This window comes from Dermacentor albipictus, unplaced genomic scaffold, assembly GCF_038994185.2.
Source record: "Dermacentor albipictus isolate Rhodes 1998 colony unplaced genomic scaffold, USDA_Dalb.pri_finalv2 scaffold_24, whole genome shotgun sequence".
NCBI classification, from domain to species: Eukaryota; Metazoa; Arthropoda; class Arachnida; order Ixodida; family Ixodidae; genus Dermacentor; species Dermacentor albipictus.
The window spans coordinates 2,173,514-2,245,602 of record NW_027225578.1 but is presented as its reverse complement, the minus strand read 5'-3'; the positions used below and the strand labels follow the sequence as shown (position 1 = coordinate 2,245,602).

The window sequence follows — 72,089 nt, the reverse complement described above, 5'->3', positions numbered from 1 at the left end:
GTCAAGTGTCTTCAAAGCGGTGTTTACCATTTGTGTTGATCTGTTTGTGTATTCATAGAGCAAGTTCTTAATTTATTTTTTTCCGCATTCTTGTGCTTGCACTAAGTTTATATAAGGCAGTTACAAAATGGGCGCCACTATAACGAACTGTTCTGTTGAGCTTACACTTGCAAATAATAGTGTTTAGATGGCCAGACTTCTATGTAGGTGCACCAATAGCTTTGCGTATGTTCTCATGTTTGTATAAAGCTTATATAAGTTAGTTACAAAATGTATGTCACTAAGCATTGTGATATTCTTTAAAGAACTGCTTGGTTGGTTTTACACTTGTGAATTAGTATTGAGGCGGTGGTATTTCCATGTAGGCCCACTGCTAGCTTTCTGTGTGCTCACGTGTTTGTATTAAGCTTTTGCAAGGGAGTTATAGCATCTACGTCACTAAGCGCTGTGATATTTTTAAAGAACTGCTTTGTTGGTTTTACACCTGTGAGTAATAGTACTCGGGTGGCACTAGTCATGTGTAGGTACATAGGGACCATTTGTATACATTATGCTCATAAAAAGCAGTTGCATAAAAGCATAAAAAGTGTATGTCACTAATCACTGTGATATTTGTTGAAGAATTGCTGTTATGGTTTCACACATGTGAGTAATAAGGGTCAGGACACAGTACTTGCGATGTATAGTTGAATTTTTACAGTGCCAAGACATGACCTGTATACGTACCAAAAGAAATGTATGTCATTACATTGTTGTGATTATTACTGTTTGGATTTTATTAAACTCTAATAACATTTTTTCTTGTATCTATTGAGGTATGACAATTTTTCATGCAACCAAACTGAGAACCTGAGCGTGTGCATACAAATAAACAGCTAATTTAAGAGTATACTGCTCATATTCTGCGAAACTAGTTTAACAAATCTTGTACTACAATACTGGAAAAATGACAGAGCTAACAGGGATGTACAGAAAACGTTTGCACTGGCTGAAGGACTGCCCCACACTGGAGTTGGTAATGTTGCGTTTATTGGAGTAGAACAGTAAGTGCACTTCTATTAAAAATGTGACAGTCAATGCAGAAACATAAGGCAGACGAGCAGATGTGGCACATTTTTTTCAGGGCCGTCCATGCCTACTACTGCATTTCTAATCTTCCTGTGCTCTTCGTATAAGCCCCTGTTCAGCCAAGATTTTTACTCCATGACAGTTGTTCTACTGGGTTCGTAGCAATATTGAAGACAAAAATGCAATGGTTTTCAAGAACTTTCGAGGCCCCGACACAGTAACTTCAAGGACCTCGTGCGATTTTTTTAGTAGTTTGGACAGGCAATAACTTGTTCAACAACATCGTTAACTTTAATGCAAACAAAAGAATACAAAACCGCATTTCACTGATTTCAAACATTTGAAAGACTGCTAATTTGCCTTTCACCGCCCATCACTAAACGCGCACAAGGAAGCATTTCAAGAAATTGCTCAAAGTTTTTCTGCAATACCACAATTAACTACTTGGACCTGCAACATTTGCAGTTTTTGAATACTGTTTGGTTTGACAGTGTATGTGATATCATCTCTTGCCTCAGCTTTTCACCACCAAATAAGCAATAGTCATTTGTAATTTCCTTTTATTGTGTCTGTAGCTCTCGATTTACTCATCACGGCTTTTCTTTGAATGCCTCAACTGTTGAGCTTCCTGCTTCTGCTCCTCCAAGTACATTTGTCGCCGGTTCCATGTGCCTAAAACTGGTATCTGCAGCTCCTTTGTAATTTCAACTTTAAGGATGTCGCTTTCCTTCTATTACCTCCACAGGCAATTCTCTGTGACATGCGAAGAGTGTCACAGAAGGGAAAAAAAAACACTTGGCAATGTCTGCCAAGTGTACAAATTTAAGGACTTTCCAGTACTTCTAAAAATTCCAGGGTTTTCAATGCCTTAAAAATTGCATTTTAGAAATAAGGGGTTTTCAAGGATCGCTACAAACCCTGGATTCTAGCACCTAAATAATTTTACAAGCTTATTTTGGCATGGAGTTCGGCAATTCATGCTTTTTAGCTAACGCTGCACTATGTCTGTGCATTGAAGCCACGAGAGCGCAACCATTTTGGAGTAAAGAAAAATACTGAAAGCTTTTATTACCTCTCTTTTTCTATGGAGCTTCGTATTGCCTAGTTAAGTTTACGAATGTACCTGGTTTTGGTGGGCGTTTCTTCGATATTTTCTGTGAGAAGTGGATGACTAACCCCCGTATTCAGAAATGTATCTTAATGCAAAGCTCATGCTTGACTTTATATAAACGACGCCTGGTGCAAACGTCCCCTAGACGCTCACTGCCTTTCTTTTGGTGCGTTCACGACTTGCGTCATTTAGATCAAGTCAAGCATGGGCTTCAAGTTATGATGCATTTCTGAATATGGGGGTAAGCGTGCGCAATTCCGGGCAACGCATTGTGCCATTGACACTGAGAGGAAACGGGGACAACAAAGTTAACGCCCTATGCTCCTAAACTTTCGCGTACCTGTGGCATGCGTGTATCGTGGTAGAAGAAACACCGCAAACACCAGTACGAAAAAAATCATCAACCACACCAGTGCTTCGTGGTGTGGTCCATGTTTTTGCGTCGTCCTTGTGTTGCGCTGTTTCTTCTAAAATGCTCAACCAACTAGCCGGCAAGTCCATACTGTGCATATATATTGAACACACGTATGAATGTAGATGGTCTTCGAAGCTTTTAGAACGAGCACTGCCACAGGATACCAGCAGTGCATGCGTAACAAGTGGACACATTAGTCATTTAAACATGCGTGCCAATGCATGTGACGCGGCTATCGGCATAAGCAGTCTCCAAATGCTGGAATGCATGCTCTTCAAAACGCTAACGATCCACTGCTAATGCAGGACAACAGCTCACAACGGACTGAACCAAACTCTAAACTAATGCACTTGAAAAGAACGCCTACACGGCAGCGTGAGGCACTTCGAAATTCCTGGTACTGGCGTCGCAGTTGACCACATACGAATGGAACTGGCGGAAAAAATAAACAGAAATGCTCACCAGTATACGCGCGACTTAAATTCACATACGTGGATGGTTGGCACGATACTTTCTATCCGCGTATTTTCGGAGAACATATAATGCATGGACTGGAAGAGCACTCGACCGTGCGCTGAACGGCACATTTGTTATTTTCCTGGGGTGACGACAAGCTGTGAATAGTTCTTACGTCGTCGTCTACGTTGTATTCCTTCGTTAGTCGTAGCAAGGAATGGAAATGATGCAAACGCAAACGTATTTCAGTACACAACAGCACAGCACACTGCAGAGAAACTCAACCCACCACAGCCGATTCCCCAAATACAGTTGTTATATATATAACCTCTAAAAGAACACGACTGAGTGTGGTGGCTCTGTGGTGTAATGGTTAGGATGTGTGATTTGAATTGTATAAGTTCGAGTGTACGCGGGTTCGAATCCACGTGATGTATAGAGCAATGTGGTTCTTCATAAGTATGTGATGCCCTTGACAATCATGTTCTAATTACATTATGTGACTCCTGATTGTGAAATTTGCGGATCAAATCTCCGTTAGCTTTTTTTTTCTCTGCAGTGGCGTTCGGGACGCATACGCATAGGCCGATTCCGAGCAGTCACGCCCTCATGGTAGGCAGCAAATAGCCAGGAAAAATGACTTTAAAATCCTGCATAACTTTGCTCACGCCTATTGTGAAGGCCGCTTGGAATTGGGCCACTGACTCTGAGGAGCCGCCTTGGGAAGCTAATATCAGCGGCCCTAATTTGATCTGATTTCCTGCCTGCATGCGTGGCCAGGACTTCGCTACGAGGGTATTGGGAAGAGTACTAGCACTCTGTCTGGGGGAGTAGAAGTACTCGGTCTGGTGGAGTGCCATTACCCCTGCGGGGAGAGTATTAGCACTCTGCGGAAGGCTACTAGCACTCCCTGTGGGAAGAGTATTATCACTCTGCGGAAGAGTACTAGCAATCCCTTGCGGTGAAGTAACAAAACTCTGTCAACAGGAGTTGACCTACTCTCTCTCATAGAGGGTCGATCTACACTCGAAAAGAGAGTGAAATATGGGACAAGCCGCTACTCCCTCAAAGAGAGTGCCCGGCACTCTCTGTTTTTAGAGTGTACTACAGCGTGACGTATTTCCTGTTACCAATTTTCGCCGATTGCCTATATCATAGAGAAAGGGATTGAACAAGAGCGGAAACTCGGCGAAAATTGGAAACAGGAAACACGTCATGCTATAGTATTAGCATCGACGAATTGGGGCCGCGAGCATCGAAAAAAAGAAGGATGTGAAATGAGATTAACAGAAATTGTTTTATTTTTTTTATTCTTTCCCGGAAAAATTAAAAATATGTGCGTATAAATTAAATTAAACTTTGCGACTTACTTCCGTTGCCTAGCGCCAGGCGAACCGGCGAATGACGAGCCAGATGTTTGCGTCATTCGTTAGACACACCGCCGTAGCGAGAGAGACCGGCCGCGCATCTGAGCATTGGACTGTTCGGGCACCCGTCTGCCTGTTTTTCTATTTTGGTATTTAGCCTAGTTTAGTGGCCTCCCGGCGAATTATTGCGTTCATTCGGAACTTCGACATGGCAGCACTGCACTATTGGACTACGGCAAGGTGAGAAATTTGTTCGACAGTCTGCGACGCACTTCAAGCAATTAGGCTTACTGCCCGGCACCTTTCTTTCTTTCTTTCTTTCTTTATTAGGACATAAAACATACAGTCAAATATTTTTTCTCAGCCCGCCAAAGCAATGACGCTTTTGAGCGGGACTGGGCAGTGCTCTGGCCCAAATCGCACAGTCTTGTGCTCTAAGAACAGAGGAACAATAGAAAGGGAGAAAATAAATGTACAATAGCAAATTAAATTTCTTGTATGCACCACAAATAGTAACCTGTCGTCCGCGAAAGCACTGATGCTTTTATGCGGACCCCTGTGTATTTGCCTTCAACAAGGCACAACACATGGACACATTTTCGAACCCTTCTCACTTCCATGCCCTCACCCTGTTCCTTCATCGCTCGTCTAATTTCTTGTATTTGTTACTGCACGAGCCATAGTTTAAGCAAATACATATTGTTACGGGATTACAGCAGCAAACTAAATGTACAGCACATCTCTATAATTCATCATATATAGAAGTCAATGTGTTGGAAAAGAAGCAATCATCAAACACTATTGGAAAGTAAAAAAAGAACAAGATACACATAGAAAGAACACAATACTCTAGTCTGTCTTATACAATTGCTAGCGAAAGTTCATCAGAAAATTCCTGCCACATATTTAACTTCTGCTATTCCCAGTCACTTGTCAGAACCGTGTGACGCACAAAATCTTTTATTTTCCTGAATGATGATACTTTGGGGACTTGTGTTTTATTGAAGTAGAACGGTATATAAAACGATCGGGTTCTTTTACCGTAGTTCGTGAATGCTTTAGCCCGAACGAATGTTTCAGTCTTGCGCAGATCGCGGGTTTTGACGTTTTTTGTTTTAAATGATTCATCAAAATAATGTTGCGTAAGTATCACGGAGAGAAAAAGCTGCTTAACATCAAATATACTATGCTCTGCCATCAGCTCACTGTGGCCGGTGGAATTGCTGTTTGTTCCGTATGCTATATTATTTGTTATTTTTTGTATTACTCTATTTAACACGTTTAGCCTATATGGCGAAGCAAGTCCGTAGATCGTAATGCCATATCGTAATATGGTTTCCCCCAGAGCTTTATATGTGAGTTTTCTTAACCGAACGTCACATACTGATCTGATTTTGTACATGACTGCACATACTGCTCGGAGTCTACCTAGGCTAGACTTGTGACGCAGTCAACGAAAAACAGCGTGGCCTTCGTGGAGCAGTTAATTTGAATTACAGAATCGTACTGGGAGATGTTTTCGACGCTTCCTATAAGCCCTAATATTATTTTAACTAATTTCGGTAGTTTTTGGGGCACGCTAGTCGCGCAGGTTGCTGTGACGCAGTTTCGCGTGTACTGAATTTTATTGCGACAAATTTTGGCGCTTTCTTTGACTGCCAACATTATTGAAACTAATTTCATTACTTTTTGGGCTACCTTTCGAGCGCAGTGGGCGTGCCTGGCGCTGTGACTCGGTTAGCGAAAATCAGCTAGGCCGTGGTGTGCGGTTTCGCGCTTTAATGCACTGACAAGTTCATGGCGCTTTTCTTTCTCTGACGCCCAACATTGTTGAAAATTATTTTCGCTACCTTTATGTTATGAGGCCCGCTCGCCGCGCCTGTTGTGACGCAGCGAAAAGCAGCTCGGCCGTGGTGGCAGTTAGTTTGGCGCGTACTGAATTTGCGTACGAAAGACGTGGAATCGGCGATGGGTAGAGTGAAAACCAAATACACTATACTAATGGGCGACTTTAATGCCAAGGTAGGCAAGAAGCAGTCTGGAGACAAAGCAGTGGGGGAATATGGCATAGGCACTAGGAATAACAGGGGAGAGTTATTAGTAGAGTTTGCGGAACAGAATAATATGAGGATAATGAATACCTTCTTCCGCCAGCGGGATAGCCGAAAGTGGACGTGGAGGAGCCCGAACGGCGAGACTAGAAATGAAATAGACTTCATACTCTGCGCTAACCCTGGCATCATACAAGATGTGGACGTGCTCGGCAAGGTGCGCTGCAGTGACCACAGGATGGTAAGAACTCGAATTAGCGTAGACCTGAGAAGGGAACGGAAGAAACTGGTACATAAGAAGCCGATAAATGAGTTAGCGGTAAGAGGGAAAATAGAGGAATTCCAGATCAAGCTACAGAACAGGTACTCGGCTTTAACTCAAGAAGAGGACCTTAGTGTTGAAGCAATGAACGACAATCTTGTGGGCATAATTAAGGAGTGTGCAATGGAAGTCGGTGGCAACTCCGTTAGGCAGGATACCAGTAAACTATCACGGGAGACGAAAGATCTGATCAAGAAACGCCAATATATGAAAGCCTCTAACCCTACAGCTAGAATAGAACTGGCAGAACTTTCGAAGTTAATCAACAAGCGTAAGACAGCTGACATCAGGAAGTATAATATGGAAAGAATTGAACATGCTCTCTGGAACGGAGGAAGCCTAAAAACAGTGAAGAAGAAACTAGGAATTGGTAAGAATCAGATGTATGCGTTAAGAGACAAAGCCGGCAATATCATAACTAATATAGATGAGATAGTTGAAGTGGCTGAGGAGTTCTATAGAGATTTATACAGTACCAGTGGCACCCACGACGATAATGGAAGAGAAAATAGTCTAGAGGAATTCGAAATCCCAAAGGTAACGCCGGAAGAAGTAAAGAAAGCCTTAGGAGATATGCAAAGGGGAAAGGCAGCTGGGGAGGATCAGGTAACAGCAGATTTGTTGAAGGATGGTGGGCAGATTGTTCTAGGGAAACTGGCCACCCTGTATACGCAATGCCTCATGACCTCGAGCGTACCGGAATCTTGAAAGAACGCTAACATAATCCTAATCCATAAGAAAGGGGACGCCAAAGACTTGAAAAATTATAGACCGATCAGCTTACTGTCCGTTGCCTACAAACTATTCACTAAGGTAATCGCAAATAGAATCAGGAACACCTTAGACCTCTGTCAAGCAAAGGACCAGGCAGGATTCCGTAAAGGCTACTCAACAATAGATCATATTCACACTATCAATCAGGTGATAGAGAAATGTGCGGAATATAACCAACCCTTATATATGGCTTTCATTGATTAAGAGAAAGCGTTTGATGCTGTCGAAACCTCAGCAGTCATGGAGGCATTACGGAATCAGGGTGTAGACGAGCCGTATGTAAAAATACTGAAAGATATCTATAGCGGCTCCACAGCCACCGTAGTCCTCCATAAAGAAAGCAACAAAATCCCAATAAAGAAAGGTGTCAGACAGGGAGATACGATCTCTCCAATGCTATTCACCGCGTGTTTACAGGAGGTATTCAGAGACCTGGATTGGGAAGAATTGGGGAGAAAAGTTAATGGAGAATACCTTAGTAACTTGCGATTCGCTGATGATATTGCCTTGCTTAGTAACTCAGGGAACCAATTGCAATGCATGCTCACTGACCTGGAGAGGCAAAGCAGAAGAGTGGGTTTAAAAATTAATCTGCAGAAAACTAAAGTAATGTTTAACAGTCTCGGAAGTGAACAACAATTGACAATAGGCAGCGAGGCATTGGAAGTAGTGAGGGAATACATCTACTTAGGGCAGGTAGTGACGGCAGATCCGAATCATGAGACAGAAATAATCAGAAGAATAAGAATGGGCTGGGGTGCGTTTGGCAGGCATTCTCAGATCATGAACAGCAGGTTGCCATTATCCCTCAAGAGGAAAGTGTATAATAGCTGCGTCTTACCAGTACTCACCTACGGGGCAGAAACCTGGAGGCTTACGAAAAGGGTTCTACTCAAATTGAGGACGACGCAACGAGCTATGGAAAGAAGAATGATAGGTGTAACGTTAAGGGATAAGAAAAGAGCAGATTGGGGGAGGGAACAAACGCGAGTTAATGACATCTTAGTTGAAATCAAGAAAAAGAAATGGGCATGGGCAGGACATGTAATGAGGAGGGAAGATAAGTGATGGTCATTGAGGGTTACGGACTGGGTTCCAAGTGAAGGGAAGCGTAGCAGGGGGCAGCAGAAAGTTAGGTGGGCGGATGAGATTAAGAAGTTTGCAGGGACGGCATGGCCACAATTAGTACATGACCGGGGTAGTTGGAGAAATATGGGAGAGGCCTTTGCCCTGCGGTGGGCGTAACCAGGCTGATGATGATGATGATGATGAATCTTACTGCGACAAGTTTGTGGCAATTTTTATGTCCCCGCAACAATCTAAGCCTTCTTTCGGTGCCCACGCTTGTCGAAAACGCGACGAGCAATCGTCAAGAGTGATAACACGGGAGTGCGTTGCTTGCGCCTGCAGAACGCACAAGAGATAAGCTAAGGAGCTCAAACGCCAGGAACTAGTAACTCGAAAATTATGTCTTCTGAACGGCACCCACACATTTTGTCTTGAGTGCGAGTAGAAGGAATTCCGCGAGCGTCCAGCTTGCTCTGGTTGAGAGCCTGTGTTGTGGCCACCTGTGTATTAGTAGCGTACTATCGCGTCGGTTGTAGCCAAGTTCGCGAAACGCGCCATTGCCCACGCATTCGTGCTAATAAAGTGCAGGAAATAAGTATTGGGAATAGGGGAATGCTTGGAATTAGAATGTGTTTGTGGTATGTACGGTATTGCTTGGGATGAGTCGGGTATTTTATACCCCGTGTGTGTAAATACGAACTGCTTTTGTTTGTAATGCCGCCCACTCACCACTTTCGCACGCTTCGCCTCTACAGTCATTATTCTTACATGTTAATACCAAAATAACGCTTGTAATTTTTTCAGCTCACGTCGTCTGGTGGAGCTTCCTGCGGAAACTACTGCTGCTTACCTGGTGCCACAACGCTGGATGAATGCACAAAAAGCCCGCGACGAGCAATTACAAAGAATAAAATAAACGTGAATTTTGCTTCCTTTCCCACGGTGTCTTGCGTCTTTATGAAATTGCACGTGGCACTTATTCGATGGAGCCTAGTGAAGATCGTTCGCAAATAATTTTACTTAATATGATTTGCAAATATGTAATAAATAAAAAATAAATATACAAATATTTGCTGCAAAAGCAAAAAAAAAACGGAGCCGGCGTGACGCGCACCAGCTGGTACGTATTCAAAACGCGCGCGCAGAAAACCGAAACCGGAAGTGTGCTTCAGATTTTAACATCCACGGCTTGGTGCGCTGCAGTCAATTCGGCCGCTGGGCTCTATGGGAGTGTCCGCTCTTGTTCTATTCCTTTCTCTATGCCTATATATGTTATATTCCTTTCTGTATGGTGAACCAGTCAGCAGCGAGATGAGCCAGCGTGTTTCTGTCTTCTCATTTTGTCTTTTTTAAAACCCATTGTCCCGCGCCTGCCGAAAACCACGTCCGCACTCGTGTGTACGTTGCGTTAATTATTCCGCGTGTGTTAAACTTATCCTCCGAAGGCTGTTTGGCCCCGCTGCATGCACTAATGCCCTAGGCACACAGCGCATCAATGCATTGCACTATGTGAGAGCAGACACATCTTGAATTGACCTGTGTGTTGAACTTTTCTTTTATTCGATGTGCCGCCGAAGTTTTGAGATTGTTATTCCATTTCCGCACCCTGCGTCATTCCATACGCTTTTGCCTGGCTCGTGCAGTGCCATGTGTGTTTCGTAGCCCCGATGTTATCTTACAGGCCGCGCCTATTTCACCGGCAGATTAGGCAAGGAGAAAGTTACCAGCAATTCCATCCCTTTGGCTGTCAGCCACCACGGCACTTGCATGCCGGCACATTTTTTCGCCGAAGCCGAGTTGCCGGCAGTCCCTGTGCTTCCCGTGTCCGCCCATTTCCGCGGGGAGTATTCTTCGGCACAACTGCCGGCAGAATAGTCGCCGCTGTGCGTCCTCTTGTGTCCAGTGCATCTGCCTGCTCGGTTATCAACCCACGGCCACAGGTATCTGTGAGCCTATCGATTGAAACTTCAAGGAGCGAGGGACGCTTCAATGGTTCATAACACCGGGGCACTATACCCGCCTGGAGCCCTCGCGGTCGTCGGTGGAGCCCTCCGTCCTGGACCCCATGAGCCGTAGCGCAGTGCATCCGTTTGGCTGCTTTTTACTCCTGCCTTTCCGTTACGGAATGGTGCCGGTGCTTTCACCGGTTGATTTGCGTAGCTTTGTGTACCTGCGCCCATGTTGAGTGCGCGTCGGTTGTGCGTTTGGCGGTGTGCGAGCCATTATTAATGGCTCCTCCGGTGCAGCGTGTCGTTCCTAGAGTCCATGCAACACTCGCTGACTGATATCAGCGCATCGCTGATATGAGAAGTCAAAACCTAGCGAAGCATGCATATCTGCGCCTGTGAGCCCCGTTGTCCCGCATTTAGATGAAGCAATGTGAGTGGCCGCGCCACTTACACAGCGGCACCTGTGATCCAGATACGCAATTACTGCCTGTTGATTTATTACTGAATCTCGCTTTTCTTTAACTTCATCATGCGTTTTGCAGCTGCCATAAAGCATTGCGAAACCTGTGCTCCCACAAGCGCTCATTTGTAGGCCCTGTTCTCTCGCGTCCACGCGTATGCCATTGCTGACACCGTAATTGGGATAGCTGAGGCGGCTGTTTATGCTGCTGTATCGAATGCACCGTCTCTCGTTTCCCGTGTGACGCAGAGGCAAACAGTGGACCTCTGGAATTCAGAAATGCGTCGGCATAACACGTGCAGACCCGCCCATTTACGTAGCGGATGCGACCAGCAGCCTAAGGGAACGGTGACGTAGAGATTTTAGCACGGCGCTGCTGTGCCCCCGCTTGTCGCTTGTTGTGTATGCGCCGTACGATATGTAGTTCATTTCAAATCGCTAAGGCCAGAACTGAGGTATACCAGTAGTTTCCGCTGTCCTAACTGTTTTTCCGTTCATGCCGGCCGGTAGCGGCAGCATGAACCCGACGGCACCAGGTCTACATAGGCTTTGCTGCGCAGGATCAACAATGATTCAGACCTCAATATGTGCACGGCTTGTGCACGTGAACTTCATAGACATGATCTGTCTTTAGCGCGATTAGTTATATATGCAAGTGAAGCGGCAACGCCATCCTCGTCGCCTCGACGGCCGATCTCGAGTGGTTCGGTTGAACGATCGACGGCACGATGATTTCATTGCTTTCGTCGACAAGAAAGACCGTCATAACACGTCTCACGCTCGTTAATTGCGTCGTTGTCGGCCTGGTATGATAAAATGGTCTCGGCGACATACTGTGCTAGACAGTCGGCCAATCGTTGGCATTCGTTGGTGTCGGCTTCTTGTCGGTCTTGTATCTACCCAGTTTTAACGCGTCTTACACGAGTGCAGAGGTGAGCAGCCTTGTCTAGAGCGTGCCGCCGGCGCTGTGCGGAGCAAGACAGCGCCAATCTTCTAGAACACTGTACCTGTTGCGTACGCTAATGCATGCGGCGTCTTTCGCGCAAAGTCTGATGCCGCTATAGGGTCGCTGCCGAAGTTTCTCTTGAATGGTGCTTTGTTACGAAGAATGCAAGAATGGGGTTCCCTTGCATCTATAGTGGCTTTCGCACATGAGCGATATCGAGGTTCTCGTGGAAGAAAATCCGCTTTTAAAGGAAAGCGTGGTAGTCCTGCTTCCGTGGGACTGATACATAAGGTGGCTATTTTGCTTCCTTGGTTGTTGCTCACAAGCGCCAAAAGAAATCTTTAGGACAAGGTTACATGCGTAAACGGTACAACATTTACGGACCGCATAAAACTCCACAGCGGTATTTGCGCCATCGTGCACAGGCGTCTTGTTGATGTTCTTGTAATTAGACGTCGTCCAGTGGGTCGCCAAGCAGAGTACTGACTCCCATCTTTTACAGAAGCGACAAGTAGGAACCGCTAGCAACGCAGCGTATACAGAGCTTTCATGTTAAGCAGATAAAGCAACGCCAATAAATTGTTGCGGAATGAACATATCTTTGAGCAAACGAATAATATGGCAGTGTCAAATTTTCTAACTGAATCAAGGTTGGCGGGACTTACGATATTTCCAAGCAAACATTTTTGTGCATACGCATTTGCTGTTACATTATATAGATATTTATTAGGCGCAAGTAATATTCCCTATGTTCTCCTTGATGTCAGTGTTTGATTCTTATGATGTGACTAATAAAAATCGGGCCCCTCGATTTACCCCCTTCTAGTTTATGTCAATTCGTGTTGTAGTTTACTTGTTGCCCGATTACCTTGTGTCGTATCATGATAGTGTTGACGGAAGACGGCTGGAAAAATACTCGGTACCCTAAACTCTGCATATAAGGATTCATCGACGATTAGATGTTCTCTAATGCGTATTTTGAGCGCAGCTGCTCAAGTGTTTTGCATTAGCTATATAACGTGGCATAGGACGTTTCTGAAGGATATGGTTCTTTCGGCCGCGGCGCTGGGCCTCTACGGCAGACGATGCACTTCCACCACTTGGGTCGCTCGTGGTTCTAACTGTAGTGTTGCAGACCACCTGTCGGTACACAAGCTTGGGTCATACTTGCTTAGGGCGCAATTGCGTGCGTCTGCAAATAACTCCCAGAGTTCTACTAGGAAATGTAAGTACTGGAGAAAGTGGATGGGGAGAAGGCGCCGCGGTAGCGCATCGTACGCGTAATACGAAGGTTGTGGGATCGTTCCGCACCTGCGTCAAGTTTTTTCATCCACTTTCATTTCCAATACTTTTTCGTTTTATTTCATTTATAACGCACAAGTAATTCCTCTATGTTGTCCTTGGTGTCGGTGTTTGTTGGGCTCTTATGGTATATGACTAATACAAATCGAGCCCCTCGGTTAATCCCTTCTCGATTTTGCCATTTCGCGTTGTAGTTCATAACAGCTGGTCGTGATCAGGACTCCTGTACGACGGGTCGCACTCCTCCTCACTTTGTGCATATACAAATGACTTAAGCAGATGAAGAACAAGTCTTGATTTGCCACGTTCATAGAGGATGACTTCTCTTCGAAATGCTCGAAGCATTTGAGGAAGGTCATCCACAACCTAGAGTTCAGCAACGTCTTTGTCGGCCATAGTTGCACTAATTGAGGGCGAGCTCTTGTTGAGCTCTTTGAATGCCATAAGAAAACAAGCAGCGAAGAGTTCCCCATTTTCAGTTGCTAAGAGGCCAGCAGCCATAATGTCCTCCTGCCCTTTGGTATCTTTCATGATGGTAACTAAACAAGACCCTCTTAAGTCAAAGTTTGACGTCTGTAAAAATGACTTCTTGGCAGTCTTCAAATGACTACCTCATGGCTTCATCCTGGAATATGGCTGTCCGCTCATCCTTTAATAAACGAGGACGTGGACTGAAGCGCCATACTTAGTTCGAAGCATTGAAACCGTTCTTTCTAGGTCATTTCGCAATGAATGGCTCTCAGCCTTTCCTACAAGGTTGTCAAGATATTTCGGCGTAACTATCTTGCTGCTCTCTGACAAGCTTTTCGTTAACCTTCAGTTCAAACATTGACTGTGCCTTTTCTTCCAAATTACGCGGAAGCATTCGTTGTTTGGGTAAGTGTCCAAAAAGTGTTTTTGACACTTCGTGATTGAGCCTAACAGAGGCTCCTGATATCCAGGTGTGCCATCCTTGGTAGCTGCCAAGTAAATCGGGAATGTAAAGTCCTTCAATGTTCTGCATGAATGGCAGTTTTAAAATAAAACAATGGCGAAGAATTCTCCAACAACTTGGCTACCGAAGGAGACGACTCGGTCGTGTATTTTGTATGCACATTGAGCGGGATCATCAGTGTTGCGACCTTTGTCCCATTAGTCTCACTTAGCTAAAATGCAACTTCGCTACCTAGTACCAATAACAAGTTACCATCTGTCTGAAGTCGGCGATGCATCGTGTATTAAATATACACCATCGCTGTTCCATTTGTCCCCTAGCCTCATAATGAATGACAAGCTATGTGAAATCGGCGAAGCGTCAGCCCCTTTCAGATCGATTTCAACACCCTAAGCAAATCCTCGCAGTTTACTTCCGAAGATGGCCGTTCAGGTGCCTTCGTCATCCATTTCTTTCATGAATGCAGCATTTCAATGTCTGTTAAGGACTTGCCCCCTGCAATTTTGCCATCTCGTCTTTTGCAGCCTGAATCGTCCTGGCGTACTTTTTCCATAAGTGGACGTAATTGTCAGCATTGTCCCGAGCAATCATCTTTACCTCGGCGAATGTCGAAAGCCTGCCACCAACGTTGCAGTTCACGTCTCCAGTTTCGGGAAGCTGGTGAACTTGACAAGCAAAAAAAAAATATACGGTCTGTCGCTGCTGATATCTCCCGGATTCGGAGGGCGGCCGTCTAGGTTACCCATCGGGGGCCATCTCGTGATCCAACGTGGGTTTCTGGTATGGGCAGGCGCCCTCGAACATGGAAACAGCGCTTGCACCTAGGGCGCCCTGCATGCACGTTGCACGTACCCACAACACGAGTGCATGACGACAACCAAGAAAAAAAAAGGAAGCGGGGAACCGATGTTTCGTGACTGCTGGCAACCATTCACCTGGGCTACTCTGCCGGCTGCCGACAATATAGCCACTGCCTGTTTAGCCGCTGAAAATAAAGTTTGCGGGCATTTCGCCCCCTTGGCTGGCTTCGGTCAGGCCGCGAGAGTAGTGGGAATTTGTGCAAATTCATCATCGAAACTGCCCGTAATTACTTCACATAAATTGATGGCGCCAGGACACCAAAGTTGGAACACGGACTTATCCGCGTGTGGGTGACTTGCCATGGACTGCACGTGCCGGATGTATATAAGATCTTCTAGAACGTGTATGTAATCCGGTATCGAAGCTTCCACAGGAGCCCACCTGCGTGGAGTGATGCCAATATCTTATGCTGCTGGAGGTTTGAAAATGTCCTTCCTTTTATTCACTTTCACTTATGCACCCAATATACATCACTAAACAATAGCATCTTACTCTGGATGAAAATCAGTATGGCCAACACACCCGCAGTATAGCAATATACGCGGAACCTTCCTGCAGAATCCTTCTATCACGCGCAATTCTGTGCGACACCGCGAAATCGTATCAAATGATTATCGGACAACACAGCTTTGCACCATATTATCATATAGAAAGCCTTCCATGCTACCTGTTTCGCAGCCAAAAGTGTGCTCGGAGAATGTTATTCACAACCAACAACATGACGTGCAGTTTCTTCGCGTAGCGGTCTGCACTTCAGTCAATAATGGCAGGGCCCAACACGTGGGATGCAGCAGCGTGAACATGCACAACTTGTTTTATTTTAGCGTACGCTGTACCATTGTGTACTCTATAATGAAGCGGGTCGTTACTGCGCATGCGCAGAACGCTCAACGAGCATAGAGTAAAGCTTGCGCATGCTATTTCTAAGGTTTACCGTCTTTGCGTATTTTGCTTAGGTTGCGGAAAACATGGTGGCGGTCCCGGCTGCCCGCATCGAATTGCATTTGACGTTGCTTTTCTAAAATTCACTGCGTTCATTGCAAATGATTGTTTAAACTGCTTTCTCTTAGTCTCAGGCCGCTTCAACTACAGTATTGTGGATAACTTTGCATAGTTTTCGGAATCGCTTCTCGTTTCTAACGTGTCGAAGCCTAACGATATATGGTGGATGCTATGAGCATCCCCTTAGAACGGGGCGGTGATTTGCGCCACCAAGTTCTTGCTATTCTAGTGCTTAATGTCATGCCCAGGTGAAAAAAAAAACACTGAACTCCCACAACCAAATATTCTGATCCCCTACTGCAAACTTTGCTTTTCGACGCCTCCGTTTTTTTTTGTCGTTTCTCTACTTTTCTTCCAACAATCTTCCAATCACTTCATTCTAATCACTATTGCGGATGTTTTTACTTTTCCACTGCTCACGCTGAACTCAAAGGCTTCAGAGGCCAGTGGTACCTAAATCGACCGCTGGGCAGACGTCTTCATTCTAATAAAACATGCTCCATAGTTTCCCTAGCTTCAGAGCAACAAGCACCTACTTCTATTTCCTTCTTAGATTTCGCTTTATAGCTGCGTGTTCTAAGGCATCCAGATCTCGCTTTGAAACGTAGTGAGCTTCCCTTTGTGTCATCACAAATGGTTTCTTTCACGATTTCGTTTTTTTTTCATCTTCAGTAGTTACTCATGGCAGGTTTCTTTTCTCATTGCCGCCACCCATGAGATTATTTCGGCCTCTGACTTTCCACTTGTCGTTCTTTGTTGCTGTGTTACCCAGCCTACAGGCCGCATACTTGCTGGCAAGCTTCCTAGTTCTTTTCCACCAATGTGAGTCATTGTTTTTTCCTGTACAGATGCGTCGGCCCTATGTCAGCTCATTTAGGGTCGTCCATATTCCTCAGTCCTCCTTCATACTCAATTTTACTGCGAATTTCCCGCACTTCAAAACTAGTCCAGCCCGTATCGCCCTGTACAGCTTCATTTGTAGTTTTCCCGTGGGCACCCAATGCGACGTGTCCTACTAAACTTGGGTTCCCATCGAGTCATGATTAAAACCCTGATGTAAAGCAAACAGCCGCATTTCGAAAATAAGACCTTGAACCATTAGACCTTTCCACATATCTCGGAGTACCTCGTACCTATTGTATCCCCATTGCTCTCTGTGCTTCATTATGGCTGCATTTCACTTTCCCTTCACTGTGACTGTTTTTTCCTGTGTTTCCATATATCTATTGCCTTCGTTTATCCATATACCAAGGTATTTATTCTGTTCCCCGAGGCATTTCCTGGCCCTGTGTTGTCGCTGTTTGTTCACTGCTGCCATTTAATACCACGACACCTGATTTTCTATCCCTAAGTTTCAATCTTAAATTCTCGCCTTCCTGTACAGATATTAGCCAGACGTTGCAAATCACTGTGCTTGTTAGCTAGCAACACAATGTCGTCGGCATGAAATAAACCTGGAAGCTGCCGCTCTACTACTGTACACGCGTGTTTGTACGAGATTAAACCCATATTCCTTCTAGCGCCCTCTCCATCCTCAACATGTACACATTGCTACATTCGAGATGTCAACGCCACTTACCCTTCAGTGGTCGACAGCCGCAACGACGGCATATGGCCTTTGAGATGCGCACATCTCGCAGGGTAACTCAAACTAACAAACGTGCACTGCTTAGTGCATGCTACAGTTCCGTACTCTAAAAGAAATAAATGCTGTGTTTTAGCTCGGACGAAATTTGAAGTTGCGTGCACGTCACGCTTTCAGCGAAGAAATGGGCAAACTTACTGTGGCCCAACCGCCGTGCTCAAGCGAGCAACACTACTCTGCACGACATAATAGCCGTACAAGAGGCTTGCACTGGCTGGATTTCTCTTACGCCAATATCACTGGTAGGGAGGGGCCGCGAAGAAGCAACGGATACATTCTACAATAAAAATGACGACCATTTGCTGTTGCAGTGCACCAAAATAAACGGAAATCGAAGTCTGCTTCATTTGGCAGCATTCTGATCATTCTGCAGCATTTGTGCACAGGTTTGTCGCCTCTTCCCGTACCTCTCGTATTGCAGCACGACTGAAGTATGTCTCTCACAATAAGCTTCGGCACTCTTTTCTTTCCAAGCTTTGCATGCAAGACAAGGTCGATCAACAAAGCTATAGCGAACACCCACTGACACGCCCCAACCTACAGACTGCCCTGGTTCCACAATTCATTCTCTCTTCTGACGGTATAGTCGGATATACCATAAAACGAACGCCTCCCGATCGCCTCAGCAAGCCGTGCAGCCTGGCACCTAAATTCAAAATAAAACAATGATAGTGTAAAAAAAAACGGCAACACACTGTGGTTTTTTTGCTACATCCGATAGGTTCTGTGGAAATTCATGGACTGCGTCAATTTCGACGCGTACATACATAGCCTGGTCGAAATACTTCGCGCTTGCAAATCTGAAAACTTCGTACGTGAAGTGGTTTGGTGCCTCCGTGACAACCACTGTTTCTCTTCAGATTATTGCCAACTGCTGTGAACACAAGCTTTTATCCCTTTCAGCAACTTCCCTGCCTGGCGGTTCAAGCCGCACGGAAAGTTGCATCTTGGAGTCTTTCTCTTGCTGTGGTGCACATGAAATGTGCAGGCAATCCGACGTGCAAAATGCCTTTCGGTTTACACCGTCAACGACAAACTCTTCCCAAGTGCAACAACAGGATCACTAGCTATCGGCGGAAATCCTACAGATGCTCTCAAGAAGTTTCTCTTGTGACTTTCAAATGAGCTTACTCTTGATACCCCTGATTTAGTTTTTTGTATGATCAGCAAGACTGTTCCCAAAACCACCAATGTTTCAAAAGTCTGGTGGTCACCATCTACGTGCCAAGGAAAAGAGTATGTGAAAAAGAAGTCTGTCGCTAACAGTCACTTCCTTTGACTTCCCTCAAGGAGGTTGCGCTTGTCTGCTCTGGTGTGACAGTGGTCTCATCGTAAATGGGGTGACAAGTTAAAGGACTATAGGGTAGTCATACTTAGTATCTGTGAGGGAACGTTGCTTCTGTAGGATTTCACGAGAATATAGAAAGCACACTGCAGGGGAAGATGGGCTTCTCGGCTTTTGACTGAGGTCAGCGTATTCCTCATCAAAGCGAATAAAGATCTGGACGATAAACAATATCATATATTAAATACTTCAAAACACGGCGATGAACACGAGCACTCAAGTGGTGTCCAATTTGTCCCAATTGTTTAAAACGACTTGTGCGTGTCACCATATGCCAACAAAGCCAACAAGGACGAACCAATACCAATAATCCCAATAAGACTGAAAAAGGCCGAACACCAACCTTTGTCGGCCCTACAAACTTGGGACCCAAGCACTATGTCCATATATCGGTTTTTGCAGGGTGTTTTCAACGTTAGCGTTTTTAAAGAGCTCCTCACCAGCTTTGGGTCTTTTAGACTGGCGCAGCGTATACATGACGCTCTAACGATCGTGTCTGCACAGTTCTACAGCACCACGCTCCCGCGAAAGCGGCAACTTCAAACCAAGCGTCGTGCGCCCTTCCTCTCGCGGCGTCTCCTCGTACAGTCGGGTCCTATAGCCCCACATTCCCCTGTTCTTGTGTGGCGGATAGGGTGCTCTTCAGTTGCCGACGCGCCGGTTATTTCACGTAGGCCCCGGCACGTCGACGAATACGTGACCACCTTCCCACGGCTAGACCTGGTTCTTAGCGCTGCGGAAGCGAGGGTATCATATTGTTTGTGTCGGCATCGGCGGCGTTGTCCCTGAAACCAACTCCGCAGCTGGGGTTGACTCACTATCGGCGTCAGCGGCATCAGTCAGTCGCTGCTATCTCTTCCCTCCTCCCTTTATCGTGTTGTCCGCTTGCTGCGCGCGCTTCTGCCCCCATCGTTTGCCGCTGGGTGTACACGCCGCCCCCCTCCCCCCTTTTCCTGCGAGTCTCCGGTTGTCAAAGCGCCGGCTCGAACTTAATTCCTTTCTTCGCTCCTCCTCCAATGCAACCCTTGTGCGGTGGCAATCAGAGAGCCAGATCGGTGGCGGCGGATCTGTATATGTGCACCGCCCGAGCCGAAATTGCCGCTGCCGTTCGCCCTGTGCGGTGGCAATCAGAGAGCCAGATCGGTGGCGGCGGATCTGTATATGTGCACCGCCCGAGCCGAAATTGCCGCTGCCGTTCGCCACTGCGAAATTATCTGCCAGTTCTTTCTGAGCCATGAGCGAGACGACCGATGGAAGTCCTCCGTCTGCTGCTGCTGCTGCTGCTGCTAAACGAGCTGCCAGAGCAGCGGCCCAGCGCCGTCGCCGTCAGAATCCAGAGGTGCGTGCCGCCGAAGCAGAAGCTTACCGTCGCCGCCGTCGAGATGATCCAGGAGTACGCGTCGCCGAAGCAGAGGCTAAGCGCCGCCGCCGAGAAGACCCTGCCGTTCGCGCCGCCGAAGCGGAGGCTCATCGCCGCCGTCGAGAGCAACCAGCAGTAAGCGAGGCTGAAGCAGAAGCTCATCGCCGCCTCCGAGAAGACCCTGCAGTTCGCGCCGCCGAAGCGGAGGCTCATCGCCGCCGTCGAGAGCAACCAGCAGTAAGCGACGGTGAAGCAGAAGCTCATCGCCGCCGCCGAGAAGACCCTGCCGTTCGCACCGCCGAAGCGGAGGCTCATCGCCGCCGTCGAGAGCAACCAGCAGTAAGCGAGGCTGAAGCAGAAGCTCATCGCCGTCGCAGAGAAGACTCTACCGTTCGCGCGGCCGAGGCCGAGGCCAAACGCAAACAAAGGCTCGCAAACAGTCAGGGTGCAACAAATGCTTTCCGGCGACAGTTTACAGACAATCCGTTTGGAAGTGTGTGTTCAGTGTGTGATCAGCTCTGGTTCCAAAATGACGTGAAACCGCTTCCGGATACGTGCCGTGAGAATCTCCGGTGTGCGTTTCCCAACTCGGACTTGTGTCAATTCAGACTGTGTTCTTGCATGCATGCAAAATCTATCGAAAAGGTGAAACAGCTTATTTGCTGCGTTCAAATTTCGCATTAGGAAGTAACGTAATCGTCGGTAATTTTTTTTTCATACCCTGCTGCGCGCAACGTTTGCTGTGCTCGTTCGCTCGGTTACGAGGTAGGTTGTCGACGCTCGCCGCAGGAACGGGGCTCGAGGCGTGAACGTACCCTCCGCTCCAGAATAGAAGGCAGGTAACGAGCACCGCTTGCAGAAGCTACTCGAAGCAAACGAAATTTCTCCATTGGCAGAGACGCTGGCTTCTTGGTGGTATAACAGGACAGGTAATTTCTTTTACCTCCTACAATAACGCACTGACTTAAAAATTATTTCATAAAACCCTTCTCACGATAGCGTTTTACATCTTCCAGTGTATGTAATAAAAATACATCACTTATTTGAAATGGAAACTCATGAGCTCCGCGAACTAATTACTTTAGCCCACATCTTAATAGGCACCATTTGAAGCCAGCGATTTCACGATAAATTCGCTTGGAACTAACTAGCACCAATTTTGAAGTAAGTGCCTTCAAATTTAAGGCAACAATGCACTGTTTCACGTTTTTTTACCAATATGCATTTTTATGCATTCAATTATTGCAACACCGATGCACTTCATCCCTGTCTTTAATATGCATCTTTAGTGTCCCGACCATTTGTTCCCAATGAATGTGCCCGAAATCGATATCTACGACCCATAAATTGGAATGTCTGCCCAAGTTAGACTCCGTTCCATACATAACAGTCAGCGCTGTGGAAGCTAGACTTCTCGCATTTACTTCGTTTTCACTCGGATATAGTTCGATGCTGTTTTTCTTTTACCGCAATTGTGCTCAACTTTGTTCTATATAGACTCGCTATTGAAGTTTGCATCCTTAGACACAAACATACTGTGGCATACTGTTGATAATGTGTTGTTTTCGATACTTTTGTTCGTTTCGGATTCTTCTTATTTGGCTCCCGTCCCGAGGAGTCTCGCGTGCGCGTTCGCGCAAGCGAAAGCTGCTGGCGCGCAGCGAAGCGTAGACGGAGCGCGCGTCGTTTTAGCTTCGCTTGCCCGAACTTCTTGCGTAGCTTCCACAGCGTTGACTGCTATGTATGGAACGGAGTACAGGCAGCGCGAAGGGGTAGCCGTATACACAGGGAAATCTTCGATCATGGACAACTCTGCCGACACGAAATTTTCTGCGACATGGGGGGACTTAACGCTATCGCGTTCATACAGTCCGCATCGATTGTAAGAGCGGGATGTTTCACTCAATCATTAAGGCGTACTAACAGCATTGCAAGCCTTATAAAACAGCGCATAATGGGAACTGACATTGTGTATAGCGTTACGTATGTTTTATGGAAAATGAATATTTTTGTTTATCGGTGGTGCATATCATGCCTTTAACCCTTTAGCATCTTACTGGCTTTGAATGCAATAAGATTCAATTTAACGTCATCATCATCATCATCAGCATCATTATCAGCCTAGTTACGCCCACTGCAGGGCAAAGGCCTCTCCCATACTTCTCCAACTACCTCGGTCTTGTACTAATTGTGGCCATATTGTCCCTTCAAACGTCTTAATCTCATCCGCCCACCTAACTTTCTGCCGCCCCCTGCTGCGCTTCCCTTCCCTTGGAATACAGTTCGTAACCCTTAGTGACCATCGGTTATCTTCCCTCCTCATTACATGTCCGGCCCATGCCCATTTCTTTTTCTTGATTTCAACTAAGATGTCCTTTACCCGCGTTTGTTGCCTCACCCAATCTGCTCTTTTCTTATCCCTTAACGTTACACCCATCATTCTTCTTTCCATAGCTCGTTGCGTCGTCCTCAATTTCAGCAGAACCCTTTTCGTAAGCCTCCAGGTTTCTGCCGCATATGTGAGTACTGGTAACACACAGCTGTTATACACTTTTCTTTTGAGGGATAGTGGCAACCTGCTGTTCATGATTTGAGAATGCCTGGAAAACGCACCCCAACCCATTCTTATTCTTCTGGCTATTTCAGTCTCATGATCCGGATCCGTAGTCACTATACCTGCCCTAAGTACACTGTAAACGGAAATAACTCCGAGGTGGCAGTATAACGCTTGTCCTCTAGCGACCCCCCGGTTCGGAGTTTATTATGCTCCGTATGATCGGAGTAGAATTTTTCCTCCGTGCGACGTTATCAAACGTCGCACGGAGGAAAAATTCTACTCCGATCATACGGAGCATAATAAACTCCGAACCGGGGGGTCGCTAGAGGACAAGCGTTATACTTCAGGACTTCAGGACTTGGGAGTAGGCGTACGAACCTACAATTACATTAGGGACTTCTTGTCAGACCGAGAAGCAAAAATCCAGATTGGAGAATGCCAATCGGATGACATTAAATTAGGCAGCAAAGGGACCCCACAGGGCTCTGTGCTCTCGCCGTTTCTTTTCAATGTGGCCATGATCAAACTCCCTGAAAGACTGGAGGCTATTGAAGGACTAAATCACAGTATATACGCTGATGACATTACGTTGTGGATAGCTAGGGGCAGCGATGCCCAAATAGAGGAAACCCTCCAAAGAGCTATCCAGGCAGTTGAAGGTTATGTCGGACCTAGGGGACTTAAATGTTCACCGCAAAAATCGGAACTGCTTCTATACCAGCCGAAAGGCAGGGCCAGTAAGGAGGAACCGCAAATCTCTCTCACAGCTGGGGGGATCCCCATTCCAAAAGTGGACAAAATCAGAGTTCTGGGAGTTTTTATTCAGGCCAATGGTTTTAATGGCGAAACAATAAGGAGACTAGACGGCTGCGCACTGCAGACCATGAGGCTGATCCGCAGGATCGCCAACAGGCGGTCCGGGATGAGAGAAGCGAATCTAGTTAGGCTAGTCCAGGCCTTTGTGCTAGGTAGAATAGCTTATGTTGCTCCCTTCCTCAGTTTTAGGTCATTCGAGAAGAAGAAGATTGATGGCATCATACGTAAAAGTATAAAACAGGCGCTGGGGCTTCCCATCCGCACTGCAAATGAAAAGCTTTTAGCTCTAGGGCTCCACAACACGTTTGAGGAGATTATTGAAGCAGTGAGGATCTCGCAGTATGAGAGACTTGCGGGAAGCCCTACGGGCAGGAAAATCCTAGCTAGGCTAGGCATAAACTATGAGGGGCAGGAAGGCATCAAAATAGACCTGCCGCGAAGCGTGCGGAACCGACTAATAATCCCACCACTACCTCAAAACATGCACCCAATCCATCACAAGGAACGCAGACAGAAACGGGCCGAGGCTCTTGAGAAGCGTTTCAAAAACTCGAAGGACGTGCTCTACGTTGATGCTGCAGACTATGGCAACGGCCGCATGGCCCTAGCTGTAGCGAGCGCTGAAAGTAGATTGATAGCCAGTGGCACAGTTCCAATGGATTGCTCTCAAATTGGAGAAGAATCTGCCATAGCAATTGCAATTGCAAGTACTTCGGCCAAAATTATAGTCAGCGACTCTAAGGTTGCGGTGATGAACTTTGCCAGAGGCAGAATTTCTCCCGAGGCGAACAGAATCCTGCAGACCTGCCGAGATAGCAGGAAAATTGAAATAATCTGGGCTCCTGCGCACGCCTCCCTCGCTGGGAATGAGGCGGCCCACGAATTAGCTCGAGGACTCACATTCCGAGCTGGTGGGCTAGCCGAAGGCTTCACGGGGCGAGACCGCTTAGTGTGCTACAGAGAGATCACACAACACTACAGACTAGGGCGGGTTAAATATCCTCCGGCTGATGCATCCTTAAACAAGAGCCAGGCCTCCACTTGGCGTCGCCTGCAAACCAACTCGTTTCCAAGCCCGGTGTCGTGCAGCCTCTACTACCCGGGTCAGTACTCTAGCCAGTGTAAGCTATGTAAAGCCAGGGCTAATCTTAATCACATTCTGTGGGAATGCCCACAGGCTCCCTCTGAGGGAAGAATAACCTCATTAGAACAATGGGAGACCTTATTACTCAGCTCCGATCCGGAGATTCAACTGAAGACCGTCCAACTGGCCGAAAACGCCGCTAGGGTCCAAGGACTCCTGGCCGTCGTCTAGGTGGGAAGACTTAAAGCCTTCCCTACATCTGTTGGACAAATAAAGTTTTACAATCCAATCCAATCCGTGCGAGCGGAATTCTTGCGTGGAATTAGGGGAGTTTTTTTTCTGTCTTTTCTTTCTTTTTTGCTTTGCAATGGATGGCGTTCTTTCGAGGTGCAACGGGAATTTAAAAAGAGGCATCGCGTGAGTTTGCGCGAACATCTTTACATACGGAAGCTGCTGGTCAAATTTCGAAATATGCACCCGAGACCACGTCCAATTCGACGAAACCAGTCAATGAAAGCACATATATCATGACATACATAGACATTTCAGAAACGCCAAATGCAGAAATTTGAAAGACACTCCACGTACACGCGATACTCAAGAAGCAACGATGCCAGTATATAAAGCCATGATACTGTGTGCCTCGAAACCGCCTAGGGAGCAGCTGTGCTGTTTTCAGAATTACGACTCACATGCTCGTTCATACCAGATGTGCCTCTCTGATATTAACAGAATACCTTAATCAACACAAAACTGTTAATTCAGAATAGTGAGAGAAAAAAGTTAATGGCGTAAATTTTCACAATTAGCATGTTATTCTATGAGTGCTGGAGCGACTTCGCACACTGCCGGCGTTCGCGATCAAAAAGTAGTCCGTTAGTTAGAGTAAGTAAGAAAAATGTAAGTGCGTCTGCTTCACAGCAAAATTAAATTTTCGCGATATAGTGGTAGCGTAGCAACAAATTATTACGTTTGAGCATGACCCGCAGCAGCCGACGTAACACCGAAAAATGCGCAGTCGTACATATTATACACCGCACTACTTGCTCCGCGTCCAAGCAATATCTCTCGGTTGTGAAAAGGAGCTACGTCGCTGATCTGTCGAGTGAATCCTTAAACTCGGAGCCAGCAGGCATGCGTCAAAATCAATGTCTCGGATAGAGCGTAATGTTTATGCAATATCGGAAGCAATGTCGTGACCAAAACCTATATGCGCGATAACAATTCGGTGCACATCGCTCAATAAGAAGCTTTATTTACAGTACGCATACTTATGTCCTACCATTTTTCTTCGGGTGGGAATATCCGTTCGCAGATACACAAAAACAGTTGCTTGCACTCCGATCTTTCTCACTGGCAACACAGCACCGCAACGAACTTGGGGTACGCCATTCATGTGCGACTGCATACGGACGTCTTCGCTCGAACAGTGGCTGCTGTTGCCATTGCTACGCGATCCTTTCAAACATTACACCGGACGTTGTCAGCATGTACCCAAAAGGACATAAAAGTCGTATTTCCCGTAGTGAAGAACACAAGCCAGGGTCACGCAGCACGAAAACACAGTCAGAACCTGAGCCGACATCAGGAGCCAGTGAGCAGCTTCGAGGTATGCCTAAGCCTTTTTCCGCACTTGAAAACGTTGCTCTTGCATTCATCGTTGTCAGCAAAGTGACCAGAGCTAACGTACTTGAAGGTGAGAAACACCGAGCTTCAGGCATGCCTAAAACACATTCTGGAAGCAAATACGGGAAACAAATTGACGAAACGCTGTCACGGAACGATACTTCACAAATGTTAACAAACCGTCAGCCATGGGCACTGCCGACTCCGTCGAATGCGCCCGGTCGCTGGCGAGGCGCACAGCCTCATGGGAAGCGCCACGTGACCAACCTCTTTCGGAGGAGGGGAGTTTTTTAAAACTCCCTGTCGGAGTTTCACGGGAGAACAAGATTTTTAAGCGGTGTAAAATCGCGTCATGTCGCCCTAATACTTCCGCAGCTAGCCAGCGGAGTGAAACGAGGGAATGGCGCTGTTTTGCTCCCATACATCGGAGTAAATATTTGAGGAGGGGAGGTTTCAGAGCACATCACCTGTTAAAAACTCCCAGGTGGGTTTATTTTCGTTTACAGTGTAGATGTATTCCCTTACCACTTCCAGCGCTTCGCTACCTATCGTAAACTGCTGTTCTCTTCCAAGACTGTTAAACAATACTTTAGTTTTCTGCAGATTAATTTTCAGACCCACCCTTCTGCTTTGCCTCTCCAGGTCAGTGAGCATGCATTGCAATTGGTCTCCTGAGTTACTAAGCAAGGCAATATCATCAGCGAATCGCAAGTTGCTAAGGTATTCTCCATCAACTTTTATGCCCAATTCTTCCCACTCCAGGCCTCTGAATACCTCCTGTAAACATGCTGTGAATAGCATTGGAGATATCGTATCTCCCTGTCTGACGCCTTTCTCTATAGGGATTTTGTTGCTTTCTTTGTGGAGGACTACGGTGGCTGTGGAGCCGCTATAGATATCTTCCAGTATTTTTACATATGGCTCATCTACAGCCTGATTCCATAATGCCTCCATGACTGCTGAGGTTTCGACTGAATCAAACGCTTTCTCGTAATCAATGAAAGCTATATATAAGGGTTGGTTATATTCTGCACATTTCTCTATCACTTCATTGATAGTGTGAATATGGTCTATTGTTGAGTAGCCTTTACGGAATCCTGCCTGGTCCTTTGGTTGACAGAAGTCTAAGGTGTTCCTGATTCTATTTGCGATTACCTTAGTAAATACTTTGTAGGCAACGGACAGTAGGCTGATCGGTCTATAATTTTCAAGTCTTTGGCGTCCCCTTTCTTATGGATTAGGATTATGTTAGCGTTCTTCCAAGATTCCGGTACGCTCGAGGTTATGAGGCATTGCGTATACAGGGTGGCCAGTTTCTCTAGAACAATCTGCCCACCATTCTTTTAACAAATCTGCTGTTACCTGATCCTCCCGAGCTGCCTTCACCCTTTGCATAGCTCCCAAGACTTTCTTTACTTCTTCTGGCGTTACCTGTGGGATTTCAAATTCCTCTAGGCTATTCTCTCTTCCACTATCGTCGTGGGTGCCACTGGTACTGTATAAATCTCTATAGAACTCCTAAGCCACTTGAACTATCTCATCCATATTAGTAACGATATTGCCGGCTTTGTCTCTTAACGCACAGATCTGATTCTTGCCTATTCCTAGTTTCTTCTTCACTGTTTTTAGGCTTCCTCCGTTCCTGAGAGCCTGTTCAATTCTTTCCATATTATAGTTCCTGATGTCCGCTGTCTTACGCTTGTTGATTAACTTAGAAAGTTCTGCCAGTTATATTCTAGCTGTAGGGTTAGAGGCTTTCACACATTGGCATTTCTTGATCAGATCTTTCGTCTCCTGCGATAGCTTACTGGTTTCCTGCCTAACGGCGTTACCACCGACTTCTATTGCGCACTCCTTAATGATGCCCATGAGATTGTCGTTTATTGCTTCACACTAAGGTCCTCTTCCTGAGTTAAAGCCGAATACCTGTTCTGTAGCTTGATCCGAAATTCCTCTAGTTTCCCTCTTACCGCTAACTCATTGATTGGCTTCTTGTGCACCAGTTTCTTCCATTTCCTCCTCAAGTCTAGGCTAATTCGAGTTCTTACCATCCTATTGTCACTGCAGCGTACCTTGCCGAGCACGTCTACATCTTGTATGATGCCAGGGTTCGCGCAGAGTATAAAGTCGATTTCATTTCTTTTCTCGCCATTCGGGCTCCTCCACGTCCACTTTCGACTAACCCGCTTGCGGAAAAAGGTATTCATTATCCGCATATTATTCTGTTCTGAAAACTCTACTAATAATTCTCCTCTGCTATTCCTAGAGCCTATGCTATATTCCCCCAGTGACTTATCTCCAGCCTGCTTCTTGCCTACCCTGGCATTGAAGTCGCCCATCAGTATAGTGTATTTTGTTTTGACTTTACCCTTCGCCGATTCTACGTCTTCATAAAAGCTTTCGACTTCCTGGTCATCATGACTGCATGTCGGGGCATAGACTTGTACCACCTTCAATTTTTACCTCTTATTAAGTTTCACAACAAGACCTGCCACCCTCTCGTTAATGCTATAGAATTCCTGTATGTTACCAGCTATTTCCTTATTAATCAGGAATCCGACTCCTAGTTCTCGTCTCTCCGCTAAGCCCTGGTAACACAGTACATGCCCGCTTTTTAGCACTGTATATGCTTCTTTTGTCCTCCTAACCTCACTGAGCCCTATTATATCCCATTTACTACCCTCTAATTCCTCCAATAACACTGCTAGACTCGCCTCACTAGATAGCGTTCTAACGTTAAACGTTGCCAGCTTCAGATTCCAATGGCGGCCTGTCCGGAGCCAGGTATTCTTAGCACCCTCTACAGCGTCACAGATCTGACCGCCGCCGTGGTCAGTTGCTTCGCGGCTGCTGTGGACTGAGGGCCGGGGTTTGATTGTTGTATTCATATGGGAGGTTGTGGCCAAGTACTGCACCAGGGTGGCCAATGCTGCTCTGGTGAGAGAGTGCGTTACCGGTTCTGGTCGCCGGGATCAGGCCACACTCCAGGCCTGTTTGTGCAATTTTCTCAACACACGGGTTGTTTTTTTTGTATTTTCCGGTGGAGAATTGCGCAGCACCGGGATTTGAATCACGGTCCTTTTGCACTGGAGACGGATACTCTACCGTCCCCGCAGGATTTAAATTAATTAAATTATGGGGTTTTACGTGACAAAACCAATTTCTGATTATGCGCGCCGTAGTGGAGGACTCCGAAAATTTCGACCACCTGGGGTTCTTTAACGTGCACCTAATTCTAAGTAAAGGGGTGTTTCCGCATTTCGCCCCCATCGAAATGTGGCCGCCGTGACCAGGGTCCGATCCCGCGACCTCGTGCTCAGCAGTCTAACACCATAACCACTGAGCAAGCACGGCGAGTCCCGCAGGAGTTGTAAGCCTCATTTAACCTACAGTGGTGCCCTATTTGATCAGTCAAGGTGGACGAATCTGAGCTCGGTTATACCACATGGATGGCACTCGGCTAGAGAACCTGGTATTTATGACCTGCACATGTGTGGCCACACATAATCAACGATATAATTTTTTTAGGAAGGTTTCCGTAAAGTGATAAAATGAAAGAAAAGACATTTAAAAAAAGAAAGAAAAAAAAGGAACCTAATATGTGATTCGAACTTGTGACCCTTTAATGTTGCCCGGAAAAGTAGCTCAGTCGGTTGGTTCGTCAAGCCACCGGTTACTTTCAAGCGCCATAGCTCCTGCTCCGAGCCTCATACTTATGTGGAAAGGGACTGATGATGTCCGCGACAGTCGACCCTAATAGGACTTCTTTCAAAGAAAAAAAAGAAAGGAAACGGCTCAGAAGGCTATACTACGAGAGCTATGACTGATACATATCTATATATATGTATTCATCTCATCTATGGGATCGCATACGCGCGCTGTTGCTTTGTCTCTGCGTGTAGTAGTTAAGAGAGCCAGTTTAAGGGCGGAGAGGAGGGAAGGAGAGGAAAACAATATTGCAGTGCCGTGGTTTTAAAGCGCAACCGTGGTAGGGAAACGGAAGGTGATGTAAGCATGCGTGTCCATGATACGCACACGACAAACTGCCTTAAAATGTTTAGGCCTGAGGGGAAGCTTCATTAACAAATTATAGCACGGCAATCAGCACTCGAATATAATTATAACTTCAATGTTGCCCGGAAAGGTAGCTCAGTCGGTTGGTTCGTCAAGCCACCGGTTACTTTCAAGCGCCATAGCTCCTGCTCCGAGCCTCATACTTATGTGGAAAGGGACTGATGTTGTCCGCGACAGTCGATTTTTGCTGATTCTGAGTGGTTGGAAGGTATAATTTCTTGTAAAAATGGCCGCCAGAGGAGCAGCGTGAACTCGAGCGGCTTTAGAGACTAGGAAAACTGCCTTAAATTATTTAGACTTGAGGGGAAGCTTCGTTAACAAACTATAACACGGTAATCAGCACTCGAATATAATTATAACCTTAATAATAATTGTAAATATTCAGCTCATCTATAGGATCTAATGCGCGCGCTGTTGCTTTGTCTCTGCGTGTAGTAGTTAAGAGAGCCAGTTTAAGGGCGGAGAGGAGGGAAGGAAAGGAAAGTCTCTGAAGCAAACTTGCAGCGCCGTGGTTTTAAAGCGCAACCGTGGTAGAGAAACGGAAGACGATATAAGCGTGCCTGGCCATGATACGCACACGACAAACTGCCTTAAAATATTTAGACTTGAGGGAAAGCTTCGTTAAGGAACTATAACACGGCAATCAGCACTCGAATACGACGAGAGAAATTATTGTATGCAAATGCTTGTATGCATTGAACCTCTTAAAAGTTGAGGGGGGAAATATGCGCAGGCTGGTGTAAATGCACGTTGTAAATTCTGCACGCGCGTTCTCATTGGTTTTTGGTGTAAGACTAGAAACGATATGAAGGAACCGGAAGGCAGGAGAGGTATCGATTCTTTGACCTTATTCGGGTAAGTGTGCGTGTTGCAACTCTCATGTCTTTTGGTAATAGTTCTAATTTTCGTGGATCAATGTGTTTGTGCGTAGTTGCAGCTTCATTTAAGCGATGTACTTTCCTCGAGTGTTGCACACCATGATGAGCAGGAATCAATTAGCCCAGCAACAGTGTACTAGTAATGTTTTACTGGTTCTGTAGGTAGCTACAGTCCGCAGGCTTCGCTCTCTCACCAAGTGGCCAGCACTCCAGGGCCTCGGTGGTCGTCGACGAAGCCTGAGCACTTCTGCCATCAACGAAGACCAGGTGCGCTTGTTATATCTGTTACGTCCACAGGTGCCTTGCCTATGATACTGTTATGTAATAACGATGAAAGACTTGCCAGTGCGAAAATATGCGCCCGTCCACTCTGTGAAATATGACCAGTGACACTGTGTATGTGTGCTCCTTAAGGGCGAACTGCACCTCCGCCGCGGGTCGGCCCTGCATTGCACAATCTTCAGGAGCGGCCTACGTGTGGGGAGTTTTTTGCTTGGCACACGAAAATTTCCTTGGACGGTAGAGGTATGCAGCTTCGCTGTAAAAAGCTGAGTTGCGAATCTAGCTCTTTATTGGGTAAACTTGTGACCAGAAAACAAGTGGTGGTGGTGGTGATAAACTTTATTGAAAGGGGGAAGGGTAAAGAGGGACGTGGCTGAGCGTTAGGGCACAAGTAAGGCCCTGCGCCTGCTTGGCCTTTTCCGCCCAGTCCACCAGTTCCAATTGTCGGTCGACGTCCCCGGAACTGAGCCAGGCTGTCCAGTCAGTCTCGCTGCTGACGGGGGGATGAGAGAACGGGAGCGAGGTGCATTCCCACATTATGTGTGTGAGTGTTCCTGTTTCTGAACAGAGCTTACATTTGTCGCTTTCCCTGCCCCCTGTGATTTTGTTAATGTATTTTGGGTGTGGGTATGTATTTGTCTGAAGTCGCCGAAACGCGACCGCTTGTGTTTTGTCGAGTTGCTTGGCCGGTGGTGGGAGCGCGCGACGCCTCAAGCGATACGGATGGGCTATTTCATAATAAGTCTCGCAGGGTTCCTCGTGTGTCTCCTCCTCATTCACGCCGTCCGCATCCGCGGACGAGGCTCGGCGCGTGAGATCTCGAGCCAAACTGTGAGCAGACGCGTTGCCGGGCACAGCCGCGTGAGCGGGGGTCCACACGAGGGTTTTCAAGCCGCTTAGGGGGCGTCGTGTGAGGACATGGTACGCCTGTTTGCAAATTCTACCACGGACGAAATTGCCGATGGCCTGCTTGCTGTCGCTGATGACGGTATTTGCGTCCGCATGCATGGCCATGGCAATCGCGGTTTCCTCCGCTTCCACCACTCGGCCAGCCGTGATTGTTGTATGTTCTAGCAGTCCTCCGTTGTGATCAGCTACCACCGCAGTCATGAGGTCGCCGCGAGGGTGTCTGGCTGCGTCTGTGTAGACCACTCCATCTTGCGAGCCATAGCGTCGCCAAATGGCTTCACTACGGGCCTGCCGACGGCCCTGATGGAACTCGGGGTCCATGTTGCGGGGTAGAGGTGGAGCGTAAATATGCCCCCTCACCTTTCGCGGAATCGTAACGTACTCTCTAATTTCGGGGATAGCCTCGAGATTGAGCTTCGGAGGACTGTGCGGCCAGCCGGGGTTAGCGAGAGACGACGGACTTGGGCTGTGTGGTGAGCGTCCAAGAGCTCCTCGATCGTGTTATGCATGCCTAGGGCCTCTAGCCTTGCGGTGGCCGCGTGGTCCGGAAGGCCCAAGGCTGCCTTTGTGCTTCGTCGGATCATGGTGTTTAATTTGGCTAAATCTGTGACTGCGAGTTTGACATATGGTGCCGAGTACATGGTTCTGCTGGTTATGTATGCCTGCAGAAGTCGAAGCAGATCGCCCTCGCCCATGCCGTGGTGCTGATTAGCCACCCGGCGAATGAGCTGTAGTGTGTAGTTGGTCGCCCTCTGGAGTTTCTTTAACATGAGCCCGCAGCGCAGCGTGTTCTGAAAGTCTAGCCCCAATATTTTGATACTGGGGCGCTCCGGGATGGTAAGTTCTCCGACTTTAAGCTCAAGGAAGCGCCTTCTCCGTGGTAATCCCCTGGGACAGCTACTCCTGCTGGGCTTGATCAGGAGGTATTCGGATTTTTCCGGTGAGCACGTCAGGCCCCTTGACTCCGCATAAGCTTGTACGACGTCGATGCCGCGTTGCATGATCTCTTGAAGAGCTTGTGGATCTACGGGCGAAGTGCGTAGGCTATTTGTGTAGAACTCGGTGTATATGCCTGCTCACTCACGTGTGCTTGCGTACATTCCAGAATTCGCACCCCTATTCTCTTCGGGCACACTGCCTGGTTCGACAAGCTTCTTTTTCTATAGATTAGGGACATGCCAGACAGTTCCAATACGTGCAGGCATGTCTCGCGACGAATTGGGAACGACGGTTGGACAATGAAAAACGGTCACCGGAAGATAACTAATATATGTGCATCAATATTCGGCCACAACCAGTTCTTAATCTGCTTTCATTTATTTATTTACGATACCCTCAATTGCCACACCATTACATAGGGCAGTGGTATAACAATAACAGACACACGGCGTGTTTGTAGCTAACAAGCATTTCCAATTGCTAACATTTACAAAAGTGACACAGATGACGGACAAAGCAGACTACCATGAAGAAAAAAAGGACAATACTGTACGTGTTTGTGCACAACGTAAGCACAGTTAGCGGTCAGCTTAAAGAATTCATCACATTTAAGGTCCGGAAAAAGGCCAATATCTTCAGCTAACATAGGACAATTCCAAACAATAGATAAGCAGGGGGGGGGATGGCTGCTCAACGTGCGAGCCCTTTGAAACGTCTTTCGAGAAGAGTCATAGATACGAGGAGTCTAAGTCAACGATAAAAAAAAGTTGACTGGTAATTCCGGCCCTGCGAAAGTGGATGTCCACGAAGCTGTCCCAACTGCTGAGGGAGGGCAAGGTATGCAATGTTTTATTGCTTTAGACTAATGTCTGCGCGTTAGTTTTACTTCGCGCCTAAGTAAGAGGTGTACTTCCGCTTCGTCTGCTTGTTCCCACGTTCATGCGGTCACGCGCGCAGGTACCGACACTACGCCATTTTTAGTTTTCCAGCGCGTGATCAGGCTCTGCGATCGGCTTGTTTTGCCTCGGTATTCGTGTACCACTGAATTATACCGTTAGTCGTGTTTCCTTGTGCACAGCGTGCAAAATCGTGTCCTGTGCGAACGAAACAACAGCTCGTGCGTGGAAATGCGTTGCAGAGGAAAAAAGTGAGAAGAAGAAGAAGAAGAAGAAACTTGATGAGAAGAAATTGATGAGAATTAATGAGAATTGGGGCGATCTCCGCCCTGGTCGGCCTCGCTACCACCTGATAAAATGCCTCTTGAAGCTTTCTTTCGTAGTGGAGTGAGCAGCATTCCTGTGGCGCTGGTGCTTCTGCATGGAGGAGCCATCCGGCTCAACTACCCGAAGGCAGTGCAGGCGGAACTTCAGGGGGCGACGCATCACTACTTGCACATCACTGATGTGCGTCAGTTTGGCAGAGGTGGCATTGTTTGCCGTTCGCCAGACCAGGCGTGTGTGTACGACTTAAGTGTTCATCATTTGGATCGATGCAAGTGAGTGCCTTCATTCCCCCACATCTTGCCTGCACTAAGGGAATAGTTCGTGGTGTAGACTCCTCCTTAAGTCCAACAGGGACCCTAGAAAATCTTTCCGCGGCTGCAGTAATTGCTGTTTACCGGTGCAACAGAATGGTGGACAATACACGCGTCCCTACTGAGTCGGTAATTGCCACGTTTGCAGGACGTCTTGCCCTACAGAGATAAAAGTCTGGCTTCTAATATTCAGAGTGGACCCACTTGCCTCACGTCCATTACAATGTCGAAATTGTTGGCGCTATGGTCACAGCATGGGTGGTTGCAAATCGAGCCTTCGTTGTTGCGTCTGCGGCGGCAGCCATTCTGCTAGTAATTGCTCGGCCGTGTCGGACTCTTGCACCCTCTGCGGTGGAGCCCACAAAGCTGATTGCTCATACTGCCCTGCGAGAACTCAAGAAGTCCGAATAATGGAGGTTATGGACAAAAGGCGCTGCTCACGTCAAGAGGCGATTGCGGCGGTAAAAGAAAGAGCCCGTGGTTATGCGAGTGTGACAGCACGAACCCAAGCTTTCGTTGATGGAAGCCTGTCACAGGTAATCGCACAAGCCATTGAAAAGTCTATGGCTAAAATTATGGAGCGCATAGTAGAAAGCGTCACGGAATGCTTCAATGGACTGGTTACCTCAAAGTTAGAAAAATTATTACCGAGTGTTACTGCCCTGCCATCATGCTCTGACATGAATGCTTGTTTAACCCAATCTCAGGAAAATGAAGCAATTGCGTCCGCAACCCATATAGAGCAAGTCGGGTCTGTCGCAGGTACCTCAACCAAGGCAACTAATAGCCCAGACAACCCTGATTATCCAGATACCTCAAACATGGAAATTGACGTGAGGGCACATAAAAGGAGGTGTTCTCCCCTTGAGGCTACCACTTCACACTCAGTTAGTAAATCCAAGAAAATCCTCCCTAAAGTCAACCCGAAAGGTAATATATTGGAGGAGGCTGTGGCCTCTGCGGTGCTCTCATCACTGGAAGGTAGATGAGGGTATTGCAGTGGAACTGCAGATCTAGTATTCGCTGCGCCTACAGATTTAAACGTTCTATCGTCTCAAATTTCTCCAGATGTAATTTTACTGCAAGAAACCTGGTTATCCCCACAAAAACAATTTTCTCTGCGCAATTTTAGGTCCTTTCGCCTAGATCGCCCATCGAGAGGCGGGGGACTGTTAATTATGGTCTCAAGCAAGTTTTGCCACAAGGCAAATATATCATTCCAGCTGATGTCTCCAGAATGTGAAATTCTAGCAGTAGAAATTACTTTCCCTGGCAGTAGGCCTTTCTCGTTAGTCAATATATACTTTCCCTCGGGTGGGCAGGATACACACCCACTAGACTCGGTTGTGGCAAAATGCGGTAAAGATATAATTTTGGCAGGTGACTTCAACTCTCATCATATATCATGGGGATCCAGGACAGACCCGTGCGGAAAGCGTCTATGGGACTGGGCAACCACAAAAAACTTTTCGTGTCAAAATTCGGGATCAGTTTCGTTTCTTCGCGGACAGTTCATAGCTGTGCTGGATCTTACATTTTCAGGTCCAGGTATTCCCAGATCCGCATGGGAAACGGTGAATCTCGGGACGACAAGCGATCACTTGCCTGTTGTGTTTGAAGTGGTAGGTGCGCAGTCCACCGTGCAGGCTCGAATCCACTCTTTTGTGGGTTACCGTACATTTAAAAATTGCTTGCGGACTACTTTCAAATCAATGGAAAATTCTCCATTGAAAGCCGAGGATATTTGCTCAATCATTGATACTTCGCGCCAAAGATCAGAGTTCCAGTTAAAGGCACGTAAAAGCACTGCTTCTACAAATTGGTGGAATGACGATTGCTCGCGGGACTACAAGCGACGCAAGGCTGCATGGAAACAACTCATGCATAACCAATCTCCGAAACTCCAATCTCCGAAAAACTGGAAAAACTATAAATTTATTGCTGGAACATTTAAAAGAACGGTAGGTAAGGCAAAAGACGATTGCAATGTCCGACATTTCGAATTCCTTTCGAAAGCAAATAATAAGCGCATTATTTCGGTTTTCAAGATCTCAAGAACTGATTCCACGCACCTTGAACTGGCAGTCGGTAGTTTCAACCACAAGTGAAATAGCTGACTCCCTAAATGTAATCACGCAAGGGTTAGAGACCCGCTTCGCTACCTCTCTGACCTTCTCTCCTTACGCGCAGGGCACTTCAGAAGATTTCGAAGAGTTTTCCATGGCAGAATTGTCCCAAGCCGTTTCCCGTTTACCAGCTGCAGCCCCAGGTCCCGATGGAGTCACTACCAAGATGATTAAACTTCTCTTTGAAGTAGCTCCTAACGGCTTGTTAGATACCATAAATTACTCAGTACAATATGCATGGTTCCCTCCTGTGTGCAGAATTGCGAAGGTGATTCCTCTGCTGAAAGACCAAACCAAAGGGTATGTCCTAGACAATATTCGGCCGATTTCTCTAACATCAAATATCGTAAAATTAGTAGAAAGATTATTAAACGCACGTATGGTTCAGTTTGTGACCACAAGAGAATTATTGAGCCCCTGCCAAATTGGATTTAGACCAGGGATGTCCATTTGGTGCGCACATATCGACCTAGAAAGCCGAATTCAGTTGGCTCGCTACCAAAAACAATAAGCTGCCCTAGTCACATTAGACATTTCTAAAGCATACGATAGTATGGAATATCCTTTATTAATAAAGAGGATGCAGGATATTGGATTGCCAGACTACTTCGTGACGTGGACTGCAGAGTTCTTGCAGGGCAGGGAGTTTTACTGTGCACAAAGCGGAATTTCATCGGGAAAATTCAGATAGACACGCGGGGTTCCTCAAGGGGCAGTTTTGTCCCCGCTGCTGTTTAACATCCTACTCAGCTCCATTCCTCATCATCAAAATGTAAGCACGTACGTTTACGCTGATGATATAGCATTTTTTGCATCAGCAAGTGATATTCAGTCACTGTACGAATGCTTACAGGAATACTTATGCGAGCTAGAAGCATGGTTGGACAATATTCGCTTGTCCCTTAATGTAAATAAGAGTGCCGTTCTTGTCTTTCCCCTACAAGACCCAGTTACTAGATCCCTTTCATACCGTCACTCTACTATCCCACAAGTGGGAAAGGTCAAGTACCTTGGAATTATTTATAATGTATGGTAAAGAAGTCCGACACGGTTGTGGACGACACGAAGGATGCGGACAAGAAGACGTAACAGCGTAGGCTTAGCCAGTCATAACCAGGAACAGCGTCTAGCCCGAGCCCCACTTCAGTAGCGCTGGTGATCCGGCTGCGGAGCTCGGCACGGCGCACTTCTTCCTTATAACTTCCCCCCTCGCTGAAGACGGAGCCGCACAGGAGGCCTAAGGCATCGTGAGGACGAAGGGCTCGTGATACGGCTTGAGCCGATCTACGTGCACAATTTCCCGGCCTCGGCGGCGCAGGTCCGTAGAGGGCGTCAGAGGTTCGATAACGTAGTCCACCGGAGACGTTTGGCGTACAATCCCGTAAGGTCCATGATATCGGCATACAAACTTGGAGGAGATACCTTGTGTCGAAGTAGGAGGCACCCACAACCAAACAAGAGCGTCAGGCGAAAACTGGTGGTGGGGGCGCCCGTCGTCATGACGAAATTTCTGCAGCGCTTGTTCTTGCGTTGTAAGGGCGCGAGCTAGTTGCCGACATTCCTCTGCATACCGGGCGGCTTCGGAAGCCGGTGTACCCTCTGATAAGTCGGGACGGTAAGGGAGAATGGTGTCAATGGGAAATGATGGTTCGCGGCCATATAGAAGAAAGAAGGGAGAAAAGCCCGTCGTTGACTGGGGTGCCGTGTTGTAGGCGTACGTGACATAGGGAAGGATGAGGTCCCAGTTGGTGTGGTTGGAGGCTACCACGGAAGCGAAGTCCCAAGCCGGACGGTGTTCAAGACAAAGTTCAGCGAGTTCTTCGGCCGCCCTGCTGTGCAAAAGCTTCGTGCCGAACAGCGTCTGCAGTCGCGCTCTCAGCAGCCTGGTGAGAACTTTACCAGCTACATCGAAGATGTCATCGATGTCTGTAAACGCGTCGATGCATCCATGACTGAGGGCAATAAAATCAAGCATATCTTGAAGGGTATCGACGTAGACGCGTTTCAGATGCTCATTTCCAAGAGCCCCTCTACTGTTGCCCAAGTTATTGAACTGTGCCAAAGCTATGACGAGCTCCGCCGTCAACGCCTCCTCAGCCGCCGTCCTCTTCCCCATCAGGAATCGTTGTCCTGCTTGACCTCTCCTTTTCCAGATGCCACCCTCCTCTCGCAAATCAAGGCTTTCGTCCGGGACGAAGTTGCTCGCCTGCTCTCCCTGATCTCCAACCCACCGGAGGCAAGTTCGTCTCTTAGTCTGACCCTACGACACGTTATAGAAGAACAAGTGTCCGAGGTCCTCCCTCTAGAACGGGCGCCTCAACTCACCGCGCCATTGACTTACGCCGACGCCGTCGTACGACCACGACCACCGACCTTTCGGGCTTCGCCTCCGATGCCTAGCCCGGTTTTTACCCTGCACCTCCACCAATTATGGTAAAGAAGTCCGACATGGTTGTGGACGACACGATGGACGCGGACAAGAAGACGTAACAGCGTAGGCTTAGCCAGTCAAAACCTGGAACAGCGTCTAGCCCGAGCCCCATTTCAGTTGTGCTGGCGATCCGGCTGCGGAGCTCGGCACGGCGCACTTCTTCTTCCTTACAAATGGTAATCTTGATTGGCGTCAGCATATTGAACATATAACTTCAAAAGCTTCTCGTGCAATGGGGATATTACGAAGGATAAGCAATTATCGATGAGCATGCGTAGAGACACACTCATAATGATTTACCGCATGTATATTCGACCTATACTAGAGTTGGGTTGTGTGTTATTCTCCGGCGCCGCGGCTTACTAGCTACGCCCACTAGTGTTGCTGGAACGGGAAGCGCTTCGCTTATGTCTGGGGCTACCAAAGTTTGTAGCCAACGCTGTGCTCTACAAGGAAGCACGATTACCTTCCCTTGAAATGAGATTTAAAATACTTACCGTTGAAACATTTATAAGACTCTATGAATCCCCACTAAGAAGATCCCAGTCCATCTTCATCAAACAACGAGTCGAATTTTTTGGAGTCAGATGGCCATGGTTTCACACACCACAAGTTATTGTATCTCAATCGTTATTGAATCCGTTAGACGTAAATATAGACGATATAATCACGGAAAACAGCATCTCAAATTCACTAGTTATTACTTATGATGACCTATACCCAAATAATGCAAAGCAGCTTCCCTCGCATATTCTTAACGGCTTACTTCAGGATCACTTGAATCAACTCCACACTAACGTAATTATAGCAACCGATGCTTCGCAGAGTGAAGAAAAAGCAGGAGTTGGAATCTTCTCATCATCATTGGACTGGTCTTTTTCTATTCGGCTTCCCGACTTGACTCCAATATACCTAGCGGAATTCCTAGCTGTTGTCCTAGCTTTAGGAAAGCTACAATCTTCCAGGTCAACGGCGGTAATAATCAGATTCTTTGTCGCTGTGCACCTCACTTACTGCTCCCGGCGAGACACACATATTGAAAACTTTGTACTCACTGGCTCCAAATCATTTGAGAAGTTTGCGATTAATATGGCTACCTGGGCACAAAGGCATATTTATGAATGAGGTGGCAGACAGCTTGGCCAAGGCTTCTATCAGCGGCCCAGTGCTTCCGCTTCTTCCAACGATGGGCTTTATCACGTCAGCCAGGTTCAGAAGATACATCCTTTTAACATCTTAATCGAACCTCAAATCATCCTTGGAACTACACCACTTACAATTCCCTTGGAGCAAGAAGTTTTGCAAAAAAAGACAAACGGAAGTTACATTAACGAGACTACGTTGTCGAGTCCCATCTCTAAATTTTTACATGCACCGATCTGGTCTGGCAATATCCCCATTGTGCCATTTTTGCAATGCATTAGAGACGATTGAGCACTACCTACTGGAATGCCTGTGTTTCTCCTCCGTGAGGAAAATGACATTAGAAATTACAGTGCGACAGCTTGGCCTGCCATTGAACACTCCGGTACTACTGTCTTTCGGAGCGTCTGTGCTTGGGCACTCACACAGGCATGTGTGCTTCGCCTTAGAAAGAATTTATTACTGAATCAAACCGATTTCATTGATGACCGTACTATTCTATTCAATTCCTCGTCTATTGCCTCGTTGATATATTATAGATAATTATTTTTTTCCTCTACGTAGCATGACAATCTACTCAACCGTTTCGATTTTCCTTCGCCTAAATTCATGTAACAAAATTTTAGATTTTTACCTCCATTTTCTGAACACATAGCAAAGTTTGCCCGCCTCTTGGCTAATCCCCGCGAGTGGGTAAGCGCCAAACTCATCAAGGACATCATCATCATCATCATAATCATCATCATCATGATGCGTCTATGCGAACAGCCCTGTGAGAATGCTTCCAGCAGTCGGCGCCAAAAGTCTGCGGTTCGGGACCCCGTGGAACTGGTTCTGGTCAGTAGCTGGCGGTTTTCTTCTCATCTGTCGCTCTTACATAATTGTTTTTGACCTTTTGTTTCAATATCTGCTAACCTTCCAGAATAATTACCTGTTTCTTTGCAATGTCACTCTCATCGCCAGGCCACGAGGCTTCCTCCTGGTCGGCTTCCGTTCCTAACTCTGAATTGCCGGTGGAGCTTTTCCTACGCAGTGGGACGAGCAGCGTTCCTGTGGCTTTGGTTCCGAGTGATGGCGGGGTGATTCGCATGAAGAATCCCAAAGCAATTCAAACCGAATTCCGGATGGCCTCGGCCAATTTTCAACAAATCACCGATGTTCGACAGTTTGGCCGAGGGGGCATTCTTTGCTGCTCGTCAGACCAGGCTTGTGTTCAAGATTTACTGAAGTGCGATGTTTTCGCGACACATCCGGTGAGCAGTTTCATTCCTCATCACCTCGCAGATACCAAAGGCCTAGTTCGCGGTGTCGACATAAGTCTATGTCCGGCAGAAATTTTGGAAATGTTTTCAGTGCCAGGCGTGATTTCTGTGTATCGTTGCAGTCGTGTTGTTGACAATAAGCGCATATCCACAGAAGCAGTCATTGCTACGTTTGCTGGAATGAACCGCCCATCGGAAATCAAGGCATGGCCACTTATATACCGAGTTGAGCCTCTATCACCTCGTGTCATTCAGTGTCTAAAGTGCTGGTGGTTCGGACACTCCATAAGAGGCTGCAGGTCAAACACACGATGCCGAATGTGTGGAGAAGGCCATCATTCAAATGACTGTTCTTCCCGAAATGAGTCCTGCTGCCTTTGCAGTGGTCCCCACCCCGCAGGTGAGCCTAATTGCCCTGCAAGGTCTAAAGAACTACAAATCCTTGGAATAATTGATAGACGTCGATGCTCTCGTCGTGAGGCCATTGGAGAAATTCCGAGCAGGACTCAGGGGTATGCTGGTGTAACGGCCCGTCAAACGCTGTGTACGGAAAACTCAATCTCTGAGGCTGTGGCAGCTTCCATAGAAAAGGCGCTGGAGAAAGCAGTGGAGCGCATTATGACAAATCTCACCGACTCCCTTGTTCAGGTGCTTTCCTCACAACTAGCTCCATGGCTTCAACTAAATAATAAAGCCAATATTGAGGATATGGTGTCGGGTCCACCACGAACTCCACCAATTGAAATATCGACCACGCAGACAGTCGCAAATAACGATTCATCAAAGCATCAACTTCTGAGAGAGTCAACCAAATCTGTCTCTCCGACACAGATGGGATGGAAAATCAAGATGTAGATATGGACGCCCGATCTCTTAAACGAACAAGGTCACCAACAGAGAAAAAAACCTAGCTCTCCCACCAACTCCAAGACAAAAAAGTACGTTAGAGATATTCGGACTAAGAAGGACTTCTTAAAAGAGAGCGTTTTAGACCAAGCAGTCTCTGCTGCTCGGATTTATTCACAATAGGAACTTTAACAGTAATTCAGTTGATCTGTCGTTCCATACTTTCCGCTGCAACAGATTTATTATCTCATTTCTAAATATTCTCCAGATGCTATTATTTTGCAGGAAACTTGGCTTGTTGCTGGTCAGACTTTTCATCTCAAAAATTTCCGATGTTTTCGATTGGATCGCCTATCCCGAGGCGGTGGTTCAGTTTTGTTCGTCTCATCAAAAATCTGCCAAAGAACTACTATAGCATATCAGATAATGTCCTCAGACTGTGAAATCTTAGCACTGGATATAATACTTCCTGGCTGCATACCTTTTTCTATAGTTAACACGTACTTCCCTGCTGGAGTGCAAGATACCCGCTATCTGGATAGCTCTATTGCTCGCAGTCAGAAGAACATCATACTGGTGGGAGATTTTAATTCTCATCATGTGTCGTGGGGTTTCCGAACGGACACTTGTGGAAGACGCTTCTGGGACTGGGTCTTAACGAATAATTTCTCTTGCCTAAATTCGAGGGCACATACTTTCGCACGGGGTCAGTCGCGATCTGCCCTAGATCTTACGTTCGCTACCTCGAGCATGTTTGTCACCTCCTGGAAGACTGTAGACTCCGGAACTAACAGTGATCACCTCCCTATAATTTTTGAACTGCTTGCCCCGTTGACTAGTTTACATAGTAATGTCCGCACTTTTGTTAATTATGAAATTTGAAAATGCGTTAAAATCAGCTTTACACGCTCAGGAGGGCATGGAGATGGATATTAAAGCAATGAGCCTATGTTCAATTCTAAAACAGTCATCAAAAAAAAGCTCAGTTTATTGTTCAATCTACTAAGGGTGGATCATATTGCCCCTGATGGAATTCGGACTGCGAACGAGATTTTAGACGTAGAAAAGCTGCGTGGAAAAAGCTTTTATACAACCAAAGTCCTACTAATTGGGCTGATAATACATATATAGCTACTACATTTAAACGAACCGTCTCAAAGGCTAAGGAGGATTATGATTCCAAGCACTACACATACCTTTCGAAATCTTGCAATAAAAAGGCCCTGTTTAAATTTCTTAGATCTCGTAAAGTTAAACCGGCGCCCGTGAATGTCGATTCTGTTGTTTTAACAACAAAAGAAGTATCGGAATCACTTGAAAAAATTGCTCAAGGACTTGCGCAACGTTTCAAACATAAATTTCCGTTAGGCCTACAGAAACCTCCCTTGGGAGACGACTTTGAAACAGTAACAGCGACAGAGCTTCAAGGCATTATTAGTTTATTACCAATGTCAGCCCCCGGTCCAGATGGAATTACAACAGAAATGCTAAAAGTTTTATTTGATTATGCGCCCCAGGAGCTCCTAAACATAAATTTCTCTCTCAAAAACGCATGGGTTGCAAGAGAGTGGAGAATAGCTAAAACTATTCCATTATTAAAGAAAAAATCAGCTGGACTTGAGTTAGACAACATAAGACCGATTTCTCTTACTTCCAATGTCGTCAAATTAATAGAAAAAGTTCTTCACGGCCCCATAACAAATTGTATGCAGGATGATACCCTTCTCAGTCCTTGCCAAATAGGATTTCGTCCCGGGCACTCCATATGGTGCGCCCATGTAGATTTAGAGAGCCGCAATAAACTTGCTCGCCGCAAACGAGAGTGCGCAGCTTTGGTGACGCTAGACGTATCAAAAGCATATGACTCTGTAGAACATGGTATTCTATTCGATAAACTTCAGTCTACGAATTACCCTAAATATATAACCGCTTGGATCTATGAATTTATAAGGGATAGCGAGTTTTATTGTTACCAACATGGTATTTCGACTTCCAAACACAAGCAGACAAGAGGTGTACCACAGGGTTCCGTTCTTTCCCCTACGTTATTTAACATTTTGCTAAGCACAATTCCTTTGACTTCAGAAGTACGCGTTTATGTTTATGCGGACGATATCGCATTTTTTACATCCGCAAAATAATATACATTCACTACAACAGTCGTTGCAGAATTACATAGGAACGCTGGAGACATGGCTAGAGGGGTTATGTATGTCGTTAAATATTAGCAAAAGTGCGGTATTAGTATTCCCATTGACTGCACAGGTACATATATCTTTACAATACCGACAGGAAATCATTCCCCAAGTTGACGAAGTCAAGTACCTTGGTGTCATCTACGATGGCAAACTCACCTGGCGCAGTCACATTGAACATATTAAAACAAAGGCAGAAGGAGCCGTAGCTATGCTCCGCCGGCTCGGACACCGACGCTCTGGACTACGCAGAGATACCTTACTGATGACCTATAAAATGTATATTCGGCCCATATTAGAATTCGGGTGCGTAATATTTTTCGGTGGTCCCGCCTACAAAATCAAACCTCTGATACTCTTACAAAGACAAGCTCTACGGTCATGCCTTGGGCTACCTAGATTTGTTGCCAACGTTCTTCTTTATCAGGAAGCTCATATACCCGCCCTCCGCATTCTTACGGTTCAGATATTTTTAAAAATTTGACTATTTTAAAAGGCGTATGAAATACATATTTCTCACTGAACCGTCTGAGTATTTCCAAGTATCGTGGTCGAGATTCCACAGTTCTCCGGTAATATTCGTACAAGAGCAGTTACAAAAATTGGATGTGGCCCTACGCCATGTTCACCATTCAAATGATGCCTTACCAGACCTCAAAATTCTGTTCGATGACATATTTCCAAATCATGCTCAACTATTGCCAAGGCAACATTTAATTAATATCTAAAACGGCCACCTACACCAGCTAACCACTGACAATGTAATAGCTACGGACGCTTCTGTGTGCTATGAGAAGGCAGGAGTGGGGATCTTCTCTGAATCTCTTCAGTGGTCTTACTCCCTTCGTCTTCCCGACTTCACATCTATATTTCAGGCAGAATTATTAGCGATCATATTAAGATTACGAGAACTGCCCCAAAATGACCCATTAGCTGTTATTGTGACCGACTCGCTATCTGTATGCACAGCACTAACTGCACCTTTAAATTCAGCAATTCTGAGAACATTCCTTCGATGGTGCCTCCGTACTTACGAAAAGTACGTTTGCTTTGGGTACCGGGACATCATGGGTTGCACTTGAATGAAATGGCTGATTCACTCGCACGAGCTTCCCTGAACGGCCCTATCATATCTGTTTTGCCGACATCAGCTTATGTCACCGCGGCTAGATACAGAAATTTCACTATATCTCAAAACTCTGCAATATCCATTCTAACACCGTCTTCTGATTTCCACCATCTTAGCTTCCCATGGAATACTAATTGGTGCCCTTCAAGGCAATTGGAAGTGTCTTTTACAAAATTGAGAGGTCGCATACCTCCTCTAAATTTTTACTTTCACAGGTCTGGTCTCGCAGTGTCCCCTCTATGTTCTTTTTGCAGTGAACCTGAAACTATCGAACATTACTTTCTCTCGTGGCGCCGCTTGCTAAGACAAACACAACTATTAAAATACTCATTTACAAAACTTGGCCTCTATAGCTAACCTCGCCAACCATTCTTTTTTTAGGGGCGACTTTACTGGGATCCAGCCACAGGGATGCTTTTCTGGCAGTTTACAATTTTATTAGAGACACAAAAAGAGTACCTTGTTGAATTTATATAATTATCCATTATTTAAATTATTTCATTTCTTTGCGTTTACTTATTTTATCGGAATTCCTAACAATATTTATTGCCCTTCTAAATTACAGTACTATCGTCCCACGCTCCACTATAGAAATCTAGATTCTCTCTACATCTAACCATACGGAAAACCGCCTGCTTCTTGGCCAATCCTCCATAGTGGGTACGCGCCACTGTCTGGGGCACAAGACAAGGCAAGACCGCATCCGGGGCCGCATCGGGAAGAAGCGAGCTCGAGCCTTCTCCAACCCTGGCAACGGCCGCGATCATGGACGCATCGCCAACGGAGCTGGTTTGATTACCGTTGTTGCCGGCACACTCCCAGAGCATGTGTCGCAGCGTTGCTCTCTGTCGGCATGTTTTACACGCGTCTATTGAATATAAACGCGGACAGCAGTGGTGTCAGATAGCGGGGCTAGGGCAGGTGTGTTTGGAGCAAGCGTAAAGTTACGGCCTCGTTCCTGTTCAATTTATCGTGCGGTGGCGGGAATGTGCGTCTTTCGAGTCTGTAGTGTTGGGTGAGGTCTCTGAACGTGGTTAGGCGATCGCCCCACGCCCAGTGTGTTTCTTGTTGTTGTGTTTCTGTTGTAGTGTCCCGATCCGGCAGATCCGATGCCCCGCTCTCGGGGGCGGAGGCGGCCACATAATCAGCGACTGCTCGGCGTTGGAAACCTCGGGCCGTGGCGTGGGCCGCCTCGTTGCCCGCGAGCGGAACATCGGTATGTGCCGGCATCCAGAGGAGGAAGACCGTAGAATTTTGGGGTTGCGAGGGCGATGACGGGTCGCCGTCGTCAGAAAGTTGGAGTATGCGGGCCGCTTCCCGCGAGACACGACCGCGCGCGAAGCTGCGAATGGCTGCCTGCGAGTCGCTGATCACGATCGCAGCGTTCGGCACCGCGAGGAGCGCTAGGGCTACCGCGGCTTCTTTGGCCACATCCGTGTGTCCCGTGGTCACCGTGGCGCTCGCGAGGCACTTACCCGAGCGGTCTACAACCGCGATCGCGTGTGCGCTTCTCCATCCTCCATATCGCGCCGCGTCTACGTACACCGCCTCGTTGCTGTTACCAAAATTCTGCTGAAGGTCGCTTGCTCGTTTGTGGCGTCTCCCGGCGTGGTGCGTCAGGTGCATGTTCTTGGGAAGCGGTGGGGTGATCAGGCGGTCGCGAACAAAGGCGGGAACCGCCATCTTTTCTCCATGCTGAGTGTGGTACGCGATGCTGAGCGACTTGAGGGTGCATCGACCTGCCTTTGACCTCGATAATCGTTCGTATTGCGCAATGTCGTGCGTCTCGATTAACTCGTTAAGGGAGAAAAAAATCAAGGTGCCGCCTGTGACGTATGTGTCACGCGATCCTCGAGGTCTGGTATGGGAGAACGCAGGGAAGGAATTGTTGCGAAGTCTTGACGGGGCGAGTGGAGAGGGTCTTACTCGGCAGGGAGCCCGCTTGCTGAAATCATGGATTCGCGTCACTGCATTATTTGTATCTCGGCTATTAATGAGCCTATTTGAAGAACTTTTGTGGTAGAACTTTCCCTAGAGGACACCTAACTACTTCCCGCATTAACCAAAATTTGTTATGGGGCCTGGTGAGGGCTCCTTTACAGGATTAAAAAAATTTCTGTGGCACTAGATTCCTGTGGTGATGTCACTTACTAGTAATGTCATTGATTGGTTAGGAAAGTGATCCATAGCCCCTTCAAATATTCGAAATGGGCAGCAGCTAATCTTGTGGCAACATTCGCCGAAAGTCGGTGATGTGTTCCTTGTCAGTCTGCATTTCCTAGCTTACTGCCGCCTGTGCGCTGCGTCTAAAAGTAATAAAGCTAAGCTGTTTCAAATACACCACGTTCACACATATTCCAGAACAGGTGCGTGGGCTCGCGGTACGCATTAAATATGTGCTACTACTCGCCATGGTTGCTCAGTGGCTATGGTGTTGGGCTGCTAAGCACGAGGTCGCGGGATTGAATCCCAGCCACGGCGGCCGCATTTCGAAGGGGGCGATATGCGAGAATCCCCGCGTACTTAGATTTAGGTGTACGTTAAATAACCACAGGTTGTCGAAATTTCCGGAGTCCCCTACTACGGCGTGCCTCATAATCAAAGTGGTTTTGGCACGTAAACCCCCATAAATATGTGCTGTTCTCCCCCCCCCCCCACGCATTATGCCCGAGGAATTTTTACGAATTCTAAAATTCAAAAGTTGATAGGTATGCATCTGTCGTTGGTGTTGGCTGGTCGTGATGCCTAGTTTTAATAAGTGGTTAGTCCTTGTCTTACCACTGCTCACTTTGTTTCACGTCCATTACACATTTCGACAGCGGATGGCTGCTGCTGACCGACCCCAGACACCGTGCCCTGGCCCCGCCCCGATGTTACATCGGACTGTTCTTGGCGTTGAAGCGAGCCTCCCAAGTGGAACCGCCAGTGGCGCACGGCCAAAAGGCAAGTCTCACTCGCTGCATCCCGTCAGGTTTCACTAGACCTTTACTATTCGTGCGGGTTGGCATCTACCCTTCAGTGCTGCACGCTATGGTGGCTTCATCCAGCGGGTTGCTTGACACGGTTTTTACCGAGAGTGAGGGTATTTGAGCGGCTAGCTTTTAAAGAGACACTAAAGGCAAATACTGTGTCCATGTGGACTTAACATACCATTCCATAAATCTTGCAGCTCTTGTTTCATGCAGTGAAAATATTTAGTTCAAGAGAAAATAGCGGCTTAAGTGTCCCCATGCATTTAGCCATATCAGAAGCAGTCAACAAACACACACTAAGGACAACATAGGGGAAATTACTTGTGCTTTAATAAATGAAATAAAGAAGCAATAAATAATGGAAATTAACGTGGATGAAAAAACTTGCGAAGGTTGTGGGTTCGGTTCCCACCTGCGGCATTTCGCGTGCCATGCTCCACTAATTGAGCTACCGCGGCGTCGTTTTCCCATCCACTTTCTTGGAGATTTACGTGTCCTAGCAGAACCCTGGGAGCGTTAAGGCCTTCACCCAAAAAGATCACGTTATCGTGACGCCTGTGGCGAAAAGGACGTTCGACGTCCGCCGCCAAGGTCTGCGAGTGGTGGCGCTGGCTAACACTTCCAGGGTTCTGCTAGGACACGTAAATACCCAAGAAAGTGGATGGGAAAACGACGCCACGGTAGCTCAATTAGTAGAGCATCACACGCGAAGGTTGTGGGTTCGGTTCCCACCTGCGGCAAATTTTTTTCACCCAGTTTAATTTCCATTAATTTGTCGTTTCTTTATTTCATTTATTAAAGCACAAGTAATTTCCCTTATGTTGTCCTTGGTGTCAGTGTTTGTTGGCTTCTTCTGATATGACTAATAATCGGACCCTTCGGTTAACCCCCTTTCTTCTCGCCCATACATTTAGAGGAATTCAAATCGCCCATCCCCGAGCGGAGGGTGACGTTGAATAACCATCACATGCCTTTATTCCCTTCCGTGAGTAAAACATAGCCGGATAGAGGGTGCTACCTTCATTTTGCTGTTTTTTTTCTGGAAAACGCAAATGTACGACTACACAGAAACCGAGCTAAGACTTTGATCCGCCGCTGCAGTTGCTCTTAGTAAAATGCCGTGGACCCTACAGAACCAGACCAGTAACGCAATAACGAAACTAAAACGCGGATGCGCGGCGAGCGCAGTCGAGCGAGATCGAAATCCATAGAATGCCTACGTCACTGTCAATGGTGAGGTCAGTGAGCTGTATTTCCTAAAAATGGCATAGCACTTGACAAGCATTTTCATGTCTTGTAACGCAGACAAGTCTTTCTATTACGAATGGCTGAGTACTAATGACAAAATGATCACGTGATAGTCCTACGTATGGCTAGTCTTGCTAGGCCTACTTCGTCGGGCGGGTACAGTCAATCACACAATCTTGCAGAACACGATATCTGAGAAAAAGCTCAATACCTTCGCGGCGCTCACAACGCAACATAGGATTCGCATTTACAGCCTCCACCACTATATGTGAACAACATTGTAACAGTTGTAACTAAAACTGAACACCACAAACTACTCATTAATTGACCGTTTTCTGAGATCCCATGGCCCGCAAACCTTTCTGGTTTACTGTATCTGCATTTGCCGCAATTTCTCGTTTACTAAAACCCGTTTAACGATAATATTGACGCCTTAGACATTCTCGAGGAATCGTTTATCACTTCACTTATTTGTGTTTAGTGTCGCTTTCATGCATTTAGCAGTAGTATGTCAGCGATATCTACACGCCGGCTAAGGTCTCTCTCCTTTCGTTGAAGTTTTCTCTTTTAGCAGTCTCTTTGAGTTTTACACACTTTGTGGTATGTTTCTCCTTCCGTAGCTAGACTTTTTTTACATAACAAGTGACCCACGTCTTGTGCTAGCTTGGCCCACTACCCGATGCTCGCTGTTTACCATAGTCAACTTCGGTCACTGGGTATGTGCCACTGTATGTATGTGTACACATATGTATGTATATTGATGTATGTGTGTCACGTACCAGTTGCGGCAATGGACACAGTAGCAAAACTGTGACTGACGAAACTAACGTTTACTGGGCGAACCTGTGCCCACAAATACAAACTACACTGAAAGCCCAACGATAGCGGCGAGCACAGTCGGCGATCGTCGAAACTATGATGTGCCCGTCAAGCGCGTCGGCTTTTATACATGCGCAATCCAATGTTCCAGAGCAATCGCTCCTGCCCACGTGTCTTCCAAAAATTCTACGGAACTGGCGTCGCACATGCAATCGTATTATACAAGCTTCGTTGACGAGACAGCAGAAAGAACCATCGATAATTTTCGAGAAACTTCCGATACCCGCGGGTGCGTCCCGCGCTGAGCGATCACATTTGTTAGACGGCGAACAGCTGTTACCCGAAAAAGTTAAACAAGTACTTGTGCCAATATATATGTCAGCATATATACATACATGTCTACTTTACCTTTTTCGGGTGACCGTATATATATGCATTATGCATGTAGTATGCAATTACACTCGTGAAGCTCTGCACTATGCACTGTGCACGCTGTGGTCACGCTGCACAACGCTCTAGGAAAACTGAATCATGAAAGTCTTTATTGGTGAACCTGTGCCCAAAGAAGCAAGTGACACTCAAAGCACAACGGCGGTTAACCGAGATCGGCGGAATGCGATGTCAGTCAAGCGCATTTGCTTTTATACGCGACTCGTGGAAGGCTCCAGCGTATTCGCTCGTGTTTGCAAACCTCTCATCGCACCAAGTTGGGCAGAACGATGGCATTCGAGTAAGTTCCAAATCATGGAGGCGCGTCTCGCACTGAGCGATAACTTCATCCAATAATAAAATGATCAACAAGTGTTTGCGGGTGAAATGCGGCCCTCGGAAAAAGGATAAAAAGTGCACGTGTCCTTTTTGGCTATCCTATCACACCTATCATGCCAATAATTATCACAGCATAAAACGGTTCATCATAAATTACGAACCCATTGCAGGGAAGATTGGTATATGCAATCGCATATTTTTTCGTTAGTCACAACCTTGCAAAGAAATAAAGAACCCCTGTGGAAGCATTGAAGAAGTAAATTATATTCGAGTGCAATTTCGAAAGCAGGCGAAGGGAACATAATGCGGACAGAAAGATAACTTTCTGTAGGTGGGAGCCGAAGAAGTCTTTGCCATTACGCATGCAGCACTTTGCCGATTAAGCAGTTCTGGCGGCCATCATCCCGTCCGCTTCGTTCGGTTTTTGTGCATATTTGCAAGATTAGCCCTGGCCATGTTCACACTGCTCATGGCCAAGGAAGTAGATGTGGACCGTTTTGCAAGGTGTTAATTTTTAGCGTCTGTTTCACTTCTGTTCAGCTTTAACCAGGCACAGCCTGAAGAATTGCTTCGGCAATTTTGCTGCTTCCAAAGCTGTTAAAACACTCCAGGCGATTTCCTTTCCGAGTTACACGATTCCCAGAGAGTGCTTCCTGAAACCATCGTTTCCCCACACCTGGTGACCTTCTCTAGAACAGCGTGACACTTAGGCCATCGTGTCTTTGATTACGTGCGTTGAGCTTCACCGTTGGCCTTAAGGTCAACTGCGACGAAAGTTGTCTTAATTGTTTGTGAGTGACTGGTGTTGCACAGTTAAAGAAATCCTGGGACGGCTACTGGGCGGCTAATTGTCATGCTTTGGCACTAACTTACTTTAAATACTACCTTACCGAGTGATAGATAAACCTAGTAGTTAGTGAATGATACGTGTCCCACCACTTTGCCTCCAAGATGTTCAGTGCGCTGCGATAACTGATCTCAAACCTGTCCTAAGAGCTGCCCTGGTTTTCAACATTCTAAGCCATGCGTAGGCTTTGAGAAGTGACAATTAATGCCGCTGCCTTTTGTCTTTTTGTTTCAGTATTGAAAATGTCTTTTGCAAGCTTATCTAGAACTACCCAATGATAAGTAAAACGTGGTATTTCAACTTTTTCGTGGTCCAAATTTTCATTGTACTTTGTTTTCAGTGCTTGCTTCGACCCATTCCATATGAAAGCTCTACCTTCGATAACTGCTCATCGTCGTCTGCTCGCTGGGACAGCAAAGCAACCTTCAATGCTACTTTCATATTGCCTCCTCAAAGCAGCTTTCCTTGCTGTTTATGTCTGTACTAGAAGAGGAATTCGTTCCATCATAGTTTCGTCAAAATGTGAAAGTAGCAGTCTAAACCTCAGCATAATCGGGGAAGGGGTGTCTGCGTGCAGCCTTCCATGCGGCAGTCGTGCCGTCGGTACCCGGAAGGCGCAAGCCTTGGGATCTGCAGGGTCGTCTGCACGACCTTCAAGAGCGCCTGAAAAGCATGAAAAGCGAGAAGGAGCAGCTAATTCACCAGAATACCAGCCAGGTGAGAGCTCTATCTGCCTCACTGCTTCCCAAACCGTTCAGTTCACTTGCCCCATTAGATGCCGTAGTCCACGAGCCTACCTAACGGGGCTTGCAATGTGTGCGTGTTGGTAACGCATTTTGAACAGGTGTACGGTAGCACTATTAAAAGACGGGACAAAAACACAGAGCCCAATGCGCTGTGTCCCTGTGCGTCTTCTTTTGTCCTGTCTTTTATTACCTAAAGGGCTTTGGGAATGCTGCCACTGGATTGTGTACGTCGTATACTTGGTCTGTGCTCCTTTCTTTCTATCCTTTAGTTCCTTTACTTCCCCACTTGCCGGGTAGCCAACCATAATTACCGGTAGAGATTTGGGAACTTGTGTTACTTAGCGACTTCCGTGGCTGTGCACTGAGCATGACCTCGTTGCTGAAGAGAAAGGACGAGACAGTAATTCACTGACTGCAGGCTTCTGGGCATGTGCTAGAAACGAAGACGGGAGCCTTGCCATTTTGCACTTGTTTTCCGAGCGTCTTCGTTTCTCGGTTTGGTGCAAAAGCGTCCCATCACGGCATGCTCCCAAATCGGCCAAATCGGTGCCCTATTCGGCAATTCACTTCCACCATTGCAGTGGCATTAAGGAGTCTTCCACGGTCATGGTGGATTCTTCCCAAGTTCTTCCGTACTGCCGCCAGCACCAAGTATAACTGTGTGCCTGATCGATAATTTTACCTTATTATTAATAGGGCATCTCTGAGCCACATAGGACTTCGAATGTTTCCGACAAGATTATTCAGGAACCAGTGCGAACAGTTTAGGTAACACGTGACCGCGATTAAAATGTGCACATCCCTGTTGCAGCTGGAAGAGCTGGAGAAGCTCAATGCAGAGCTTATCATCGAACGGAGAAAGAACGCTGCATTGACCACCAGGGTCTCAGAACTTGAGTCTGCTCTGAGGTGGGTCGCACTTCCTGTCCGAGTGTGTACCAATGTTAACTACAGCAAGCCATCGTTACGAGATGCACACAGGCATCCACTATTTTCTCGTAAACTCCATTCTTCACAATAGGTGCTTGGGTAACTGAATTTCTTTTCCCTTTTCTAAAACCTTCGAGAGTGTTTTACAAACTGCTCATTTATAAACTACGACTATTAAATCTTGATCCCCGCATTTTAACCTGGATTGAGCTTTCTTGATAACCGCTCAGTTTGTTTCAGCATAACGGCATTAATTCCACACAATGCACCGTCCATTCTGGTGTACCACAGGGCTCAGTCCTCTTCTTTTACTCATGTACACCATCCGTTTACTATCATGTGTTTTCTCATCTGTTCATTTGTTTTCTAACGAAGTAATTTTCCTAGAAACGAGGCCTAATGACGAAGTTCTTCAATCAGACATTCTCTTTTACTGGTTTAATACTTGGCTTATGGAACTACACATAAATAATGCAAATCTATGTGTCTGTCTAAAAAGATCACTAGTTTACCCAGTTTATCCTAAAAAAATCAACGCACGATTATGCACCGTATCTTCATGCAAGTATCTCGCAGTTCACATTAGTAGCAATCTAACATGAGATACTCGTACCTTAGATACTCGTACTCGTAAATTCAGCCCAAATCACTCGAATTAATTCCTTGTAGCTCTCCAAAGTCTGATCATTCAGCATCATTTTGGTATGCCTGTCTCCAGCGTTTCATAGCTTTCCTCCATACTAGGCCACGCGAAACACCTAATTTCTAAATTATTCAAAACTACTTGTTACACAAGAAAATCAAGCGCGTATTTAGAATCGTGTCAATATGCCCAAGTTTGTTCAAAATGCGCACGGTTTCTAACTGGAGTGTCTCCCACGAGACTGACTACTTTGTGATAGACGGAATTGGTGCAAGCACCAATGAAGGCGAAGAATAGAATGTGTGCATTGGTTCAGCTGCATTTTCTGCTGCCCAGTCAGGCCACTGCTGCAAACAATGTTGACCTACTGTTGTTGGTTTGCTGCATGGAGAAACAAATATATGGTTGTTGCTATGCCATCTACCCGTTTTACTGGACCCTCCTGCCATGTTTGTTTGTTGTTATTCCTCCGCTGAGAAAATTGATCATTCTTTTGTCGGTCCAATCCGATTGAGTAATTATTTTTAACGTCTCTGTGCAGCTCATCGGAGGCCCAGAAGCTCTCCGCCCGCGCGGTAAGCGACTCGCTGTTGACCGAGCTGCACTCAGCTGCACAGCAGGTGGCCACTCTGGGGCAATCTCTCGCCAATACCGCAGGAGCGTTTGCCGCTCTTACATGCGACGATGCAGCCCTCATGGTAAGAGATTCAACTCTTAACGCTGTACTTGTGCGTCTGTTAATTCGAGCCAGATAATGGTTTCGTGTCGCTTACCGTGCCAACTTTCCTAAGGCCGTCGTGCTTGTGGCACCGGGCACCCGGTTCATGTCCGAAACGTTTTTCGGTGTCCGAAATTGCAGTTAATATTATAGTGCTGGGGTAGGTGACGATGCCTCGTGGAAGTGGGAATAATGGCGCAAATCTGAAAAATCGGTGTGAGAATGTATAGACTATTGAATTTTGCATTCTGGTTATAAAAATATATGTTTTATGGCACCTGCAAACAAAATTTGCTTTACTATAACTGATACCAAGTTCGAGACATTTTAGATTTCACCACACGAGTAGAACCTCTCACTGAAATAAAGCATAAGCCAGCAATTTTTTCTTCCCCTCGTTATCGAGCAGTTTGTTATATTTGTTTGTTATATCAAGGTTCAACTAATTCCTTGAAATTTACAGTATTTGCTTTTAAATCTTCTTGGGGCAGGCCGAGAATAAGCTTATTCGACAGGTGTTTTTTCCAGGTATTACCTGTACCCTAAGCGCTGCCACGACGGACTTTGCCCCTAGTGGAGTCACCACTGAGGTCACCGTTGGGGCTGGGCGCATTCATTATTACCAGCCAAGTTCGCAATATATGGTGAAGGCTAATTGCAGGAAAGAAATAACAAGTTTGGTTTGGTCCCACAGAAATTTGTGCACCGGCCAAGAGCGTTGCTCAAGATCGCAAATTACCCCAGAGACGAATTTACAAAAGTCTACTGTTGAGTTTTCACTTTTCATTATTTTGTGTTAAATGAAGCTTCCGAAACTTATTAGGAAACATGTTACAGGCCGTCGAAGTGATCTAGATACAATAATTGTCTGTATGAACCAGTTTTGTTACAATACTCACTCGGTAGGTGTGTCACGACGTCACAGGCTATGACTGCCACACAGCCAGAAGAAACAAGCTCATTACTGTTACCCTTTCACCTGCAATGACATCATATTTCGCCTTGCTGCTACATGTCGGCAAAATCCTGTCGCGGTAATGTCGACGTCAGATCTAGCCTTTCATGACCATCTTGAGTATAAAGTTGGAACACATAAGTGTTTCCCGGTCTTCACACTTGTTATAGCGTGCTCTTTTTCTTCGCGTGTGCATGCGTGTGTGGGTGCGCGGTTGTTCCATAGAAGGCAAGATTCCGAATTTAAGTCCCGCTGTTTAACGATCTATCGGTAAAATTGTTTGATGACTAACAGTGTGCCATTTACAGCAGACTACGTGGCAAAATTGCCATTTTTCTCAAATTCAGGACCGCTTTTCAATTTGTTGCATGACAAAGCACTTCTATCCAGTTAAGTAATGCCAATATCACATAATAAAATGACAGTGAAAAAAGCAGAAAGTGCTATAAACATCGAACCTGCCCCAAGTTTTTTCTTGATTCAACAATATAGAACAAAAATTAAATGATGCGCAATAATTGGTGCGTGACATCATAGTGTGACTATTCTCAATTATTTACAAAAACATTCTGCACTATTGAATTTAGGTGCAAATAAAAATCGATTTCCTGTCTTGCCTTGAACTGGAATTTTAATGACAGTAAGGTAGATGAACATTTGTCTACGAGAAATATTTTGGGAGTGCACTTCATTAGGCGTGGTAGCTAGCCACATTATAAATATTGTCGCATTACTCGTAGTCTCATGACCATGCAAGTCGGACGGTTGCACTTCACAGCCTGCGCATTGAACTTGAAACTGCCAGAGTGAAATGTTATTCAAACATCGCGAGCAATATTCTATCTCGAATTGAAAAGTGCGTTCTTCATTATGGTCACTGGATGCTGAAATTTTCAAAGCAACCCTTCCAATTTAAATGAATATTTTTGCTTGATTAATCTTTCTTTAAACAGGTGCCAATTTGAGGGGAAGTAAAAAAGTAAAGGGTCTTTTGCAATGTCTTACACTAGAGTTTCGTAACACTACTAGTATCCAGCGCTGAACTACTGCAACACTTCTATGCAACGTGTCACTCATACTCCCGCTTTCGTCGTTAGCGTAGCCGACCAGTAAACATGGCAGCTCCATTGTCGATCTGCACCAAGGAGGAAATGAGGGCAGTGATTCGCTTTTTGTATGCCGAAGGTGTTAAACCTGCGCAAATTATTCCTCGATTGCAAGCGCAGTATAGTGACAGTTCATCGCGAAGGAAGATATACGAATTGATAGTGTTTCGAACACGAAAAAACTTATTAATGTGACGAGGCATGATCGGGCAAGCCATCGACGTCCTCGATTGAGCACAATTTGAAAGTCGTTGAGTGCACCGTGCTAGAAAAGAGACGAATCGCAGTGGACGAAATCGCCTATACTTTACGTATCGCTTATGGTTCAGCTTATTTCATCATGCCCGACAGGCTAAATTTTAGGAAAGTGTGTGCAATGTGGGCCTCGAAAAATCGGCGCAGTATAAGGCACAAAGGTTGGACATATCTCGTAAACATTTGGCCTGTGTCATCGTCGCGAGGGAGATCAATTTTTAAGACAAATTAGTTTCCATAGAAATTTTAGGTGCATCATCACGTACCGGAAAGTAAGGCTGCGGGCATAGTTTGGAAACGCTGATCATCACCAGAAGTTAGAATAACCTCACCAGCTGATGGTTGATCTTTAAATTTTCTACCACTATTCTGGGACACGGAAGGTGTGGTAGCCGCTCATTTCACCACTAGAGGTGAAACTGTGAACAGTGACAACTATTGTGATGCGTTGCGATCTAACTGAAACCTGCAATCCGATCCAAATGTCGTAAAAAAAACTGCGAAAAGTTGTCATCCTGCAGCAACATAACGTTGGGCCAAATTCTGCCAAACGGTCGGTCGAGACAATAAAGGAGCATGGTTCCGAATCGCTGGGACAGCCGCCATACATTCCAGACCTGGCTCCAAGCGATTTTCATGTTTGGACCATTGAAGGAAGTGCTCTTGATTATTTGCAACCAACGCAGAAGTCAATGATGCCGTTTAAAATTGGTACAGGTGCAACCCAAAAACTTTTTTTCCCGACGGAATAAAAAAACTTGTGAAACGTTGGGCAAAGTGCGTTAAGTGCAAGGAAGTTATGTACAAAAATGTATGTTGAAGTTTTCTATCTGAATAATAGTACCTTTTCTCAAAACTCGCTTCACTTTCTTCACGTCGCTTCGTATATTCGGATTTTATCCCGAAAAGATTAATGCCCCACGGAGCTTAACCATAACGGTAATCAGTTTCGGATATGCCATGCAAAGTTTCCAGGCTTACATAAAGCTAGTCCCATCTGTTTTTATTCGAAATCGTCAGGCACTTACACTTACATTACGCTTACTACAGACCGGTACTTATCCTTGCCCACGGAGACTGAACATGTTTTATCCAGAGACGTATACAGAGCCTTATTGCCAATATTGTGGTGCTTTAGCCACGCTCGAACACATGCTATGGTCTTGCGAAAGAATTGAAGACTCGGCGATCAAGGATGCGTCCAGGTGAGAGGCTGCACTTCGCAGCCCGGACCTGCATGAACAATTCTGGGCTGTCCAGCAGGGTCACGATGTGGCCGTGAGGCTTGGCCTTCCGGTCCCGACGTGGGAGCGGCCCGCTTAGTGATTAATTATCACTACTTGCAGGAGCAAATAAAGTTTTCTTTCCTTCCTTCCTTCCTTCCATTAGTCCTTTCTATTTCTAGGAAAGAACTTTCACCACTTACAAAAGATTAATGGTGAATTTGGCTATTGACACCGGGCTAAGTGCGAATGCGGAATACAAAGATTGGGCTAGCTTCACCTCATAGGTCTTCATCTTGTTGGACACTATCTGCTCGTATAGTATTACAACCTAGCCACATAATCCTAAGCGCATTTACTCACGGAAGTTTGCGAATATGGAAACCCAAAGCTCGGGTTTTCATTCTTTTCTGTGGTCCTTCTGTCCTGCACAAGCACACAGGCTGAATATTGGCATTCATGAGATGACCTGTGGTTGACACATTGACTGCACCAGGTTGCTTAAATACTTTTTCATCTGGTCATCAAGCACCCCCGAAATATTCATATTGGACATAAGGAGGCAAGAGAGGCGCTGGCGTAAGGGCAACTGATCTTCAATTGAAACGAACAGACAATGTCAATACAGGGCCAGGAAGTACCTCACGTGAAAGAAAATACATCGGTATATGGATAAACTAAGGCGAGACATATCTGGAAACACTGGACAAACCAATAATAGCAAAGCAGAAGAGAAATGCGGCCACAATGAAACAGTGCCAGGGGGATACAATGCGTACGAGGTGCTCCGGGGTATGTATAACGGTGTAATGGTTCCAGAACTTGCATTTAAAATGAGGTTGTTTGCTTGAAATAAAGGGTACAATCGAGAATCGATGGCAATCAAACGTCAGTGGGGTGACTCGCATTGTGCGCTCACGGGAAGACTACAAATGAAGCGGTGCCGGGTGATTTGGGCTGGGCAAGATTTGAAGTAACGGAAGCTCAGAGTACAATTGATTATGAAGAACGACTTAGGAATATGGAAGGAAGTAAATGGGCTTGGAGAGTGTTCAGGTATTTGTACTGTAGTTACGTTGCGTATTAGTTAATGTAGTTGTTACATTCGTTAGTAAGTTAGGTTAGTTTGACGATTCCTCTAGTAATTACCAATTTGGCTAGTTATTCAGCTCAGCTAACAAGGCTAGCCAACTGATTAACTGGTAATTAGCTGAGAAAGTTTTATAATATTTTGTTAGTTAAGTAATTTAATAATAAGCAGCAATTTGTTAATTGGATAACTGGAGATTGGATTGAGAATCCATTCGTTGGCATTGTTAGTTTGATAATTACCTATTTCTGGTTGGTTTGTTAGTTTGAATCACCAATCTTTTTACGCGCAGTTACATAAGTGTGCTAAATGAACTTACTCGGTAGTCGGTTTTTAACGGTGGAGTAGTCCAAGTGTACTATTTGAATTATGCATTAAGTTATTCTTGCGAACGCAGATGAAACTTCATACATGGCTTTGTAGTTTTTTGAAATCATTCGCGTTTATTTTCTGGACACTGTACAGAAACAGGGCAGCGATTTGCGCGTTGTGTCGACAATATTCACACACCGATAGAGGCAGTTGACCCTTGCGCCATAACGAGAGTACGCATAGAATGCCTGTGGCGTCCGTTCGGAGTCTGTTCCAGTCCACCTTGTACTTCCGCCATGGTGTAAGAGTACTTTTCTTACACGGATGGATGTTATAAGCGTCACCTTGGGAACGAAGCGGTGGGTTGCGCCACCAAGCTCTTGTTACTATACTGCCTAATGTCCTACCTAAGTTAAACAACAAAAAAATAAACGCTGAACTCTCACACCCGAATTTTCTGATCCCCTATTGCTAACTGTGCTTTTGTATGTCTCCGTTTTTTGTCGTTTTCCTACTTTTCGTCCACCAATCCTCCACTAGCCTCTTACTAATGCCTATTGCCGATATCTTTACTTTTCCACTGCACCCGCTGAACGCAAGGGCTTCAAAGAGGCCAGTGGTGCCTAAATCAACCGCTGGGTAGACGTCTTCACATTCTAATAAAACATGCTCCATAGTTCCCTAGCTTTACCGCAGAACGCACATGCTTCTTGTTCCTTCTTATATCTTGCTTTATAGGTACGTGTTCTAAGGCATCCCGATCTCGCTTCGAAAATTGATGAGCTTCCCTTTCAGTTGTCATAAATTGTTTCCGTGACTTGCGCCACGGTGCGTCTACTACGGGCGCTATATGAAGCTCTCCCATACGTCACGCGAAAATTTCGTCACCAGGTCCAAAGAATTCCAGGACCCTGACTGTACCTCAAGCACTGCCGAGACACGCTACCACTAATTGAATCGCCAGTGGTATCATCTTCTGGGTTAGGTGCGTGTGCGCTGACCAGCAAAGTCGGAACTGTCTGGTGAAGGCCAATTTCAGCATAAAAATGATTTCGGACACATTGAAATGTATGGGCGGCATCCCTATACCCTCCGCTGGGATTGAATGGATAAAAAAAAAGCTGAAGTTGAATTATTAGAAGTCTTTTCTACCTAGATTGACCTTGTTGCAAGTGTAAGCTAAGTTTTTAACCGAAGTATTTCTTCTTAATTGCCCAATTTATTGGACGTGACAAGTTTTCAACAGAACTTTGTCTTCTGATGTTTTGTTTGCCACTCAGTTTTTTACTATGACACTCTAGTATCATCTAGTACAAATTTACTAGAGAACGTGCGTTATATGGTTTTCTTGCTTCCCGCAACTATTTGTCATAGCATGTATTTGTAGGAGCTCGCTTGTGATTGGCAACTGTAAAAACTGTGGCCATTAAAAAATACATTGTGCATGATAAGTGCGCATATACCTATTTGCAAAGAATTAATCCCCATTTCTTTTTCTCCGCTTACAGGAAAACGATGTCCACCATGAGACCACAAGACAAAACTTGTAAAAGGAACGAATAAAGGTGCTCAACATGAGCATGTTGCTACTGTCTGGTCGTTTATCGCGTGCTTTTATTTTTTTAACTCTATGTTCTTAATCAGTGATTTTGATGCCTCCATATGTCGCGCGCAAATGTTCGGTAGATTTGAGATGTTTCGATCTTCTCTCCAATGGCACCGAGGCTGCCCCTTGGTGCAGTATTTTTTACTTTTGTTTTATCTTGGCGGAGTGAGCGAGTAGAATTTATTAGAAAACAAGCTATTGACGGGTGACCTTGTGGTTAGGCAGCCACGAGCCCTTAGGCCCAGGCGGCTTGTTCAGCTCTCTTGATGTCCTTCGCCTGCAGGTCAGGGTCGGAGTTGACCAACGCGGCCTCCCACTATTCAGTATTACTTTTTCCGTGATTTGCGATATTCCCCTGCGCACGACCACATAATATGGAACAGATTCGCTTTTTTTCTTACGTTTACATGTATTAGTGTAGTGGTCCGGGTAGTAGTAGTAATAGGCTATGGGATTGGGGTAGGAGTTCGTCTCAAGTCATCTCCAAGCTACTTGTCGCTGGTTAAGCGACTTATGTGCTGGCGGGTACACTGCCCTGGCTGACCTGTAGTGACGAGCCATTTCCTGGTAACTGAGCATGCCATCCCTGGGATCCTAGCGTGAGCTGTCCGGTTGCTCGGCTGGCGAATCCTCGAGCGGCGGTGTCGGCAGCATCGTTGCCGGGTAGGCGGGTGTGGGCTGGTGCCCAAATGATCTGGATTGGTCGTGGGTGTTGGTTGTCTAGTATGTGTTGTACAGAAGCCGAGACCCAGCCTTTCGCAACCTTGCGCTCTGCTGCTCTGATACCGCTAATAATGTAATGACAATGTGAGGAGGCTATTGTCAGGGCAATGGCCGCCTCTTCCGTTGTTTCAGTGCTTCTGGCTTGGATTGAACCACCAGTGCGCATTTGACCTGAGGCGTTCACCACTGCGAGAGACATACAGTTGCGTTCTATGCATTCTGCTGCGTCGATATATACTATAATAATAATAATAATAATAATAATAATAATAATAATAATAATAATAATAATAATAATAATAATAATAATAATAATAACCTTTATTCATAAAAACAAGTGTTACAAAGTGCCAAGGCATTAGGAAAAACGTTGCTACAGAAGCAACTTGACTGGTCCTAATAACCAGAAGGTCCAAAAGGCAGCAGACAGCAAGGAGCGAGAAAAAAAAGAATAAAATGAAAGGAAAAGAGGAACAACGAAAATGGAGAAAGGAAAGAGTAATGGCATGTAGTACACAGATCTCAATTAAACAATTTGCTTCACACATGAAACAGCTCAGGAAAAACAAACAATATAGATATATAGATACACAAAACTCTTAAGAAAAACATTAGGTACATGGTTAAACCCAATTAATTCTTGGGGCAATAGAAATTATACAGGTCTCTGCCAGAACAATTTCGTACATCGATGGACGCAGATCTGAGATTATTCAGCAGAGTGGGGAAAGTGTAACAAGTCATTTGGTTACCATAGGTTGAACGCACATGCGGCACATGCCAGTATTCCGGGGACCTGGTGTTATAACATGGGATGTTGTGTTTTAATCTAGCCAGAGATGAAACAAGGCTTAAGTTCTGTTTGGTTTCTTTTAGGTATCCAAGAGCAAGGTGGTAGTTAAACATATCATTGGCTTTAAGTACCCGAAGTTTTTTAAATAGGGGCTCAGATGGGGAGTCAAAGGGCATATTACTAATTACGCGAACAATTTTCTTTTGTATTACAAGCAAACGGTTAATATTTGTAACAGATGTGGTGCCCCAGATAAGGCAGCAATAATGAAAGTGGCTCGCAAATAAAGCATTATAAATTAACATTTTAATCTTCCGAGGCATGTAGCGAATAGCGAAAACGCGTCCAGTAATTTGGGAGAGTTTGGCGTCTTTGAAGGCGTGGAGTTTCTGATGTAGGGCTTTGGACCACTCGGCCCACCCTTCCTCGTGGAATTCGGGGTGCATGCTTTTAGGAAGTTGATTATTTTGATATGGTGCCTCTGATCGTGAGGAATGCCTACTTTAGAGCTTTCCATCGACTTGTAGTTGATGCGGAGGTTCTCGAGGATGTTTCGCCCGGCGGCACTCTGAGCTAGCCTTTCGTATTTAGCTATAAGGTGTGCTTCCACAAGTTCCTCAAGGGTGTAGTGCACACCTACGGCTAGCAATTTAGCGTTGGCTGTACTGATAGGTAGCCCAAGAGCCAAGACCCTTCGGATAATTCCCTCTATTTTATCTTTCTCAGCCACTTTGAGGCAGAGGTACGGGGTAATGTAGGTGATGCGGCTGAGCACGAAGGCTTGTACCAACCGTATGAGGTAGGCTTTTTTAATGCCATAGTGTTGGTTGGCAATTCAGATGAGTCGCATCATCTGTTGGGCGCACACTTCTTGTTTATCAATGGTTTTGCCGTTGGGCCCGTGAGTTTGCGTGAAGAGGCCGAGTACGCGGATTGTGTTAGCATGGATTGGATGAGAACTGTGCAAACATTTTGGCCGAATATGGCGCGGGTACTGGCTTCATGCCAGTGACCGTGCACAACATTGAAGTGCGAAAAGAAGGCAGACTAGCAAGCATGTATCAGGCGCCAACTTCCGAAAAAGTTCATTGAACTAGACACCATTTTTCTCCAGGATTGTCGCAACGAATGTGCGAGAAAAGCAACCACCAAAATGTACGCAACTTGCCACTACGGCACCGCACATGAAGCATTCGTACCCAGGAAGTTAATTCAATTTGCGTGGAAGGTCGCCATGCTCACGTGCACATGGTGCACACATTGAATTCTTGTTGCTACTTTGATTTCACTTATGCGTTCGCATCTATTTGGCATCTATCATTACTACATGGTTTAGGTTCAGATGGAAGCACAGTAAAGTTAATTCTTAGGCGGTACTGGCAGCATGGTTTCTGATTGGCACACAAACGATGACTAATTGAGGCAAAAGAATGCTGTGCTGTAACAAAGTGTTGGGATTTCCTTCAATTTTGCTGTTATAGCGTTCAGAATACCGTAGGTGCTCTTGTTTGAAAGCTTAATGGCACTGAATTAGTTCAGGCTAACTGCTGCGTTTTTGCAATTTAAATAAAATATGAACTCGGACCAAACGGACTGTGTGCGACTTTTCATCTGCGAAACACTGCGTTGCAAAGTAGCGAGTTAACAACATTCACCCATCGTTTTCAGATCAGTATTACTGCATACTTTATAAGCTATTACAAAGTAGCTGTCTATATTTAAATACACTCGAATCTGGCAATTAAAGCTCCCAGGAGACGGGTAGTTTGATTCTCTTCAAAGCAATGGCCACTGGCTTATTCAGTTTTGCGGAATTTTGCATGACTTGTCCCATCCATATACAGGGTTTTCATTAGCTCCACCAATTTCTTTTAGATTGCGTAAAGCAGGTAGCGCAATTGTAACCCTTGATCTAAATTGTTCGCTGAGGCGGTCATTACTTATCTTAGAAATCGAAACGTTCAATTGGCTGATAACCGTAATTGCGCTAACGAAGTCATCAGTTACGCCACATATTTCAATCTAAAAGTTATAGCGGCTGAGTTCGTGCGGCGTATCCACTCTTAACGAGTTTTCTGGACAGCACAAGTTCCGAGATATTCATTCTCAGTGTCCGTCGAAATGCATTCCACTTCCTTTTTGTGCTTCAATACATAAAACTCTCTTCATAAAAAAAAAGTAACTGGAACGCCAATTAATTTCGTCGGACACTCAAAATATCTCGGAACGAACTCTCTGGATAGCACCAATTCAAAGTGGATACGCCGTGCAAACTCAGCGGCTCTAACTCATAGATTTAAATGTGGCTTAATCAATTAGAAAGTTCTGTAGCGTAATCGCGTAAATTATTCAATTGAACATTGATTTCTCGTAGAACTAATGGCCGCCTCATCGAGTCATTTAAATCAATGGTTGCAATTGGGCTATCTTCCATACGCAATACTTAAACAATTGGTGCAGCTAAAAAGCACCCTATGTATATGAGACATGGGATCGTTCCCCGCCTGTGGCAATTTTTCATCCATTTTCTGTTTCAACAATTTATAATTTACTTCAATTAGTAAATATATATCTACAATATAAGAAGCCAACAAAGAAATACAGAGGACAACATGCAGGAGATTACTTGTGCTTACTAATTAAATAAAGTAATGATAAATCAATGGCAATGAAAGTGGATGAAAAACTTGCCGCTAGTTGGGAACGATTTGACGTCTTCGCATTATGCACGTGGGATCGTTCCCTAGCACGGCAATATGTCACGTGTATATTACACGTGTACTTGATCATCGGAAGACCTCGCTTCATCGTCTAACATGTTGTCGCTCAGCGCAGGACGCGAATGGAGTAGAACATTCTGGTAGACACGCGGGCACCAGCGATTATTGTGGAACCTTCGGCGATCGACAGATGTATAAAAGACTACGCGCTTGACTCGTTGACTACATTTCGCCGACTGTGTTCGCCGTTATTGCTGTGCTTTGAGTGCAACTTGCTTTTGGGGGCGCAAGTTCGCCCAATAAAACGCTAGTTTCGCCATCAGTTTTGCTTCCTTCACCGTCAGTACCACGTGACTAATACGCACGCACGCACGCGCGCACGTGATGAGCCGTTGCCGAGCAAGGAATGTGGCTCGAGCTAAGATTTCGGCAAGGGTACTTGTCGTCGTAAAGGCAGTAAGTGCTTTCATTGGGAGAGTTCTTATATACGCGCAACTCTTACACCCTTATCATTTGATATCACATATCGCTCCTACCTTGACCCAAAAAAGTACTAAAAAAAGTTGCAGTTTCGCCCGAAAGGCGAAACATCGATTGCGCTTGCGAATTCGTGGACAGCTATACGAAGTAGAGATAGTGGTTTTATTGGTCGTACAAGGCTGTGAACATAGCCACACTAACTAAATTAACAAGCATGATGTCACGCGCGCACAAGCAAACATAACGCATTTGACTGTGACACATTTGACAGAAACGCGCTGTCAAAACGTTTGTTCGCATGACTAAACGCGGCAGCTGCAGCAGCGAGCGCAGTGACATTCGTGCTTTCTAGCGCTTCGACGCAAAGTGAGAGGCCAGAACACGCGGCACAGCTAGACTGTGCCCCACCGCAGATCGCTGTCAAGGTACGGCTGCGCGACGCGTGCAGCAGCCACACGCGAAGTTGCAGCCGGGACTGAACGCAGCCTCTCCCCCTTCCCCGTCTCCCCTCTTCCTAGCGCCTCGCAACGTTGGGTGCGTCGCACACGACGGAATACTGCGCGCTTCCTCCCCGCTTTCGTCTCCTTCGCGCGGGTGAGATTGAGTCGCGATTGTGTGCTCCCCTCGCGCACCTTCACTCGCACATGCAGTGTAGAGCGCACGGCAACGGTGTTATCGCACTTGCACTTTATACGGAACCTCGAGGTGACACCGTCGGAGTGCACTTGGAGTGTCCATATGCACTTGGGGTGTCCATATAACTGCTATGACAATAACAGAGGAGGACCTAGGGGATGTTTAGCGTTGTGATACAAATGGAACAAGTAGGGGTGCTGCTGTTGGAATCTTTCACGCAGCAGCGATAAAAACTGAACATATATAATATACATCTACAAGTATACCCGCTGTGAATCCAGTGTGCATGGTTTTCTAAAAGCAGGAACTATGCGTGTAATTTCGGTGGGCTCTGAAAAGAAAGAAAAGGGGAGTGGGAGGAAGGGAGCCGGGTCAAAGAACCTTAGTTATAGAAATCTGTCTTCGGTTAAAAGTAATGACTGAAACCAGAAGAAAATAGCATGCATACACATAAACTTCAGGTTTTTATCTCCACTGCTTGAATGAATCTAACATCATTACTCCTACTTGTTCTCATTTGTATCATGACACCAAACCTCATGTTGGCCATGCGCGTTTCATCTCCTGTTCTATTTTTTTAATTTTTTTCGACACTTTGACATGATTTGCTATACGCTGGTTTATCCTCGTTTAGCGCTGTGTCCGCGTCTTGCCTATGTCTCTCGTCCCTTTACGTGCGCTAAAGACCTCGTCACACGCCGACATGGAATATCAAGTCGCAGACACCTCCATCAGCCCTGCCGAGCTTGAAGCTGACTCACGTTGGGTCCGTGCCGTGAAAGCACACCGTGCAGCCGCGGCCCAACAGCCTGTCGTCTCGCCACCGCCTGCCTCGCCACCACCCAAGACTGCCTGCGCTACCACTCTCCGTCGTCACGCTCCCCTACCTCGCCTCCCAGCGGAGGACTTCAAGATCGTCTACAGACCGGGAGGAGGGCTTGACCTCCGCACAACCACTAACGGAGCCCTGCTCCAAATCCTTTGCACTCGTGCGACCATCGACTACGCCAGCGCACGCACCGCCGACCGCGTACGGATAAATCCGTACAACAACTCCCTTACTGTCAGCACCCCATCCGAGCCGCGCGCTCGCCTCTACCTCCGAGTCTCGGAACTCCGCCTGGGTGCCATATCTTACCCCCTGCATGCCTACATGGCCGCACCCGACAACGCCCTCCGCGGCATCATATACAAGGCAGTGGACTCCCAAACCCAGGACGAGATCGTCCAAGACCTCCAGTCAATGAACGTTAACACCCCCTGCGCCATCGCTGACGCACGCCAGATGGGGCGCTCCCAATCCATTCTCATCACCTTCGTCGGCACTTCTACTCTTCCCTCCACCATCGTCTTCAACTGCGGGGTCTACCGCTGCCACCCGTTCCGCCCGAGAGCCGAAGCCTGCACGAACTGCTGGGCTCCTGGCCACCGAGCGGATGTATGCACCAAGCCCAAGTCCGCCCTCTGTCACCGCTGCAGCCAGGCCCACAAGCCAGTCGAGCCCCCGGTCTGCGTCCCCTGCTGCATCCTGTGCAAGGGAGCCCACGTCACGGGCTCGCGCTCGTGCGGGCTCCGGTTCGAGCGGAATGGCCCGTCATCGCCCCCGGCCACATCCAAGCACCAGCCTCCTACACCAGCGCCACCCACCGCGCCCATCCTCAACACCTCCCGGCCTTCCCGTCCCCGCCGCCACTCTGTTTCCCGTGGTGCCACGTCTGCCAGCCGCCACCGCTCCGTCTCCTTCTCGCCTCTGCCTAGGTCCGAGGCGTCCACCGCCCTCGCCACCACCACCACATCACCGGTAAGCTGGAAACCGCAGCCTCACACGTCGGACCCCCAAACCGCGGCCCTCGAGGCCACTATCGCTGCCCAGCAGCTCCAAATTCAGGAGCTGTCGCGCCAGCTGCAGGCCGCGCTAGTGCGTCTGTCCTCCCCCGCTCCTCCTCCTACTTCCCCAGCTCCCGCACCTCCACAGCCGCCGTCGCTAGCTGAGCAGCCGATGAATACGGCATCCTCTGCTGCATCATCGCGCGCCGCCTCCCCCAACCGCAGTCCCCCACTCAAACGCCGATCACCTTCCTCCGACCCCGTCGCGCCCGAGCGTGACGTGATTCGCCAGACAACCTCCTTCTTGGAGGCGTTTGAGAAGCGCGTCATGGCCCGCTTTGCGCGACTTGAGGAGCACGTCGCCAGTATCGACACCCGTGTGGCCGCCATCGAAACCCACCTTACCGCCCTAGACACCAGGGTCGCGGCCTTAGAGACCCGCCAAAGCGCGACTGAGGCCACCGTCGCACACCTGTCGCTCCCTGTCCCACTCACCCCGGCACCTACCCCTACTCTGTTGGGGGACTCCGCCATCCATCATGGCCAGACACCCCACGCGCCTTAATTTCTGGCAGTGGAACTGTCGGGGGTTCCACAGCAAGCGGAACACCCTGCAGCTCCACCTCCAGAACATCCCTCCCGACACTCTCCCCTCCGTCTTAGCACTCCAGGAACCCCTAACCCCCGTGAAACTGCGCGACTACACCTCCTTCCATCCTTCTTCTGAGGTCCGCCCAAACGTTGCCACACTGGTGCAGCGCAACCTTGCTGCCGTGCAGCACCAGTTGGACGTTTCGGACTGTGCCCATCTCCTCCTTGAAATCCTTCCTCGCCGTCGCACTGAAACAAGCCTCTTTGTTCTCAATGTGTACAGCCCTCCCAAAGCCCCTTCAGCTCCTCTCCTCCTCGTCCTCCGCCGAGCGCTCTCCTGCGCTGGCCGCAACGCCCTGGTCGTTCTTGGCGACTTCAATGCCCCACATACCAGCTGGGGCTACCCCCAGAACACTCGCAAAGGCCACTCACTCTGGACTTTCATCCACAACGAGTGCCTTTCGGTCCTTAATGACTTCGCTTGCCCCACCAGGATCGGATCTAGTGTTCAACGAGACACCAATCCAGACCTTACCCTCGCCAAAAATGTCGCCAATCCGACCTGGACTAATACAGGGGTCTTCCTCGGTAGCGATCACTACGTCCTCTGTACAACTTTCCCACTCCCCTCCCTTGCTCGCGCCTCTACTCGTCTCACCCAGATAGTCGACTGGGACCGCTTTCGCTCCACTCGTCTCTCTACTTCCTCCTCTGCTCCTATCACCGATCTCTCTGCCTGGACCGAGACACTTTTGGCGGACGTCCACACTGCCACATCCACGCTCCCTACAGCACCACACTCCACTACGGCAGACAGCCGTCTGCTGCACCTTTGGGAGGCCTATCAGGCTGTCCACCGCCGGTGGCAGGCTCAGAAATACAATCGCCGCCTGCGCCTCCGTTTGGCCCGACTCGCGTTGGACATGGAGGAGCACTGCGCCTCTCTCGTTAGACAACAGTGGGGCCAGACCTGCGACCGCATGGCAGGCAACCTGGGCCTCCACGACACGTGGTCGCTTCTCAGGGTGCTGCTAGACCCTACACCCACTAAAGCTTCCCAGCGCAAGGATATCTCCCATCTCCTTCATTCCTCCCCACTCACTGATACTGACTTCCTGGCGGCTCTCCGGGACCACTACCTCTGCACCGACCTACCTACTCCGCTTCCAACCTACTCCGGCTCCCCAAACACTGACCTTGAGGCAGACATATCCGTGGGCGAGGTTCGTGCGGCGCTACTCACACTCCGCACCACCTCGGCCCCGGGGGCAGACCGCATCACCAACAAGGTACTCCGCAACCTAGACACCCCCTCCCTCGAAGCCCTTACTTATCTCCTCAATACACATTGGCAGGCTGGCACTCTTCCATCCTCCTGGACCCATGCACGTGTCTCATTCATCCCCAAACCCGGCAAACCTATTGCCCTCGAAAACCTCCGCCCCATCTCTCTCACCTCCTGTCTCGGCAAGCTGTTCGAGCGTGTCATCCTGGCCCGCCTCCAGACCTATCTGAATGATCACGACTTTTATCCGGACTCCATGTTCGGTTTTCGTCCCCAGCTGTCCACTCAGGATGTCATGCTCCAACTTTCCGAGGATGTCCTACACCCCTCCCACCACAAACGCACTCGAGCTATCCTGGCGCTGGACCTTACTAAAGCATTCGACAATGTACACCACACCGCCATCCTGGACGCTCTCTCCTCCCTCCATGTCGGACCCCGTGTCCATGCTTACGTCACTGCGTTCCTCGCCCACCGCACAGCCGAAATCTCATACGGCCCACTTTCTTCTCCTTCCTTCTCCCTTGGC

At 46.8% G+C, this 72,089-nt stretch overlaps 1 protein-coding gene across 1 annotated transcript; it reads left to right on the top strand.

The window, feature by feature from the left end:
- Positions 1 to 34,854: 34,854 nt before the first annotated feature.
- On the top strand, positions 34,855 to 62,498 carry LOC135909099 (uncharacterized). Its single transcript, XM_065440933.2, has 9 exons — positions 34,855 to 35,008; positions 39,415 to 39,501; positions 41,491 to 41,672; positions 46,925 to 47,056; positions 49,087 to 49,210; positions 53,499 to 53,638; positions 54,479 to 54,576; positions 55,782 to 55,938; positions 62,408 to 62,498. The coding sequence occupies exons 1-9, from the start codon at positions 34,855 to 34,857 to the stop codon at positions 62,447 to 62,449; spliced, it is 1,116 nt and encodes a 371-aa protein (XP_065297005.2). The 3' UTR covers positions 62,450 to 62,498.
- Positions 62,499 to 72,089: the final 9,591 nt, after the last annotated feature.

Excerpts from the sequence above, each read along its gene's own strand:
- LOC135909099 (XM_065440933.2), top strand. The coding sequence starts at position 34,855 with ATGCCTCTTGAAGCTTTCTTTCGTAGTGGAGTGAGCAGCATTCCTGTG. Across the intron at positions 41,673-46,924 it reads ACCCCGTGGAACTGGTTCTG|TGGGTACGCGCCACTGTCTG; the intron begins GTCAGTAGCTGG and ends AATCCTCCATAG. Across the intron at positions 54,577-55,781 it reads GAACTTGAGTCTGCTCTGAG|CTCATCGGAGGCCCAGAAGC; the intron begins GTGGGTCGCACT and ends GTCTCTGTGCAG.